The 72089-nt window shown below is 28.9% G+C and overlaps 1 protein-coding gene across 6 annotated transcripts; it reads right to left on the bottom strand.

Moving 5' to 3' along the window:
- Positions 1-13188: 13188 nt before the first annotated feature.
- On the bottom strand, positions 13189-66590 carry LOC129960316 (CUE domain-containing protein 2-A-like). Of its 6 annotated transcripts, none has more exons than XM_056073671.1 (9): positions 66465-66590; positions 59080-59181; positions 54764-54907; positions 46145-46209; positions 42362-42552; positions 30142-30395; positions 28092-28152; positions 24917-25007; positions 13189-21108 (listed from the first exon to the last, which is right to left on the bottom strand). In XM_056073671.1, exons 2-9 carry the CDS (start codon positions 59175-59177, stop codon positions 21095-21097), a joined length of 918 nt encoding a protein of 305 aa, XP_055929646.1. In that variant the 5' UTR covers positions 59178-59181; positions 66465-66590; the 3' UTR covers positions 13189-21094. The 6 variants fall into 6 exon arrangements, with proteins under 6 accessions (XP_055929646.1, XP_055929648.1, XP_055929644.1 ...); XM_056073673.1 differs by having other exon boundaries at positions 13190-19922; XM_056073669.1 differs by lacking the exon at positions 13189-21108 and adding an exon at positions 66215-66244 and having other exon boundaries at positions 24845-25007.
- Positions 66591-72089: the final 5499 nt, after the last annotated feature.

Genomic DNA, 72089 nt, shown 5'->3' with positions numbered 1-72089 from the left:
AGTAATGAACTATTGAACCCGACTGGAATTTTAATGCTCCTTGAAATTATATGATAAATTCTCAAAAATATTAATAGTTCTTGCCCAGATGACAAGAGAGACCATAAACCTAGTAGTAGGGAAATTAGAGCACTAATTTTTGTAATACATCGTATAGTTATTTCTTCAAAATTCAAGATTTTTTTTTTTTCATTTAAATACTTTCTGCCCTTAATGGTTAATGGTGTTGGTTTCAAAATTTGTTGGCCTTTTGAATTTTGAAAAGTAATGACAAGTTTTGAATTTAAAAAAAATTCTTTTCATTATATTTGAATAATTTTAAATAGAAATACAAAAGTTCCCTTAATAAAATTAATCAAATTCCGCTTTTTCAATTTTTATTTATTTGCTTGGATAAAATAAACCCTGGTAGTAATGAATTTATTGAGATAAATCAGAAAGTGGTCAAATTACCTTCATAAGCCATATTACCATAAAAGATGTTCAGCAAAATTTTAAAATAAATATTAAAAGTGAAAAAAAAAATTTGAAAATGTGGAGGGTATGTAACACTAATTAACACAAGTCCCCCCCCCCTCTCTTTTTTTTTTCAATCTTATTAATCACTTAAATTTTAGCATGAGTGGTCGTATTATATCAGGTGTCTTAGATTTTCTCACGCTTTTAATCCGACTTATTAATGTCCATAATTTTTGACCGTATCCTAATCATTTATATTTTTGCTGACAAACATTCAACACTGATAAAAATATTATGCTTTATATTAATTGCTTCAGTAGCGGGACATTATTTGCTCATTCTCAAGTGGGCTGGAAATTATTCGCCAATTTAGCAGTTACGTAATTGAAAATCTCATAAGTGTCTTCAAATACTTAATTTATTAACTTCTGTTCAAGAAAAGCATGAGCTAATAAGAGCAGGACCCGTTTCATGTTAAACACAATCCTACGCAGTCAACACAATTCTGCTAATTCTGCAATTCTCCTCTCCTGTTTAAGTTATGTCTGGAATATTAAAAGATTTGCATTGGACCTTTCAAAGTATTTGTTGCGTCTAGAATAAGAATATTATAACATTAGTTTCGATTAACACAAATTGATGGCTGAATTGATAAACAGAAAATAAAGAACCAATTTCAATAATCTCTGAAGCATAATTGTGTATCTCAATATTAAATATGTTCCGATTTCTTGCGACAAGCTAATAATACATGTCAGTTTTTGAGCATTACTGAGTATAGATTCTAGCAAAAACAATTTTGATTTAATATATTCAACTGAAATCCGATTCATTATTTTGAAACTGTGCGATTTGTTAATTTAAAAGTGTAATTAGTTTAAAATTCAATTTGACATTCGATTAATTTCTTTTTAGAAAGAGAGTTATAAATATATATATAGGAGAAAATGGCATACCAATACCAGTTTTCGCTGGCGATATTTTTTTGCCAAGTCCTTTAAGCCTGATTTTAAAATTTAAATATAATCAGTTTTGGAAAAAAAAAAAAAAAGAGAGACTCCTATCTTCTGTGGATTGCACTGTACAACCATACATGGATTTATTCAAAAATAAACTGAAATTACTTTATCATTATTCCGTAATTTTTCTTTTTCCTAACAGTTTCTTTGTGAATTTAACAAATAGCTATATAAATTTTATTTGTGATTGTTAATGTTTATGCTACAAATTTATACATTTTTATACTCAAAGTTTCAAAAATTGAGTCGTGAAAATTGTTTTCGTCCAAAGTGTCATGAAAAGAACGGTTTAAGAACTATTTTTAACTCCCCAAATATTTAACTCCCCCCTGATTTAACTATTAAGATATAGGAGTCAAAGTAATAATGATATTTCATTTTCAAAAAGTTCGAACATTTCTAATAAATTTGACTTTTTTAAAAAAAATAACGGTAAGAAATTTCCTGCTTTAAGAATTAGCGAAGAGTTTTTTTTAAATAACGCATAAAGTTGAATCGCTGGAATTGAAGGAAAAAAAACCCATTCAAATATTCGGTCAGAATTCAAATATTTTCTTCTGAAATTTTGCTTACTATTGATCTAAAAAAAAAAATATGAAAGAATAGCTTCTTCCCACAATTCTGGAATATGCACATTACACTGCTTTCTCTTATAGAAAACAGAAAAAATGCAGCTAATGAAAAAAAAATTATTATTGCCTAGATTTAAAAATGAAATATTCAAAACAATATAATTTCGGTGTTGCAGCAATGGTCAAATATAATCCCCTTCATATTAAAATTTAGAATTAAAAAGGAATTTTATGTCATTAACTACAGGATTAATAGAAATGTAAAAAAAAAAAAAAAGGAAGGATTTTTTTTTCCTTCTTATTATTGGATATGAGGATAAATCAGCATTTGAGTGTGAATCCATTTTGATATAGGTAGAGATTGTATTAAAGTAATTGATATTTGAAGACAAAAAGTTATTTATTACGATAAATAACAGTTTATTGACATATTTGAGTCTTAGAAAAAAAAAAACAATACAACACAATTCCGTATGTCATTGAGTATCTCACATTAATTACTTTCCGTTTAAGAAAACAACTGTTCTATCGCAATCAAAACATTGACGAGGAGGGAAAATTTTCTTCACTCACTTCATGCAATATATACATCTATCTATTATATAAAAAAAATTATGCAAACATTGCGTTTTATTCGCGTTGTGATTGGTAGATAGCCAGTCACCTGATGACATTTGAGGTTTGCTTTGCCAGTATTGTTTGAAATATTTAACGAAAATTATTACGTCGTAGTAAGTATTTATATTACATTAGAAGGTGAAATAGTGACAAAAAAAGGAAAAGGAAAGCTTCAATTAACGCCAAATTAACAGTAAATGAGTTTAAGAATATTTGTTAATTCTACTTATAGACACACCGTTTATGACAACACTAATAAATAGCCTTCCGGTTTATCTTTTTCAAGTAATGCTAATTTTTCGTCTCTCAACTACCAGTTGTCTGAATACCTAAGTAATACATGTGGCAAGACTGCACTGTTTTTCTAAAAAAAGTTATGGGGCGTCCAGCTATATGAAATAAAAAAAAAAATGTGAAGAAAGACCGAGGGAAAATATGGCAATTTGAAAAGAAAAACTGATAGTACAGCAGCAAAGCTGGCGGGAAAATGTGAAAAACTGATTCAACAAAATATTGGAGATATAAGCAAATAATGCTCTAATTGTGGGGGTTTGAGTTTTTAATCGGAAAATGTATATTCTCATCAGAGAAATATGAGTACGAACATCGTTTAAGTAACGGACAACTTTGGAGAGGGAAAGAGAGCAGGGGCCAAATCCCCTAGTGTATGTATACATTTCTAATTAAATGTACGTTCTAAAAATTCTAATTATTCAAATTTCAGCCTCATTTTATATTCTAACTCGCACAGGCTATTATTGTTCCACAAAATTAAAGCGCTGTGTTGGCAAATTCCTTTTTGAAATTATATAATTACAGAATACTTTCTCACCATCTCATTTTCCAGCTTTCTACCTTCCTAGTCGATTTTCTGCACTATGCTCATTTGACAAATAGATAAAAATTGAACTATATCTTAGTTATGAAGAATAATAGTTGTTAAAGAAATCTATGCCTGTTTCTTCATAGAATGTTTTACACACACACACACACACACACACACACACACACACACACACACACACACACACACATTATATATATCATAAATGGATATGAAAATATTTAACAAAATAGAAAATACAATACTTGTTTTTTCTTTTTTTCTTTCATCACATCTTTTAAATCGCAACTTTCAAAAGACAACTATATAGCTCAAATTTATATTTTTCCGTTTCATTTTAGAAGTTTGTTAATGATCCAAACAGTATGATGAAATACAATTAAATAAATACAAAATATCTTTGAAACTATAACTTAAGTCTAATCATGGTTAAATATATTTTTTGCAACATTTCAGCTGTACTACAAGCTGGGTATCAATAATTGCAAATTTGTGCATCACTTCTTAGATAATATTGAAATAAAAATCAAAAATCTATAACATCTGATAGCATTAAAAATATGTATTGTTAGAACTGCCTTGTTTGTGCGTTAGCTCAAAATAATAAAAGATGGAAACAATTTTCATTAATTTCCTTAATTTTATTACGAGTAATTCAGTGGATAAAAATCGTTTCATTTGGCACATTACAACTGGTTTTATGGCTTCAGCTACTCCAAATTTGACCGAGAAAATGATGGAATTTTCCAAAAAAAAAAAAAAAAAAAAAAAAAAAAAAAAACAGTAAAGCTTCGACCTTCGGAAGCTAATTTCCCTCAAGGGTGTCATTTGAACCCAAGCACTTGTCTCGATTTAAAAAAAAATTAAACTCGATTTAATTTCTGTTTATGACGCTATTGTAAAGAATTCTTAAATGATGAAAGGAAGAATTCTTCAAAGATACAACAATACATCTAATTACTGTATTACCCTTCGTACCACGAGAAATTGTTTTCAAAATGTTCGTTTGAATCTCTCATTACATTAACTCATTTACCAAACTATACACATGAGTATTATAACTAATTTCACGTAATGGGAATATTCTGGTGGTTTTACTTATTACATTAACATCTCGTTTTGAAGCGCAACAATACTAATTTCCATCTTACAACTGCATTAACAACAAAAACTCTGAGAAACAAATTAGATGAAATATTTTTTTTTAATTTGAAACTTTATCTATTAAAAACATATGAACATAAATAATACAAGAAATAAAAGTAACTTCTAATTACCGCTCTACTAGATGCACTGCGCCATTATTTTCTGTTACATTGCGATACGCGATATTAGTAGTTATGTTCCAGTCAGTGTCATTTATTAATTATTATTAATAGTTAGTAAAAATAAAAACAGATTAATCACATTGACTGTAATAGTTACATTATCAGATATTTCCTTGTACAAGTATACCTACAAATACAATAATAGGCAATACAAGTTTGAATAAAAAGGAATAAAAGCTTCGAACTTAAATCTAATTTTCAAAATTTTCTAATTATGCGTTATTATTGGTCAATCTTATATGAAACACCATCGCTCAGGTCTTCTTCGTATATCAAAAATTATCTATAAACCTTAATAAAAACTTTAAAAAATTGCAGCTTTTTTTTTTTTTTTTTGCTTTTTATAGTAAATACAGAATAGAAGGTTATATAAATCCAGAACTATTGCAATTGTAAACTCTGTAAAACTAATTTATTATTCTTCAAACACGTTTGGAAGCAATCGGAAATTCTTACGTGAATATATACCTGCGTTTAGAAGTATTTATCAGTTCCAGAAGGCATTTATATTTATGAAATTAAGTTAATTTCATGTAGGATGCAAAATTAAGCACTTTTATTTTGGGTCAAATTTGAAGGCAATCGCTGTTGGCAAGAATTTCTCCACAATAAGGTAGATTGTAGCAAAGAATAGATGACAAATATTTGGGGAAATTCCATTTTATTACTGCATTTCTTCTTCTTTACGTTTTATAAATTGGAGAAATTATAGATTCATCAATTCAAGTGAAAGACGTTTATGTGAAATTTAAAGTAGATTCATAAAGGTTAAATGGAAACTCTTGAGTCTGTACTAAAATTTAAGAACATTAGACTTTTCATGGGCTCTATACTAAATATTTGAATGAAGTAAAATGTTGTAAACATCTGGGAACCGATCAATAGTATATACATTGATAGCGAATTAGAAATTTATTTCGCCATTTTGTGAACTTTCTTCTCAACGATAAAATCACGATTTCTTTTCTAATCTTTTATTTGAAATGGCACATTTTAATAAGAATAAAAATATCCTAATTTCGTGAGAACGTGGAAGTAAAAATGCATCTACTAAATACACGAAGATAAAATTGTTTCTTAATATGAAAATATTTTAGATCAAAATATCAAATAAAATATTTAATAAGAGATATCAAAAGCAATATTATAACACACCGCTCTATATGCATGAGTATCAGCATTACGACAAAAGATAAAATAATATATTATTAAATAAATTGTACCTGTAGATATTCCTATTTTAAAAATCTTCAAACAAAAAGCAGCTTTGAGGTAATAAATCCTGTTCAGGTTACAGCTTTATCGCTTCATGCAACAAAAATAAACAAACATCTGGAAAGTAGTTGTTAACCCCTTCGCTTATAATGACGTGTCTGCCAAGTGCATCTAATCACCGAATTTTTAGCATTGAGATCACAGTTAAACCTTAGCACTCCTAAAACTAATGAGATGCATTTTTATATATATGTGAGTATAAGGACTGGTTTTGGTGCTTAGAAATCTCAGAAATAGTTGTACGTTTGTTATAATCCCCAAATATTAATGAGAAAGTTTTTGCTATTATACAGCTTTTATAATAATCACTATCCAAATAGAATGTAAAAACGTTGCAACCTGCATAGTGGTAATCAGTTTAGTTTTATTAAGGTCCCGTTTTAAAGCAACAATAGGGCTATTTTGGTTCGGACCTCATAATTCTGAACCGCTGTCAGATGACGAGGACGACACCTGAACTGGCACCGATTATTCGATGGAACCGAGTCTCGAATCTGATACACTCCTGTTTCTACCACCGCGGTCCATAATGGTAGTCAGACTGGCTATAGGAATGATAAGAGTTAAGTGAAGGTATTAAATTATTTAAAGCACAAAAAAATCACTCAGATATGTTTTAATATCTCAAATACGCTTTATGTTATTATAGTAAATTAAAATACAAATGTCTCAGATAGGATGTGTCATCGAATAAGGAGGTTAAGTAAATTCCTCAGTTAAAGGATTTTTATTCTCAATTAGCAATAAATATAAGTTCATGCTTTATCTTCAGTGCGGATTATAATGCTTTCATTATCACACATATTTCTAAAATCTTACTATTTATAATTTGTAACAGTTCATTAAGCATTTTCCTTTTATAAAAATATGCTTTAAATCTCTCTGTCTGTATAGATTAAACAAAATGTTGAAAACCACTCAAATTTTACATTTTCAGCTTTCCAGTTATTCAAGCATTCTTTTACAAGAACTATATAACTTTTCCTGACGTAAGAATATGAGAATGTTTTGAAAGTAGTAACGAAAAATATGTATCTTAAGGGCTAAGAATGTCATCTGTCTATCGAAATTTCGAGTCCTAAATAGCAATTTCTAAACTTTATCAAAATGCACTTCTACACAATGCGAATTTTACATTCCTTATGCGAATAATAAAATCTATTTGTTGTCCAATTTATGTTTTATTCCACAAGTTTATCAAACGTTTTGAAATTAGAAATATCATTGTTGCTTAATACGCATCTGGGCAGAATGCACATGCCTAAATATGAAATATTTAAAAAAAAACATAAAAAAAAAACAACCGAACAAGAGTTTATTTTCTTAAGCATTAAAATTGGACAAGTACTTCCAGTCGCAAAGTTTCATCAAATAAAGCACTCAAATACATGAAAATACTTTGGTTTCTGTAGAGAGGTATAAAAACGTTATGATATTTGAATTTTTATACGATCCCTATATCAATAAAGTGTCAGTGAATAAAACGCTTTTCTTAGACTCAGCTATAAGGACACAAAGTTTCCTACATCCGTCTGTAAAATTTTACGAGATATTAAAATGCAAATTTATTGACTTAACCATTTTTTCATATATAACCGGTGGTTGTGCAGAGACTTGCGCATTTATTTTCAGGAATAATATACATATCAAGAAAGATTATTTAACAGGCAGAATTGGGAAATTAAAAAAAAACTCATTTATTAACTTTCATTAATTTTTTAAAATTGGTTAGATAATACATTAATTTGTTCAAAACGAACGCCTTAGACAAATATACAAATTTGCCTTTGAACAATATTTGCGCATATGCGATCGAGTTGATGACAGATTTCGGCAAAGATCGAGGGCGCATATTGCCAAAGTCAATGTATTCCTTAGTTCAAACATAATGTCAATCAAAACTAACTGAATATATTGGTCACCATTCAACATACTGCTACACAAAATGGAAACAACCAAAAAGTTTCTAAAAATGGCATTCTGCACATTTATAAAAAAAAAGTTGCTACTAATTATGAACTTTTTATACTAAGAATGGGTATTTGCCGTTTGAAAAGTAATCGTTTTGAAGATAAATATTTCACTCGATTAAAGCAACATTTGTTTGTCCAAACTGCATATCTCAGAAAAGGATTTGATTTTACTTAAGATAGAGTCCTACCTCAAAATTCTAGACGTCGGTCGTGTAGTTGTCCATGTAACTATTGTGATAACCTGTGATATTGTGACTCCACTAATATTGTATGAATACAAGCTATTACGTTGAAATTTTCTCTACACTGTCAGAGCACATTGGTGGAATGGTGAGTTCTGAACTGACTATTCGCCCTCTTAACAGGAAGGAAGCTTAAAACAACAAGCCAAAATGTCAATTTCTGCATCACAGCGCCTTATTATTTCCTTAACTCTCCGAGAAAATAAGGATACTTTTATTTGTATCCGAATATTTCTTGTTACTGAAATAATCCATTCTTTTAGAAATCACACAAGTGCCAGCAAAAGATTTTATTTTCTTACTAGGAATTCCAGTACTTATCTGACATATCTTAAATGTTCAGTTTCTTTTTTCATAAAGCCGAGGTTGCAAATATTGACTAATCAAAAGCAGCAACATTATGCATGATTAGGAAATTTTTTTGAAGTCATGATGTTGAATGATGTACTACTAATAATGAAGTCGAAAAGATTTGCACTTCTAAAATAAATGTTTTCTTCTAGATTTGTGATCAGTCTTTCTACATTTAAAAATATGCCTATCTCTACAAATTTTGTGGGTAGAAATTCGAAACTTTGTGTGTGCGTATATGAATATAAGAGAAATATTTTATTGGCACTTTTGCACAATGGAAAACGCACACACACATTTTTTTTCCTTTCTTTTTAGAAAAACTTCTTATTGTCAACCTTCACAGAAGACAAAGTGTTTTTATACAATTACCCACCTTATTTAACGAAAATTTGTAATTGGTAGTGTAACAATTAGGGAAGTAAAAGCTTGTTGCACTTTTTTTGGTCATCCTATGTATATGCTGTCCATATTTATAGATATGGCACTTTATCAGCAACGTACTGCATTTTGTTTTTTTGTCATTTGATAGAATTTTTAAATTTTTTTTTCTTTCTTTGTTAGAGCATCATGTTTTTGATTTATCGTATGGATATAAACATTTTTTTTCATTGTCAGAAGACATATAATTTGCATCAACTTCTAAATTTGATGTTGTATTTTAAGTGTAAATAGTTAACCACTGAAATTATTCTTTTTCATAGGATAATCTTTGAGTTTACTTTTTGACTAACTTGATTTTTATTTTGTACATTTCTGTATTAAAATGCATATCTTTGAAATAACAAGAATGAAAATAAATATGATTATTTATTAAATAAATGCACTACTTTGTAATTTGTTGTACCACATTAATGGCTCAAAATAAATCTACTAAAGTAAATTTTCATTTTTTTTTATGCATTGAAAACGCATGTTCTCTCATATCTGTGTCATCTGACCCATATGAACTTGACATATGAAGAGAAAAAAGGGGGAAATAAAAAAAATAGGGAATAAAAGCACTTAATAATTATGACCTGCAGATCAGATTTATATAAATGATTCCAAAATAATTTGGTGAATAGTAAGAAATATTGTTTATCATTACTATGTTATATGTAATATATCGGTAAGAAGTGCTGTTGATGACTGGCAACCAATGTTGGAGGGTAAGTAAATAACTATCCTTTCATTTTTTTTTTTCGATATTGTATCCGACAACGCATTTTTAATTCAATTTCATTATTTTAATTTTTAGTAGAAATGCTACTAACTTCTCTTAAACCGTTAATTTGTCGAATTGTATTCATCAAATGTATACATTTTAAATACCATCTTGCATCTCTCAATAAATCTATTAAGTATGACAACAAATGGTCATTTCTTTTTCCATTATATTCCGTTATCAGTACGAAGCTCCACACGGAACAGATTCCCAATGGAGAAATTGACAAAATTACGATTCCAATTTGTAACCGACTGCCGGAACCAACTTTGAAATGTAAAATGACGGACGACCACTAGCTGCCGAGGTTGAACGACGGAAAATACCATTCCTGGGCGATGCGAGCGAGCACATGAGGATGTGTATTAAAATGTACTCCATACCAAGATGCATCAAACACCGTGAAGAGATCCTATAAGAAAGCCTAAGAATAAAAAATGGACAAAAAAGTAAGCTGAAGAAGCCGACAAAAGATCCACTAAATGCTACGGTGATTGGGGCTACATATTCAGAAATTGTAACGTAGCAGAAAGGTAGGTATATCGGATTTAATGCTGCAAGATCCCGATATAGCTCATCTATATTTGGCTCTTGCGCCAAACATATGGTAGGGCAATAACAGAAAGGAAGTGAAACTGGCAATGCAAGGAATTCTATTGATACGAATTGAGCTTCATCTACAAACACAGAGAAAGGAAACATGACAGTATTCTGGAATCTGACATAGTGCAATACAGCAATGACATTTGAGAAACTAAAGTAGAAAGCTTGAGGAGTTACATCTCTAGGGCAGGAATTACAAATTCTAAAAAAGCTGGGTCACAGAAGTAGGTAATATTGTAGTATCGTTGCATGGCGATGAACATAACAGTCACAAATGTTCTTTACGTACCCAATCTGGGAAGAAACCTACTTTCAATAAGAAGCATAGAATTTCTAAGTCGAGAAGCGAAAACGATTGGGAAAAAATGGTGAGATTGTACCGAGAGCTTGGAGGGAGGGGGATGTTTCACATATGCGACTTAAAGTATTGAATGACGTACTTTATGCAGAAGATCAGATCAAGTTTGTAATTTGGAAACTTATTTATTTATTACTAATGCCCAGAGGTTGGCTATGACGCCATTAGATCTCTAGCCTTCCAATAAATGTCAGAGACACAAGGAAGGAGGCAAAGCCTTAGCAGATTTAGTGTTAACCAAGGTGCACAGCGTGGAGGCCTGCTACATTATACTCCATTTGGAAATGAATTTGCAAATCCACTCCGATGGATTTCTATACATTTAAGGACAGTTAATTCAGTTTGTGCAAGTATTTAAATGTTATATGCATGTGTTAACTGTGACTCTGCCAGATTGGTAAGCAAGGGAGCGCGCTAAAAAATATCTATTATTTCAATTTATAAAATTCGGATATTATATCTGGTAAAGCATTTATCATTTAATTTCATCTTGTTGAATTAACAACAATAATGTTGTTGATATCGCTTAATTCGTTGGACATACGAGTTCATTTTATTAAACGTATATAATTCAATGTAGTTGCTTTATCACTCAATAAATTTAATTAAATTTGACATCAAATAGTCATCTCTTGTTTTACCATCTAACAGATTATTGGACAGTATTATTCCAATAAAAAGAAACTTGTATAAGTCAACTATTTCAAAAGTAATAAAATGCTATAATATGAAAATGTGTAGTTTTGTAATGTGAATGTTTTAATATAATGTAAAGTTTTTAGGTTTTTGAAACATACGAAATAAAGATAAATCGGAAGTGAAAATGTAGAAAGTTAAGGAAAAAAATAAGCATTAGTTGAAACTGAATTTCTTATGATATTCTCATTGAAGAACTTTATTTGGCGGTTTACACTAACTTTTAAAAGCGCTATTGAACGTTACTTGAGAGATAATGTACTTGTAAAAATCAAATCATAGTAATAGCCTTAATATTAGTAAGAAGACTATGCAGATGAAAATAATAGGATTGGGTTCAGTTCCAAAATTTATCTGAATATACAATATGTCTATATCAAACAGGAATTTTAAATTAAAAATATTAACAACCGAACTAGTTTTACCCCATCTGAATCTTTTTTATCAATAATTCAAAACACGGCTTTTGCATTAAAAATTAGTTAAAAATATTGAAAATTGAAATAAATAACATATCTGCGATTGGTTGGCTTTTAAAAAGCATTGCCAACTTGATAAGTCTATTTAAAACTATGCCAACCATTAAAACAACAATTTTGAACATTTTCATTATGCATATTAGCATAGTTAACCTAGATCTTGAAACGCCATAAAAATACTTAATATTAAAAGAAAATATTCTTCACTTTTATTATTGCTAGTAGAAACTTTTACTCGTATAAGAAAATTTAAATATACTGAATAAATTAAGCTTATAAACCATCATTTTATAATTTTAAACATAAACGCATTGCTAATCAGAATCAAACTAAAAAATTTCACTTCCAAAAATGGAAATATTTTTATATAACTTGTTTTAAATGTTTTTACTATTTATTTACTTCTTCTTAAAGGTAATTTTATGCATTTGTCGCAGAATATGTTATTAATTTGAAAAGTTTTGAAATCTAATAGTAGGTAACTATGCAAAGTTCATCGAATCATGATGTGGGCAGATAAACTTCGATATATACTATGGTTTATATACAAACAAAACCTAGCTCAAAAACTCGATTCAAAACGTGTTCAATATTAAAATCTCTCAAAACATCATGAGTGATGCTGGAAAGCAGTTGCTCTAGAAACACAGACTTTTCAGAAATGATTTCGACATATAATAAAATTAAAAATTCTATTTGTTTTCATGGAAGTCAAAATAAAATAGCAATTACAAAATTTTTAATAAATTAACAAGACACATTTTTACAGATTTTAAACTTAGTTTCAAATAACATAACCATAGAAGTTGCTCATCCATCATGTTGTTTCTGTAAGTGAAATACTTAAATAAAATGCTTAATGAAATTTTAAAATAAAAATAATAACAACACTCAGATTATTTAATAATAGAAATTTAAATCATTACAAACAAGATGCAGGAATTTTTTGTGATTGATTTCTTTTCAGATGTACAAAAACAAATAAAAAGAAAGGTTTCCTTATCTTTAATACTGTTAATCTTGACTTTTAGTAACTGTAATTTAGTTTGGACACCATGGGGGAAAAATTGGAACGTAACATTTTTACATGCTAAAAATCATAAAACTGACCATATTGTAATATATTGTCTACACACAAAGGAATGAATTATTGTCATTTAAAACTGAAATACTTTTATTATCATTTCATACCATTTTACAAAGGAAAAATTAAATATACAGAAAGAAAAAAGAAAACCGTCAAACTAATTAACAAAGTGACAAACATGGCAACGAAATCAAATGTTAATTGGAGCTTTGTAATCCATTATAAATATCACATGTGTTTACTAAACTCATAACTGGTAAATATACAATACAATACCAGCACAAATCCATTACGCTTCAGGAACTAATATTTCATACAGACAAATATTATTATAACATTTACAAGACTAGCATAGAAACCTAAAAACAATGTAAAATACTACATGCAAAAATTGTGCACTTTTTTAAAACAATAAATATTTTCAAATGGAAGAGCCATAAAAAAGATTGAAATGAATTTCTTTTACAAAAAATATATTTTTTTAAAATCTAAAAATGAATTTTTAGATAACAAATACAGTTAATCTGGATAATATTAGAAAATACAGAATAAAATATAAGAATAAAAGTATACAGTTCATTTTAATTTATACAGAAAGAAAAAAAATAATTCTACCTTTAATTAGCTGAACCATCATTAAGCAGCAGAAAATGGTCAAGTGTCTCAAAAAGTTCAACTTTCTTTTTTACAACACAAATATAAAAATTATACTTTCTTCGATTTTCAGTATGAATAAGATATAATTTACTACATAGGAAATTTATAAAGAATATATACTTTTAGATCACAAAAATTTATTTTCAACAAAAATTATACTTTTTAGTCTAGGATGCGGCATTCAATATTTCTTTAAATAATTTACCTCTAAAATTCTACATTCTTAAAAATGAAATATAATTGTTCATATCTAGAAAATTAAAAGTTGCAAAATAAGTTGAATAACATTTTTTTAAAAAAATCTTGAACAAATTAAGTCAGAAAAAATTTGAATGACAAATGTGTTAGCAAAAAAACATCTCTGAAAGAAGTGGTGCTATGAAGTGGAAAAAGGATAATAATAATAACTTACAGTGTGTCAGTCCAAAACTATTTTTAATAAGCCTTTTCTTTCTACAACATAAAAGTCTATTGGCTATATGTAGCGCAACAATCATGCAAAATTAACAAGTTTCCAACGTGTGAAATTTCTACAGAGATGATATACTTGAATAGGACAGGCCAACTCATAAAAAGAAAAAAGTTCAAAGAACTGGAGTTTTAAAAGTATAAATGGTTTCTTGATCAACCTAAAATTTTAAAGCAATCCAACTCAGATTCTACCAATCAACATATTCATATTTTCGCTCCGGCTTAAAAGAAAAAAAGAAAAGGCACTGGAATAGCTATCTAAAATTGCCAAATATGAAAAAGGTGAGGGATCTAAAAAGTACGAAAATTTAATATATATATTATGGTTTAAGAAAATTCTGCAGATTATTTCTGTACAGAAATATCATAAATCTTATTTTAAATAAGCCAATCTCTCACCTTATGAGTGAGTACCTTGATATTGATAAGTATTGCTCATATGAAATTTGTTTAATTGAACGAAAAATATGTGGAAATCAACAGCCGATAATCAACTCAAATAAAAAATAGTAAAAAAAAAATATACTCACTTTCACAAAAAATTATAAAGCAAAATAATTATACCGCACAAGATTCAGATATAAATAAATAGAGTGACAGTTTCAAGGTATTCATTAAAAATACTGTGGATAAAATTTGTCAATTGACAAATGCTATGAAGTGGAACAAAATCACTCAATCATAAAATATTTTTCATGTCATTTTAAGTAATAAAATGCAATAAAAAAAGAAATTTCTTTTTCATATAAGAGAAAATATGTAATAATAAAAAAAAATTGGACTTTGAAATTTTGACACATTCCACATTTCAAACATCCTGGATTTTGAAATAATCTGTCTATAGATGCGTAAATGAACATAATAACAGAAAACGATATGCAGGAATGATGAGTGGTCTTTAAACCAAAATCGTAGATTTTTATCGAATTTTGGGTCAAATTTGACGTGTATGTGACCATAATCGAATAGCAATGAGCTAGACGAAAGCAGAATTTACTCTTGTTGCTTATGCCTAAAAATAGTAGACTTGCATCAAGCTTTCAATTGGGTGATAATACCAAGATTATGGATTCGAGTATGGTAAAATACAGCGTCTTAACTTTTCAGTTCATTTCTACTAAACATTTAAAGAATTTTTGTACCTTATCTTCCAGAAATCAAACTTGAGCAATCATTATCATTAGTGAATATACAGCTTAATAACAGCAGTTTCTTTTTATTAGGTTATATAAATTAAAATTCTCACTTGTAAAACAATTGAAAGAATGACAATGTTTAAAAAAATCGGTGGGAAAAATCAAATATTACAAATGAAATGAAGAATTAATTTAATACTGAATTTCTTAGAAAATAAATGCTCATTAAAATACAACAAAATTAAGTGTCCTTAATTTATACAAACATTACAGAATATAACTACAAGTCATAATATATTATCAAGATCAATTTCTAATATTAAAAGTGATGATATATCGTCATCGTTCAGATAAAAATCAACAAAAACAAAAATTTTGATTTCGAGATAGATACCTCATCGATATCTCCTAATAATACTCTAAAATTTGGTAAAAGTCTCTAGGCACTGTCTAGGCACTGTTTGGTCTCATAGGCACTTATATCATCAGGTAAAAACCACTCAATGAGTTTTAGCATGATAGTAGATAGTTTTGTTGATGATGCGCATCAATCAACAAGAGAACTTAGTGATTACCTAACATTGCTGGGAATAGCATGCTAATTATTCTCTCCGGCCCTTGAACGCTGAAAGCAAAATGACCTAAGTGGTTGGTAACATAGTAGGAAGGGAAGACAGAAATTCAAGTTTGTTCAAGATTTTTTTGAACAGGTGACTGGATGCTGTATTCTTAAATTCAATTTGATCCTGAGCCTCTGATGAGACAGAGCTATACCAAAGAATGTTTTTCTAATGTGACCTAGGCGGCGGTGATCAGATTCGAAACTAAAGTATAGCAGTTTTATATTTGCATTTGGTTCCAAGAACTCATACTGAAAAGTAATCAGCAAAAATTTCTGGAAATCAGACGTACAGTGAAGGAATGTGATAGTATGCACAGTATTATGAATTATAATAAAAACACATGTCAATCCCCAATTTGCATAACTGGGCGAGCATCTTCAGGCAACATGCAATGCTAGGAAATGGAAGAATGCTTCTCCATGCCCATGAACTTAAGTTGAGTGATTTTCCTCGATCTTTGTATACTTATACAGAATAAAACAAAGGACGCTAAAGGTATTAATGTCAACTAGCTGAAGGTAAAATTTCCCGCTTTTAGAATAAATTCCCCGCACAGATATTTTTCTAACACTGTTATTCAGAGAATTATTCAAAAATCTATGTCTAGGATAGGGGACATTTAAGGATTTACATACTTTCAAACGCGTATACTTCTCCCCTTGCCCTGCATTGTAACCTAATTCAGAAAGGTAAAAAACGGAATTATATCACAAAAATTTCATTCCTGGTATAAATCCCAGCCAAATTCAACCAACTCTAACAGGATTGCCACACCACCGGGAAAACGAGAAATACAGAGAATTTAAAAATCGTCTAAAAAACCCGAAATGTAGGGAAATTTTAAAATTTTCTTTAAAACAGGGAAAATACAGAGTATTTTAAGTTTCTTAGTTATTTTTTTCCATCTAAAAAATGCCGAGTAAGTTTTGCAAAAATAAAAGATCGTAGTCATAGGTTCCAAAAACGAAACAATACCATTCGCGATTGTGCAATGCGAAACTCACACCTTTTCTTCTATATAGATCATTCCAGTTTCGAGTTGCGGGACAGTTTTTTTTTTTTTTTTTCTTTTTTCCATGAGATTTCCGAACTGTAATCTTAAAACTATATTCCATTATAACTAGCAAATGAGTGCCATTCGCACATTTTCTTGTATCTTGAATATACATACAAGGAAAAAAAACAGGGAATTTTTTTCCAAGATTTGAGTTTGCAATCCTGCTCTAAGTATCCAAATTCAGAGCAAAGCTAGGATATTAATGATTTACAAAATTAAATTGATTTTTTATAGAAATGTAATAAGCATATTCAATAAAATAAATATAAAGTTTTACAATAATTGTATGTTGCAATTATAATTATTATAAACAGATTATATAAATTAAATAACAAATACAGATTAAATAACAAAAACAACATTAATGTAAATATCTAATGTAATAATCTGCAGTATCAATATAAATTATAATTAATAATATACTGTTCTCATCTAAATATATTAGTGAATATTTTGTACTTATAAAAATAAATCAAGGATATAAACAAATGACTTAAGTGAAACAATTATTACTAATAAGTTGCAGAAACCATATATATTTTGGCAGGTAAAAGCCATTAAATCCATAAAAAAATTCTGCGGAGCTACTGCAGACAACTGGAATTTCTAATTCATTATTTCATGTTATAAGTCAGCTATCAAATCATAATAAACAGATTGTAGGAGTTAGAAATCTACAAAATAATTTTTATTATTTTACACAATTAAAACGTTTAAATTAATAATACCTAAAAATTAAAGGTTCGGACACTTACCGACTTTTACCAGAACGACGACGATATAAGGTTTTAGATAACCCAGTATCTCATCTCACAAATTAAACTACTGAAGTTCCTTTAAATTTATATAACAGAAATCTTTTTTCATACATTTAAACTTGAGATTTAAATGCAAAACATTTTAGATAGGTAAGGGAGGTATAATAATGCAGACATAACTATACATATGACACATCAGTTAATGATCTTCAATAGACTATCATTAACTTTAACATTTACACATAATAATATAAGATATAATGAATATCAGAACATTTGCAATTTAAAGACTGCACGAAAGACCAGTATATGTCATGTGTCTTAACAATGAAGAGACGCCGTTTCATTACAAAAATAATCAAACAAAAAGAAATTTACATAAACAGTCTAACATTACAAACCGTTTCAAAATTATGTAATGGTCCCACAGTCAGCAGTTGTTTTCATTTTATCAGACATTCTGCAAACTTTCGTGAATGTAGTTGTTCAAGATACATTTTATAGAGACACGTATGTGCAGCCTAAAACTCAAACCATATTCATTTGATTCCGTATCATTTATAGAAATAGCAAATTCAAAGATGGAATCATTAAACAAAAAAAAAATTTAATTAAACATTTAGGCTAAAAGAGAAATACGCAATACGTTTGATTAGATGCTTATAACTGAAGATAAGAATAAAACAAACTTAACAAATTGGAATAATACTATGAAGAGCATTTAGATTATAATAAAATGCATATAACCTTAATCTTTCAAAAATATAATACACATAAATATTCTAAGCCAGAAAAAAATTTACACAAGACGAACATTACCTTCAAAAGTAGCTGCACTGATTAACTTATTCAAAAAACTAATAACATGAGATTCTTCCCCCCAACTCATTACCAGTAATACAAAACAAACAATTTTTATTATACGGTAAATATGATGGAATCAACTCATGCGCACATAATACATACTAAATGTATTGTAAAAATTTATTTTTGGAATTCATCATACATCTTGAGTGAAAATGGATATGATGTCATAATATCACATCCTTTAAGAGATAAGACAATGTCCAATTAACCGTTAAATGACATGTGCTGTTAAGTTAGCCATATGATCATGACATCAAGGGAATTGATTCCGGTATTTTATGATATATTACAGATACATTATAAGATTGTAGTGAATGCTATCATAAATCATATATACCTATTATAAATCATATATATATATATCATAAATCATATCAGATATCTGTAAACTATTGGCTCCGTCGAGGCTGTGTGTGATGTAATTGCCGTGCCGCTCATCATCCGGGTATGCTTCTAAAAAAGCTATTCTCTCTCCTTCTCTTCGGAATTCACTCGCGCACTGCCTCAGTGAAGCTCGTAGTAAAAATCAAATGTTTAATTTCTTTAGTTAAATTGTAAATAAAATTATTTTTCTAAAACGTGGCAATAATTGGAGTCACAACAAAATACACGCAATCCTAATTACGACAAGATAAAATATTTACCATTGTGTTACTTTGAGTTATTTATTGCTATTCTCGTTGCTGTTTTTTTAGATAAGAAACAATTTTTTTTTTCATTTTGGTTATTAAAATAAATCTGAAATGTTAGTTTCATAGTTGAATTGACTTTAATAACTTGATAGTCAAATAAAAATCCTAAAGTTTGTATTCAATTCAATTGAATTACAAACAAAAACTGTAAATTAAGATTTTATTTGATAATTATAATAGATTTTATTTGATAATTATAATGGATTTGATTTGATAATTACAATTACAATTGACTTTATTTGATTGTTAAGAATTTGATAACTATACAAAATCTATTATAAAAGTAAATGGATCAATCAGTAAGAAAACCTCAAATGCCATATTTTTTTCAAAGGCCAATATAAAGAAGGTACACTAAAAATTATTAACATAAAAAAGATTTTAAAAAATCTTCCAGTTCTATCTGATTTTTTCTTTGTGGTGACGGCGGCATGGGAGAGGGAACTTCGAAAACATAATCAAAATTGTGGACACAGTGTTTACAATCTTGAAATGCACTCGCTGAGAAAAAGAAGTACTGTCATAGAGAATACAAAATCTTAAAATCAACCTATGGTTAAAAAGAATAAAAAATAATACTCATATTGAATGTTTCATCTCACAACATGTGAGAATATAAAATAAGTTGTAAATAATGAATAGTTAAAATACATTTTTTACAGCATAAGTGTACAAGTAACATACATACCTAATAATATGATAGACTGATGCATCTAAAAATACTCAAAAACATATAGTAAAAAAAGTGAGGGAGCACAAAAAATACTATTTACAAACATATAATTACAAAAATGTTTCAAATAGAATAAAAAATATATAAGAGAATGCATGCTTTATGCACACAAAAGAATTCTCATTCTTTACAGATAAAGTCTTAGGAATCGAAAATTCATCAATGTTTACATAGATGATCAATCAATATCAGATGGAGTTATATGGTAGGGGGGAGGGAAGGATCTAGACAACAAATCATATATTGTGAGAAATATCTATCACAGTATGAACTAAGAGAGCTTTTTAATGGAAGGCAAAAGAGCCCAAAATCACATGAATGAGAAAAATTTCAAACGTTTAAGTAAGATATAAAATATGCTAAAAATAAAAACAAAGGTGATAATACTGTCTCCTTAACAAAATGTGTAGATATATAGATCACAGGTTAAAATATACAGTAAGAGAAAGTCCATTGTTCATGATAATGTAATAGTTTATTTACAATATGTAAATATTATATCAGAAATTTAATTACAAAGGATATCCTTTTGACATCACTTATTTTTCTCAACGAATATGCATATATTAGGAATAACACTTCTTTAAACGTGTATCTTTGTTTCAAAATCATAAATATCCAAAATAAGAAAACAGGATGGAATGTGAAGAAAAGTTGGAAGATGGTTAATTAAACAATATTAAGCTCTCACCGCCTTTTGTAGTAGATATATTAAATATATAATAATAAAAGACAAACAAATGCAATAAAATATTTGGAACATTCAGTGCCAAATTAATTTATAAACCCTAAAAAAAAAATATCAAAACTTCCATCAAATTTGTTCTATAGCATAACTACAGCTTAGCTCCAGCGATATGCAAAATATTCCACATAAAATGCAGTCATTTTATAATAACTGAAAACACACTGCACAAACAATATGAAAATATAAAGATTTAGTTGTATTTTTAGAATACAACATTCAAATTTTTATGATTGTAAGATAATCATTTCGAATCACCTGAAAAGAAATTAATAAAAGTTACACAGATTGGAATTGGAAAAAAAAGAACAGTTTAAAATTTGGTAAATATATATATTATGAAATGTTCAAAATGACTTAAAATTCCTTTGAATCTTATCAGATATTTCCAAAAACCAGCACACAACTGGTAAAAAATAACAATAATTAAATAATAAATCTGAGTTATGTTTTGCAACATGCCACAAAAGTTCAAATCATAGTTTTTCATCCATATTTCTCATTTGTCACATATTTATATACAGGAAAAGTTAAGTCTGAGAAAGGATTACAAGTTTTTGAATTCCCTGTGATTTCATGCCGAATACTTAGAATGAATTTAAGAAAAGTTTACAATTCAATAGTCTAATTGCATTTAGCATGTCCAATAGCTTTCATTCAATTAAAATCATTTCTGGACACACACACATAAACAGTCACCTTAATTTTTAAAAAATAGCTCAGTTGTAAAATGTAGAGCTATAATATTTTTTAACATCTTATATTACATATAAGTTAAAAGATATGTTGCCTAAAGAGAATTTTTCGTTTTAAAACAAGCGTCAACAACGAATGTAACGATCTTCGGATTACCACAAACTGAAATCAAAAAGGTTAAATCTTCACAACATTCATAAGCCGAAGAAAACTCCAAGTTTTTATATCTCAAAATGTGGAACAATTTATGAATGAATTTATGAAATGAACAATTTTAAGAATCGAAAGTGTTTAAGAAAAAAATTCAAGAAAAAATATGCTGAAAAAAAAGTAACAACTCCGGAATAGCATTTACAATAATCAAAATTGTACTACAATCCTTCAATAACTGGATGGTACTTAAAAAAAAAAAAAAAAAAAAAAAAAAAAACTGGATTCAAAACTGTATAATATGTTTAATATTTTTCATTATTTTTAAGAATCGAACTGGATCCATAAAAAAAAAACTAAACAAATATTTTAACACGAAAAATGTCAATTCCTCTTACTACAAAAGATAAAGGTGAATGTATATGGGTTTGTGTGCTGGAGATCTACAGGACAGACCATTTCAGGTAGAGCTAGGACGGATATATTTTGAAGGGAGAAAATATACACCTCGGAACGATTTTTTAAAATTTGAAATAAAAAATTAAGTGAGATTGTCATGTTACTGCAAAAACTTCCGCAAATATTATACACAAATGTAATTTCCACTATATTTTTTATTTTAAAAAAACCGTTGTTATTAAGTTATTAATTTAATCATAGAGCAAATGTTCATTCAAATCTGGGAATTTTTTTAATGTTTTTTTTCCATAAATTCAAACAACAGATTTCATTGTTCAGCTGAAATTTAAACTGCTTTCATTGTTCTGACAAGTATTTAATTGCATGATTTCCTACCATTGCTGAAATTTGAGGTAGAAGGAATCTCTTTAATATCTATGTCGTCTACATGAATAATAAGAAATTGAAGTTGCAGGTTTGAAAATGTTAGAAGGCTGTTGATAACATGATAATGTTACTATTTTATCATCATATTACGATGATCCGAGCAGTCAACCTATTATCATGTGACTAGATTCCATTAGGCTGGTTCATATACACAACGAAAGGTATTAAAATAACACTGCTGCTTTACTGTCTAACGATTTTATGCTTAAAAATAATCTGTTGATGTATCATGAACATCAAGTTACGGAAAAAAGACTTAATTGAAATTAAACGCAATCAATATTACAATTGAATCAATTAGTCATCAAAGGCGCCTAGTGAAAATTAAGACAAAGTTTTAAAATATGGAGAAACGGAATGTTGAAGTTAAGACTAATTTTTAAAAAAGTAAAAACAGCTCCTCATCTCGTAACTGATGGTAATTCCAATTCATATGAATCAAAGATTAGTTTTGAAGCAAAAATTGTGAATTCACATTAATGCTAATTTAAATTAAAGAAAAAAATTAATTTTTTCCTTTTTACAATGGAAAATCTTTCTTTTATAAACAAAATTTCCAAAAAAAAGTAATTGAAAAGAGGGAAATTTTTATTAAATTACATGACAGTTTCAAACCCTCTCCTGAAGCTTATCTTTCAGGGTAAAGGTTTATGTTCTAAAAAAATCACAACTTTAATCAAGACAATTATGCCATGAACAGTAATCAACATAAATAAGTAATTTTAATCTCTTGAACTGCAATTTATTTTCAGTGAACACTGATCAAGCAGTCAATATGATTTTTTAAGACGAGGAATTAATAGAAGCTTGTGAAAAATTTTCATATAAAAAAAAATCTCTTTCATAAAAAATGTCAATTCAATAATTTCTGGCGAGTGCAGCTTGTCATTGTTAGTTTGCTAGAAAAAATTCATTTAGCCAATGCAATTAAGTATGTATTTTAATTGCAAAGTTTCATCAAACAGGATTCCCAAAACTATGAAAATATTTTGGCTTTAGTTAAGGTAGGGAATAAAAAGTTACAAAACCTAAACTTTTACACAGCCTCTATAACGAAAAATGTCAATGGTATAAGATTTTTTCTTACACTCATCTATCTATAATCACACATAATTTAATTTTTCTCCCTGTAAAATTTACCAAAATATTAAAAGTCAAATGTATTCACTCAAACCATTTTTTTTTCCATAACTCAGAGTGAGTCTTTTGTAGCCTTTTTCAAAGTTAATGTATGAATCGCAACAGTTTATAAAAAGGGTGGAATCACAATGCATTTGCATGATGCATTTATTAACTTTCATTCAAAATCAAAAAATGGTCTAAAAACATTGATTAAAAAAATCTTTTCAAAATGAACACTTTGTAACTAGGTCGGCATTACGATTTCCTACAATATAAAACATTAAAATTTCAAAATGTCCCTCATTACTGAAACATATCATTCGATTGGAAAGATTAATATCACAGACACTATTGCAAGCTTTTTTTTTTTTTTTTCGATATTCCCCATATTCTTTGAGATATCTTACATCTTCAGTTTCTGAAATTTCGATATGAGAGTTTCTATTGAATTTTGAATAAATTTAATGCCCCCATCTAAATTAGTGATTAAGCTCTTTAAATTTTATAAAATTTGCTATGGCATGCTTATTTTAAATAGAAACGTGAAATTTTATGTGTACCTAGATGAATTAATGTCATATATGACATTATATATATATCAATACTTTAACGCTATGAGGGACAAGTAAAAATTCAATTTTTTAAAAATTAATTTCAATCTCCTCAGAAGCCAAAGTGTTTTCATACAATTGTCTACCTTATTTAATGAAATTTTCTAATTGGAAGTATATATCTAGTTGCAGTACTTAGGAAAATAAACTCTTGTTCCATTTTTTGTGACAATGAATATTCCAGATCATTTTATCATATATTTACAAGCAACAAAATAATAAATTTCATAGCAAATTAACTGAAATTAATAGCACAGGAAACTTTCAAAGCAATGCTTTGAATTCTAATCGTATTATATAAGTTGTCTACGAGTCAAATGAAAACTAAAAAGAAAGTATTGTTACAATTGTGCTCTTATTATTTTAAAATGGAGAAAGCAGAAGTCCATGACCAATGAATCTATCCATTTAATGTTTACAAATTGCATTTTATAGTTCATATTCTTTAAACATAAATTCTAATTTGACAATTCCGATTCGAAATCTTTCGAAAAAAAATCATTAGGGAGAAAAAAAAAAGGCAAAATCTAAGATGAAAATGTATTTTACTTGTGTCTAATGTAATTCAAAGTTCCACAACAAACTGATTCATAAATAAAATTATATATGCGTATATGTCAAATTTTAAAAATTTATTATACCTTCGCCTTCAGGCCTTTTTATTTCAGAATATCTCTCTCCTTTAATGCTCACTATTTTGTTATCACGATAACGAATGAGCTTTTTAGGTTCCTACGGAGAAAAAAATATAACACTTAAGTAAAAAGAACAAATATTATTATGGCATTTGAATACACTCAATTATAAAAAATCCTTTTAAAAGTAATTAATACTTTAAATAATTAACTTAGGTGGGGAAAAATATAAAAATGAAGCTTTGGTGAAAGATAATCTTCAATAACTATAACTCAGACTAATTAGATGATTTAGTATTTTGTTTGCTAAGAATGTTAGAAAGCATTACCTAATTAAAAAAACAATGCACATTCCAGAGAAAAACTGACAAAAAAATTAACAGTTCTAAGATAATATATAAATTATACATCTATTTAAATGATATGATGGAATATTCAGTAAATTACTATTAAATTAATAAATAATTCAGTCAATTAAAATTAATATTCAGTTAAAAAAATTACCAAAAATTCTATTATTGTAAAAGTTTTTGAATAAACAAAACGAAAATGAAATTGAAAAGTATAACAATTAACCAATAATCTAGAAAAAATGCATAATATTAAAAGAATAAAAAATAACTGAATATCAAATAGAATACAGTTTTTTTTTTTTTTTTTTTTTGATATGAAACAACTTTTAAAAAATTATTGGTAACTTGCCATAAGCTATTTTTATTAACTGAAATTAACTTAAACAAGTCTTTCGAGGAAATTTTTACAGAAAGCACATTTACAGAAAAAAAGATTACAGATTAAAGAACATTATAAATGAATCACAAATATATACAAAATACTTTTAATGCACTTAAGTTTTCATCCAAAAAAAACGGGGGCGGTGGCACTTTGAAAATATCTTTCCAATTTATAATCTTTTTTGTTCTGATACTGCTTAAATTTGAGGTTAGAATTGTTCTTTCACTGAAGGCTTATGCCAAATGATGTTTCAAAGGTCAAGTAATTTGACGCCACTTAACATACAAGTCTGCTTAGTGATAGTAAATATTGTCGTTTAGTTTCATTTAATTTTATATGCAATATTCAAAGTTAGGGTATATTACTTAGATATTCCTTCAAATAACTAAATGTATTTTGAAATCAACTATGACATTAACACAAGGAATATTTGTATCTTTGTACAGCAAAACTGCGATACCAGAAGAATGTTACATTTCTTGATGTAAAATCTATTTGTAGATAAGTGACCATGCACTATCTTCTGAAACTGATCACAATATCAGATAGTAGGCATTATAAAGCTCAGATAATTTACTTCAAACTCTTTATCACATAGCAAAACAAAACTTGTGACCAAAATAGAGAGCTCCATCCATTTAGTATAAAATTGCCTCCCCTGTTTATGTAACAGTAAATTTATTAAAGCTCGAAAATTATAGTCAATTGTGTTCACTTACTATACACTGCATGCTAAACTAATTACATGAAATAACCAAAGAAATATTATGTTTCTCTTTCTCATAGCCTGCAGTAGAAAAATTTATAACAAGAATATTGGTTAATTATTTTGTAACCACCTTGAAATATTATATTTTTTTCATTCCCTTTGTAACATAACCAGATATCATATAATTGTAGAGAAGTATCAATTTCTATTACACAATAGTACACAATTAAAATTTTAAAACTAATTAAGGAAGATGAGATTTTAAGTCAGGTTCAGTTCAAAGTCAATATTCATGTTGAAACAGGTCTGCAGCTCAAAAAGTATCACAAAATCTGCATAGATTAATTTTATCTTAAAAAAAATAACTTTTATAGAAAAAATAAACAATTTTAAAGTAGTATTTTTTTATTACAGAACTATGAGTCGATGCAATAAATTAAGTTGGGTATTAACTAAATAAATGTCCAGTTTTATAAAAATATAAACAAAGAATACTATCAGGAATTACCAATATTTTTCATCAGCATTGGAAATGAATTATTAAATTATTTATTCATTGTCTGAATTGGTTCAAAATTTTGATATGGATATTTACGTATATAAAACTGTGTGCCAAATTTTACAGATGTAGCGTTTTGCATTTTGAAGTTATTGTGCTTACCTATACTAGGATAAACAAATAAAAACTTCCATGGAAATGGAATTCATTCAAAATTTGATAGAAATTGCAAATTTGGTGTTAAGAAATTCCAGCTAAAGCTTTTTGTGTTATGCTTACAGATCAAAAATGTTTTATTCGAAAATCTGAATCAGGAAAACTGGGCAAAATCTCGAGTTTGAATTTTTTGCTGTAACATTTCTTTCTCTGAATATTTCGTATACGAAAAAGTAAAATGAATTTCATTGGGCTTAATTTTTTATGATATCTTTTGGCAAGAGTAACAAATGACCTACAAAAACTTTGAAGCATCATAAACATTTTACTTTACTTGTATTTATGAAAGTCCTGAATCATTCAGTGTATCCACTTTTGAAAGTCCACAATGAATGAAAGACACATTTTTCGGCATACAGTTAAAAAGTTCTAAATTTTTGCACAAAAATTGAAGTAAAAATATTTAAATAATTCTCTAATGGTGAGTTACTGAATTAAATAACTAATAAATGCGCTACAAATAAGTAATCACGTATAGAAAAATACCGATTCACTGTTAAAAATCAACGCTGGCGGCTTAATATGAATAGATAAAATTATCACTAAAAAATGTCTAATAAATAAGTAAAAGAGGACGAAAGAAGAGTCAAGTAAATGAAAAAGATATATTTACCCCATTCTATAGTATTCCCCTAAACTGAGATAAAGCCTTTTTCATTTATCTCTGGATTCATTGAAATCCGTTAAACATAGAAAGATCCGACACCGCAAAGAAAATATAGTCTATAATAGGGTGGTTCTAGGAGGTGAAATAGGGTTTTCTTTCCACAGAAGGAAAATATAAGCATTTGGATAAAAAACAATGTGGCTTTAACGTTAAATCTTTAAGGTCCTTATATAAAGAACATAAAAGAAAGTAGTTTTTTTAAGAACTTTTAGTCAGGCTACGCACCCTGAAAATAAATTTGTCTAGAAATTAGAAAAGTATGAAATAAGAAAGTAATCTTCATTCATAAGACTTCTCTAACTATAAAGACTAAATAATGGTTAAAAAGATTTTTAAAACAGTGACGTTTTCTTACTGTCTTAGGAACAACAGGCTTATGTTCTCGAACATCGTCATCTTGATCAATATATGCATAGCTAAAAAAAACATACAATGAATAAGGTAAGTAAAAGAATATTAAAGTTAGGTTATAAAATTAAACTTCTAAACACCAATATTTAATTAATTTTTTGTGAGTATCGAAATTCCACTAATACATTCGATATTCTTTTTGGTGCCGAATTTCAGATATTATTGTTTTCGTAGTAAAAATCATGAAGACTCAGTGAAGAAAATTTAAATAAAAATATAATTCTTAACAAAATTAATATTTTATTAGCAAAATGAAGTAAATCAACTGGAAAATTCAAAACGTAGGTAAATAATTTCCACAATTACTTTATATATAAATAATGCTTAAAAACTTTTATTGTTTAGAGTTTGATATTTTATAAAGAAATATTTTTTAATTAAATAATATTTCAATTCAGAGAAGGAATCATTTGACCACAGTTATTCAGCAAAACTGAGGGGGAGGAGTTATTTGAGAACTTATTGAACTGAGTTATTTGAGCTGGGTCAATTACTGTAAATATAAAATATTAATTTTTGTAAAAGCATTTCCTCTACAAGAGAGTGGAAACAAAGTGCTAACATTTTAAATTTTTGAAAATAGACTTCTGAAATTTTACTTCTGAAAATTACAACTGAAATAGACTTCTGAAATTTTACTTCTGAAAATTACAACTGAAATAGACTTCTGAAAATTTTAAGTGAAAGACATAATGAACAATCATTAACACATTCTTTAGAAGTGAAAAAATTAAGAGTAGTATTTTTCATTTTCAGAATTAAAAATATATATGTTTGTATTCTTAAAGTTAACTTAAAAATGCAACTTAAAAAGCAAACAAACATGACATTGATCTAAAGAAAACAGCATTTCTGAGCTCTTCAAGAAATAAGGACAAATGCCAAAATTTTCTGTTAATTCAGAGATACACTTGCATGTAAATGTATTTGTAAGGAATACACAACTGCAATAGAAATTAAGGTAGCTTACTTTATTAATAGTAGTCATTACAGTTAACAGCATGGTTTCAACAGAATACAAATATATTAAGAGAACTTACATTATATATTGGAGAAGATTACAGGATTCTAATATTGAAACTCTTATATTATTTACCTGATTCACGATTTGTAATATGTGATATTTAAATTTAATCATTTAAAACTCATAGTAAATAAAGCTAGTAAAGAGAAATAACGTAATTTGTGTAATAGAAAGGAGGGAAAAGGGAATGATCGAAAAGTTTTGGGAAAATTTTAAAACGTTGAAAATTTGTGAAACTCTCCTAGACTACCATTCTTCAGACATTTGGCAAGTATAAATGAGCTTTTCTTGATTAAATGAATCGCGTATATGAAATAACTATTTTAATGTAAAAATCCTATATTCATTAGAAGCAACAGTCACCATTTTAAGAACATAAAAGATAGGACTAAAAAAATGTATTATTCTCTATCAAATCAAATAAATTATATATCAGAATAAGTTTTTTTAAAATATCAAATTTTGATTAACAATAACGCTATCTTGTAACAGCTTATTTTAATATTCGCCAAGATTCCCTCGTCACAGCAAAGTGGTAAAGTTCAAATGACAGCTTTTTAGAATTAAACTATCATTAACACTTTCACCATCAAGGAATCAGTGCAAAGATAAAAACTGCAAAACTTCGCTTCTTTATAATAATAATACCAAAATCAATTCAAAATATAAATGAATATTGCAATGTAGTCGAAGCTGAAAAATACCGGCATGTTGGCTCTAATAAAAACAATTTTACTAACCATAAGTGCTTATTTATAAGAAAAGATTTATCCTTCAATATCAACTTCTAGTTTATCTTCTAAATTTTGTCATATAATAAGTAAATTTTAATTAATTCACATGGATGCTTAAAAACTTAAATATGAAAACAAAAATAATACCGGACATTAAAATCAAACCACAAAAACTGCAAAATTTAGTATTTTCAACGTAGTATCATTAATTTTCTAAGAATTTTAAAAGTACTTACCGTTTTAAAATTTGTTCCCGTAGTTGCTTATCCTCTACCACTTTTTCTTTAGAATTTAAAACATGAGGTCCATTACTTTTGGATATTAAAGGTTTATTCAAAGCAAGACCACTTTCTTCTTTTTGTAATATAAGTTGAACTGCTTTTTCACAATTACCATCAGCTATACTAAGGAACTGTTTAACTTCCACAATATGGAGATGTGGAAACATTTCAGTCAATGTTTCTAATTCACTACTTTCAAAATTATCAACCTACGCAAGAGAAAAAAATTCTGAAAACTAATCATGCAATTATCAAACAACTAAAATAAGACTATCATAACAAAAATCAACTTTTAATACTCAGCGTAGCACAGTAATTCAGCAGTTTATTTTTATAATCCAGATGATTTCTCCAGGCACCTTAAATATATGTTTCACAGAATGTCACCGAATAAAATGAAAATTTTGTATAATAATGGTAACCAAAAACACATAAAACCTTCGAAAATATGAAATCCCTTCATTTTTTTCAACTTCTAGCAATATAATTTGCTTCCAAAAGTTCCATAATTTTGATAAGAAATAAAACTACAAATGATAAAGTTATTAAATATTGCAAAAAGGGGCAAAATGGCTGTTATGTTTTTGAAATTCAATTCTAAATGTTAAAATAATCCTAAAAATTGAAAAATTACTACTCATTTTTCTTGTTATTCCCATTAACTTTTTATTTAAAATATATTAAAATCTTATATATTTATCGCATATATATAAATTATATAATATATTAAAAATCTTGATCTTCAATGCTAACATAAAAATTAATAGAACTTACCGCCATTTTATCCCATGGACTCATAAAAGAGCAATGTTGACATTAATTAGTAAATAAATGCTAAACGAGAACCTTTAAAATAAATTTTTACAAGGGTTTCAATTTCACATTTTTTCTATATAGGAAATTACATCAAAAATTAATTTCTAGAACGTTTCCTTTTTTAAAAAAATGTAGGAGGAATTAAAATAAGATAAGATGTTTCCTGTATTGACTTATAAATAAATATTAGTGAAAAAGGTTCAATTGGAAACTAATTTTACAAAGATAAAAAATTTTGTAAATATTTCTCATTTTCGTAACTTATAAAATTAACTATCACTAATGGGCCCATGTAACTAAAAGGCTCACTAATAGGTTTTTAAGTTAGAGGATGGAGATGTTTTAACCATATTTAAAAAAATACATAAGCAATAAAATTTTGTAACTTTCTCAAACTATGAATGAGTTACTAAACGCTATTACTAGAATTAAGACTATTATTAGGAAAATATATTAGAACGTAAAAACTTATATCATACTTTTTTATTTAAAAACTATAGGAGGGGTACTGAGTGATAAAAATTTTATTCTCACCAACCCATCAGTATTCCAACAAAATGGTACGTTACCCTTTTTGTGGAATATTCTTATAAAACACAGCAAAGTGGAAACCATGATTCTGTCTTAATGGTTTGATTTTCACCATATCATTTATATCATAAATCTTGAAAAATAGGGAAGAGGGTTGATACATTCTTCCAAAATACTTTATTGGTCAAATACAAAGATTAAGATCTTTGTAGATATTCAATGCCGAGAAATGATAATATTTTTGTTTTTACTTGAATTCTATGAGTTTTTTTCAGAGGACGGCATTATGCACATATTTGTGTTTATAATGCACACAATGTAAATATTAGCCATAATGCAGTGTAATGTGCGAGCTAAAGGCAAATATACAATACTGTGCGAATTAATTGGGACAAACACAAAAATTTTCACAAATGTTGTTTAATTAGTATAGGTTACATGCACGGTATAGCAATCTAATACAAAATATGTCCTCCTCTAGCTTGAATGAGATAATGTACACGGTTTGGCATGGATTCCACTAAATAAAAACATAAATTTGTTATCTCGTCATCACGAAATCAAACTTTTATAGCATTCTCGATCATTGTTTTCTTTGTTGAGCAGTCCATTTTACTCACACGTCTCTTTACAATGCTCCACAAATTTTCGATGGGATTTACATAAGGAGAATTACCAGGCCAATCCAAAACAGTTATTTTCTGTTTTTGAACAAATTCATTGTTAGCTTAGAAGTATGGCATGGAGCAAGATCTTGTTGAAAGATACCAACACCACCTATTAGAGTTTTGATTCCCTCCGGTGGAGAAAAGGGAAAAATCTTTTCCCCTAAACAGATGTATTCGAGACGCCGACTCGGCGACATGTACACACTCTCTCTCTTGTCTTAGTGTTGTGATGTGCTTGTGTGGTAGTTTAGAAATGACCGTGTCCATATATGTGTGAAAATAAAACCTATGAAAGTTTCAACTCCAGCTTCGTCATTAATGGAATTACCATGCATTGACTGAACATCGTGGTGACCTGGACGTGATATGTTGAAATTTGGAAATTGGAATTTTTTTGTAAAGCACGACAATTTGAAGGAAGCGCAGTAAGGAGCTGAAACCAGAGGTGGACACATTTTTTATTTGTTCTAAGCTTTTATTGAATATTTTAGTTTAAAATAGATATTAATAGATTAAAGGAAAAAAGGAAAGGATTACGTACTATCTTCACGAAACATTTAACTAAAATAAAAAATACCTTAAGTAAAGAAATTTCTAATGAATATACGAAAGAAACCAAACTTAATGAGCTTGTGAGTTTAAAAGCTCAGCTCAAGGAAAAAATTAAAAGATTTAATTAGCTTGGATGACAGTATTCAATTAAATATAGACTAAAGCGAAAGTGCACGCGAAATTGAGTTATGCGAAGATATCAAAGACAAAGCAATCGATCTAACATCTAAGCTAGAAAGACAAATAGAAAATTTGAGTGATATTCCACAAGTAAGGACAAACAGTCCAGTTACAAATACCGCGGAAAATGTTATCCTTTTAAGAAATCAAAGTGTTAATTTACCTAAATTAAATATACAAACCTTTCAGGGCGACTGCAATCAATTTATATATTTTTGGAATTCCTTCGAAGTCGCAATTCATAAAAATGATTCATTAAAGAAAATTGAGAAATTTGTTTATCTAAAAACGTATCTTGGTGGAATTTCCTTAAATGCTGTATCGGGATTTTCATTAACTGAGCAAAATTATGATGCTTCGATATACACTCATGTCCAAAATTAAGGTCACAAAATTATTTTTCAAAGTAATTCTAAATGGCTACCAGTAAATTTAAAAAAAATTATATTTCATATATTGTGAAGGACCAGTAACACGATATTAACCTTTGTTGTGGGAAAAAATGTTGCTTAGCATTAGTTTTTGAGGAACTACTGAAATTAGACCATTTAGGCATTTGGAAATTTTGCCAGCAATTTTGTGAATATTGCATTAAAACAAAAAAAAAATTAACCTGTTTCCAATGAGAATGAGTTCTCATAATCGTTTAAACGACTCCTTGAGATGGAGAGCCGTTGGCAGGCTTGAAGCTGAGCAGTCTCAAGCGGAGGTGGCTCGATGGTTACAAGTAGCACCGAAAGTGGTATCCAGACTGTGGAATCAATTCCAAACAAATGGTACTGTAACCAGGAAGGCTGGCCAAGGCCGGAACAGAGCAACGACGCCTGCACATGATCGCTATTTGGCATTAAGCACACGACGGCATAGGCTGATAACGGCTTCTCAACTTGCTCGTGACCTTGCTGCTGCGTCTGGAGTAAGAATTTCCAGACAAACAGTATACAGACGTCTAGCAGAGGGGGCCCTTTATGCCCTGCGACCAGTTGAGTGCGTCCCTTTGACTGCATCCAACAGAAAAGCCCGGTTGTTGTGGTGCCGAACACACTGGTCTTAGGTACAGCAAGAATGGGGACGTGTTCTTTTCAGTGACGAGTCGAGATTTACCACACAGAGTGACACTCGTCGAATCTTCATCTGAAGAGAGCGAGGAGCTCACTATCATCCCTCCTACGTAAAAGAAATCGACAGATTTGGTGGCAGAGGAATTCTTGTCTGAGGTGGCATAATGTTGGGCAGTCACACATCACTGCACGTCTTCGATGGGGGTACTGTCAATGCATATCGCTATAGAGATGAGATCCTTGAAGTATATGTGAGGTTGTTCCGGGGTGCTTTTGGCCCAGACTTCATGTTTATGGACGATAACGCGCGTCCACACAGAGCCTAGATCGTTGATGATTTTCCTGAGGAAGAGGATATTCGACGTATGGACTTGCTCTCGAGGTCTCCGTATCTCATTCCTACTGAACATGTTTGGGATGGTCTCGGAAGAGCCATTGCACAGCGTAACCCCCCTCCTAATACCACCCAAGAGATAAAAGCCGCGTTTTTGGAAGAATGGGCTTTGTTGCCCCAAGCATTTATTAACACCCTCATAAACAGTATGAAAGCTTGCTATGAAGCCTGTATAGAAGTGCACGGTGGTCACACTCCATATTAGACAAGTTTTTCCCGAGATAAATGCTTTATCTTTGATTCATAATGTAACACTTTTTGATATACCCTGTTTCTTAATTCCTAATTAAAATCATTTCCATGTTGTTATGTGTCTATGTTCTTCCTTCCATTGTAGTGTACCTCTGTGCCAAATTTCGTGGCAAAACAATGAATAGTTTTTCATTTTTCACAGATTTTATGTTTGTGACCTTAATTTTGGACATGAGTGTAATTATTAAAAAAACGATTTGGCCGAACAGATATCATTATATCTTCTCACATGCATAAACTTTTATTGATTAATCCAATAAAAACTTGTTCAAATGTAACAGGCTTAAGAAAAATGTATGATGCAATAGAAACTCAAATTAGATTGTTGCAATTATTAAATGTAGCTACAGGTACTTATGGTAACCTATTGTGCCCTGTAATATTACAAAAGCTACCCGAAAAATTAAATTTTAATTTTAATCGTCAACGTAAGGCAGGTGAATTGCTTGATATCACTAATTTAGTAGAATTCATAAGAATTGAAGTAGAATGCAGGGAAGCTTCGTTATTATAAGCAAATCCAAAAATTTCTAATGCAAAAGAATATTTATTTAGAAGCAAAACTGATCAAGGTTACAAAAATAGATATTCTTCGCATACGAATACCTTAACGACACACGCTGACTCATTTCACCATAATTATGAATCAAATCGTAAATTTAACGCAAAAAGAATTCTTCCAATGGCAGACTGAGTAATCAAAAATGTATCTTTTGTACTGAAAAACACATGAGTCATGATTGCTCACTTAGTATTAAAGAAAAGAAAAAATCGTTAATGGCTAAAGGAAAATGCGTCATATGTTTTCAAAATCACATAAGAAAATTCTGCAATAGTAATTGTCAAAATTGTAAGCTCTGTGGGGTTTTTTTCCGCATAATTCTTTAATTTGCGAAAGACCGTAATCCAAAACCGAAACTAAGAATATTTCTCCTCCAGTTGAAGTAGGGACTTTTATTCCCAAAGAAAATAATACCGCTTCTACCATGATATCTCGCAGCATCGAATCAAATAAAAAAAAAATAGGGTCCCTGGATCGATTTTATTACAAACATTTTCAGCTGTAGTGAACGGGAGAAGGGGAAGAAGGACGAACTTGCGTTGTATGTTGGATTGCGGGGAAAATAAATCCTTCATCTTGAGAGAGGTGGTCGAGGAACTGGAATTGAAAACAGTGAGCAGGGAAGTTTTAGCTATTCACACTTTCGGAAGTGAAACCACTGGGCGTAGTGTTTACGATATAGTGGAGATCACGTTAAGGAATGTGCAACACCCGACTCGGTGTGTTGAAATACAAGCGGTTGTTTTTGACTCGATTACTTCGGCGAAAATTCATACTCCATCGCAGTTTGTTAGAAAGATAGCGTTGGAAAAGGGAATTGAATTAGCAGATGTTAATACTTCTAAGAGGATTGATATCTTGATTGGTTCGGATTATATTTCAGAGGTTTCAGGCGAAAGGAATATAAGGATTAGTAAATGATTGATTGCAGCTGATAGTATTTTCGGATATTTACTACTGAGAAAGGAGACGGGAATTGATTGTAAGAAGATATCTGCTAATCATTTGATCGTTGAGGGTGGGGAATCGAGCTTTGATAGGGTAAAAGATTTGTAGTTATTAGAAACGATTGGGATAAATGCGGATAAGGATGTGTCTCTATCAGATAAAGAAACTTTAAAATCGTTTGAACAAAATACGACGTACGAAGACACAAGATACGAAACTCGTTTGTTATGGAAGGAGGATAATAAGGCATTAAGCAGTAACTATGAAATTGCAAAACGTCGTTTATTCAGTTTAAACAAAACAATAGATAAAAACTAAGAATTATTTGTTAAATATGATGGCATCATTAAGGAACACTTAAGAGAAGGTATTATATAACGAGTAGATTTGAATTTAGACCTAAATATAAACACAGGTTATTTTCTTCCACATCATGCTGTAGTGCGAGAACGGAAGAATAGTAGAAAGGTTAAGATTGTCCTTGACGCATCATTAAAGGGAAAAGGCGCGTTATCGTTAAACGATTGTTTAGAGAGCGGACCGAACTTAAATCCTGCTTTACTTGAAATCTTGTTACGGTTTAGGTTACACAAAATTGCATTTAGTGCAGATATTCAACGCGCTTTTTTAGAAGTAGCGATCGCCGAGGAAGATAGGCAATTTCTAAAATTCTTATGGAAAAAAGGGTATTGTCCTAATCTCGGTTTCAGCCCTCACAATATTGAAACATTCCCATATAAAAGAGTCACCTTTGGAGTGAAATGCAGCCCATTCTTAGTTGCTGAAGTTATTAAACTGTATTTAGAAAAATTCGAAAGTGAATATGAAGAAGCGGGTAAAATGTTGAGCTATTTGTACTTAGATGACCTAGAAGCTGGAACATCAAGCGTTTCCGAAGTTATAAAATTGAGCAAAGAAATTATCTACATTCTAAGTCAGGCCAGTATGAATCTTCGAAGATGAGCTACGAACTCCCAAATTGTAAATGAAGCTTGGGAACAAGCTAATGTTGACCGCCGTGAAACATCCCAAGAATTATGTCTGACATTCATCAAATTTCTAAGATGAAGGACAGTAGTCTTTCAAAGCGATTGACTCTGAGCATCTGTGGGATGCTGTTTGATCCATTGGGGATGATAACCCCTTTTACTGTCAGAATGAAGTTGCTACTACAGAACACATGGGAACGGGAGCTGAAATGAGATGAACCACTACCACCGGACATTCAAGAGACATTTCTGTCATGGCTGGATGAGGTAAAATCTATCCCTCAGATTTCTTTGCCTCGCCCTTACTTCCTTGATGCAGAGACTCCAATGGCTGAAATTCACATTTTCTCTGATGCAAGCCCAAAGGCTTATGGTTGTGTGGCCTACTTCAGGAAACTGACCAACGGGAAGGTGAACTCCAGTTTCATAGTGGCGAAATGCCGTCTAGCTCCATTGAAAAAATTGAGTCTGCCCAGACTCGAACTCATGGGAGCCCTTGTTTCTGTCAGATTAGCAGAGTATTTAAAACGAGCATTTCCCTGGATTACATCTGACCACATCTTCTGGTCGGATTCGCAAATCAGCCTTCATTGGATAAAAGGAGTCCCCCTACGGTGGAAGGAGTTTGTGAGAAATCGCGTATGGGAGATCCAGGAGAAAACCAACCGAGACCAGTGGAATTACTGCAGAGGAAAGACGAACCCCGCAGATAAGTTAATCCGAAGACTGTCTATCCTAGTGTTAGTGCAAGATGATGTTTGGTGGCATGGTCCAGAGTGGTTGTCTAACCCAGATCTATGCCTTGACAACACAATGAACAGCGAACTCAACGAAGTTGAAGTAGCACACGAACTAAAGAAAGACTATGTTCCAGCGAACAACATAGTAATGACTGTAACCGGAACTAATTGTGATGATTTTCTCGATAAACTTCTCAAAATCACAAATGACTATGTCAATCTTATTCGTATTATTTCGTATATTTTTAGATTTTCAGGTAATTGCAGGTACCCTCAGTCAAGGACTGCAGGGCCCATTACGGCTGATGAAAGAATTCAGGCAGAAAACCAATTAATCCGAATAGTTCAAAGTGGTAAGTTTAAGGAGGAAATCACAGATTTGAAAAGAGGTAAGAATGTTTCAAAGAAAAGTAAACTGTTAATCTTAAATGTACTTTTGGACGATAATGATATTTTAAGAGTGGGAGGCAGGTTGAAAAATTTCAAATTAAATGTTTATTCAAAATATCCTATTGTGTTACCACCGAATCATATTTTAACGTACAATATTTTAGTGCATTATCATAAGAAATATTTATATTTGGGAGAACAAGCCTTGTTGTATCAAGTACGTCAGAAATTTTGGCCAATCAATGGTAAACATAATTGTAAAAAGGTGATATTGAATTGCATTACTTGTGTGAAAAACAAACCGGTTTTAACATCTCAATTAATGGGTGATTTACCAGCTGATCGTGTAACTCCTAATCATGTATTCAATATTACTGGTATTGACTTTACTGGCCATTCTTCTTAAAATTCAAAAATCAGAGAAAAGGTATATGGAACAAAGTTTATGTTGTAATTTATGTGTGCTTTTGTACTAAAGCCTTGCATCTTGATTTCGTAACTGATCAAACATCTGACTGTTTTATTGCAAATTTAAAGCGTTTCTTTGGAAGGAGAGGTAAATGTGCAAAAATTCTTACTGACAATTCCAAATCATTTGTCGGTGCAAACAAAGAACTTAAAAGGCTACTATAATCTTGTTAACTCTCCTGATCAATATTTAAGTGAATTTTTAATTTCAGAATCTATTGAATGGAAGTTCATTCCACCTAAATCACTGAATTTTGGAGGTATTTGGGAAGCCGGAGTAAAATCCTTTAAATTCCATTTAAAACGCGTACTAGGAAATCAAAAACTAACTCTGGAAGAATTTCTAACAATTTTGGCTGAAATTGAAGGCGTCCTAAATTCTAGACCCCTTACACCGCAATTTCCAGAATTCGACGATTTTGAAACTTTGTCACCTGGTCATTTTTTGATTGGCAGACAAATTAATGGAATTGCCGAACCATTATTAACTTAAATGAAAATCGATTATCAAAATGGCAAAAAATTACAAAATTTTCTCAAAATATATAGAAAATATGGAAACGCGATTATCTTTGCCGTTTACGACAACGTTACAAATGAAAATTCACAAAGAATGACGTAAAACTCGGAACACTTGTTCTGATAAAAAATGAAAATTTACCTGGAACAAAGTGGTTGATAGGAAAAATTACTGAAGTTTTCCACGGTAGTGGCAACCAAATTAGAGCAGTCAATATTAAATTACCAAATGGTAATATCTTAAAACGAAATGTTCGAGATATAGCTATTTTACCCAGTGAAAATTAAGTGTATTAATGTTAATGTTATCTGTTTTAGTTTATACCATATATAATGAAAATGAATAATCAGAATTGTATTTGTATTATTGTGAATTTATTGTTTTATTGTAACTACAGTATGCAATTTTATGAAGGTCTTCATCCGGGAGTGGATGTTAGAGTTTTTATTCCCTCCGGTAGAGAAAAGGGAAAAAAATTTTCCCCTAACCAGATGTATTCCAGACGGCGACGTGGCGACATGTACATTCTCACTCTCTTGCCTTAGTGTTGTGATGTGCTTGTGTGGTAGTTTAGAAATATCCGTGTCCATATATATGTGAAAACAAAACCTATGAATGTTTCAACTCCTGCTTCGTCATTAATGGAATTGTCATGCACTGATTTAACACCACCAGCGAACGTTTGCACCATAGGCACAATTTTACTTTCTATTATAAAAATGTATAGTTAGAGTTCATCATCCCTTCAACTGGTACTAAGCTGCTAGGTCCTCCAGAAGTAAAATAACCCCAAAACATCTGTTTCTGAGGGTGCTTAACTGTTTGAAGATGTTGTTCCCTGATGGGTTCTCTAACACTTCGCCTGACAAATCTTGGTCGAAACCCTTGCACAAGAAAAATCATTTCGTCGCTGAATACAACCTTCTTCCAATCTTGTGCTGTCAAGGATTGATATTTGATGGCCTAATCCAAACGTTTTTTATTCATTGCAGGTGTTAATAACTGTTTTTCGATTGGTTTTCTTGAAAATCTCCCAGCTTCAACAAGCCTTCGCCGAACTGTCGATGAATCCACGCTCACGCCAGTAGCTAATAATTAGCTCTGAAGATCTCTACTTATTTTGTAAGAATGCATTGTACTATTTCGTACAAGAAATTTGTCTGTTCGATGTGTGGTCTTGCGTTTGCGTCCACATTTACTCTCGTTTTGGAGACACTGTCCCAAAATTCTTTTGCTGATTAATAATCTAGAAACACTGGATTTTCCAACTCCAACTGCTGCAGCAATATCCCTCACAGTCATAGAAATAGGCTGACTAAGGGTAACAAATCTAGTCCTTTTAATGGGAGTGATATCCATTTTTTAAATACATGTCAGAAGGAGATAATTCACACAAGAGACCACTTCTTACAGCAACTGAAGAGAAAAAGTTTCGACAAGTCATGATCACGTAGTCATACCGGTTTAGACTAGTCAAGGGCAGTCGCGCGTTGTAAGAAAATACAGTTGAAACTGGTTTGAGGCAGAAAATCCCCAAGAAAGATACAATTTTCTTAAAAAATATGTTTGGGCCAATTAATTTGCACAGAACTGTATATATGTTGATAGAATTCTGGTGATTCATTTGTTAAAATATATGAATTAATACGACCAATTTTTTAAAAAAATATCATGTTATACACATTTATAACATAGAATTAAAAAATATGGATGATTGTCAAGCATTTTTTACACTTATAATTAAAAACGGCAGATGTTCATATTATCAGAAATTAAGTAATAACTCTCTACAAATCAGTAAAAAATTTAAATACTTTAATTAAATTGTTAAATTCTCTCTGGTAGCTTCTTGAATTATGTTAAGGAAGCCTTAAATAAAATAAAATTCATTCAAACATTTTGGCAGCAGTTATATTTTTTTTTTTTTTTTTACAAAATAAAGAGCAAGCAACAAAATACAATGGATTAGTTTAGTGTCATTTGAACTCAAGAAGTATTTGAATATATTCACACATATATGCTAGCATTTATCATATACATTTATTTGGAGCGAATGAAATGCCTATTTTCATATTACAATTTTAAATAGACAATGGAAGTTCATTTAAATCTGCTTTAAAAAGGATTAACAATAGTTTCCTTCAAAGCAGAATCAATTTTAATTTCACAAAAACTTGTTTCTAAATTTTTACTCGGTTATTTTTGTTGTTGCTTTTAAAATGAACAAGAAAGTTATTAGAAGTCGATGAGTCCAAGTTAGAAACTAAATTCTCCAATCTTGCCTTAAGCAACACACTGTGTTTCTCACTGATAAATTTTTTCCCCTTAATGTTTTTGCATTAAAAACACCTATCCCTTGATCCTTAACATTTTAGCATTAAAATACATGTATAGAATTATTATTGATCTTGTATATAGTACTGATACCTCTAAAAGGAAACTTAGAATTAAAGTTTGAGTCTCATTCTGATTACTAATATCTATAACTTCGTTTCTGACAAGTTTAAGCATTGTCTTTAATCAAAATGTTATGTGAACTGCATAACACATATGCAAATTAAATTATCTTCCTATTCCTTCGGTTTATTAATATAATGAGACAAAAATGCTGCAGTAGGAAAAGGTTGATAGACGGGCAATACTGTATGTCCAGTTATAATAAGTAAACTAAAAATATGCAAAGAAAATTTAAAAAATAAATAAATAAAACATTTTTATTTTGAAAATAAAAACAATGCAAGAAATTAAATTAAATAATTTATTTAAACTAATGTTTAATATTACAATGGAACATTATAACTGAAAAAAAAATCGGAGCTCATTATTTTGGGTCGCAATAATGGAAAAAAACGAATAATTAATTCTTACATTTCACAAATGAAAAATAACAATATATTTTTTTATAGATTAGAACAATTTTTTTTTCCTTCATCTATTTAAATATAGAATGCACACACAATTTTTTTCTTGTGTAGCCTCCAGAGAAATTTTAATAGAAATTTAATTATATAAATATCACAGTATGATAAATGAAATTTGTTTATTTTTTCATTAATTACGTATTATATCAGGATTTTTTTTTTTTTCAAATAAATTATGTTTACCGTTATACACTTCTCATCATCTTCAGATTGACTTGAACTATAACTGTTTGAACTCTGATAAGATTTCCTCCTAGAGCGAGTACGTTGCCTGCGTCCACTGACACTACTTTGATTACTATTTTCTGACGTCGTACGTTGCCTTTCACAAGCCATAAATAGACTTCCTTCAGCTAACCCAGGTGTACTTTTACCTAAATAACATATATTTCGTTATTAATAACGCATGCATGATTTCATTACTTCAATATTTCAATTTCAAATATTTAATTACACATTGAGAATGCACAGTGAACAAAATTAAAACATGACATCATGAAAGACATAAACCTACAAAAAGTCTATACTATTCACCAAAATTCTACTGGAGTAAAATTATGAATTAGAAATACCAGAATCACAATGCATTTTGATACATCCATAGCAACTGAGCATTATTTCATAAAGAAAAATAAGTACATATAGGTAATTTCATGCCCTTCTCTCTGTGGCCTAAGTATACAATATGGGGCCTAAAGAAAATTAAACTCATCACAATTACTAATTATACAACATGTTTATTATTTTTTCAGTCCTGCAAAGTAGGACAGCATCTGTGTCAAGGTATCTATGACAATGTGGTAGCATGTGACAAGTTCAAATACCATTGCTCAATGTCATTTAGCCAGCTCTGCTTCCTCAGTGATGTAATTACTTTCTTCATATTTATGTGATAAAAAATTACATTTTTTTTCCTGGTGACAATAAATGATTTACCAGTACAAAATTACAATCTTCATTTAATCAACATTATCAGTGATAATTGGGGGATTTACTTCAATGATTAGAGTGATAGATTTAGGCCTGCTAATTGTTTGGAATAAAAAGTCTAAAAAGTGTACTTGAATTAATTAAAGGACTTTTTACTTTCAACTAGCAGATTTAAAATAATATTAGACTTGCACTGCTTTGAAATAAATAAGATGCAGAAAAAACAAGAAAAAACCATTTTAAATTCAAAATCACTTGAGAGCTTAGTATGAAATACAAATAACAATCTTTATGCCACCTAATTTTTTTTGAAAAAATTACTGCTATAATATGATTACCAATCTCCAAATCAAATCTCAGAATGTAATTGATTTTCGAAAGTATTCCCATTACTATTCCTTACGAGTTTCACAAGATTTTCAGTCAAGAAGGAGAAAATTAATGATTGCACAATCAAGACTCATGATTTCCAGTTGCAATGCTTGGTTATACAAAAATCAATTAAAATTTCTATACTATTTTTTGAAGCAACTTTCAGACATTCAAAACGCCCATTTGAAAAAGTTTTCAGTAGATATGAAAAAGAATTGAGCATCATGTATATATGAAATGTAGGGAAGGGAGCTTTGGTGAAGAACGCAGGTGATGAAATCTTTAAAACGAGTTCTTTTATTCTTTCACGATTATAAGGGAAAATGCTCCACTTTTGGGTATGTTTTAAAAGATCTTTAAATCAATGACTACGTAGTGACGGGGTCCGAACAGAAAGGAAGAAAGTTGGGAAAAGAGAAATGAAAATGCATTCAAAGTTTATAAAATTTTACAAGGAAACTTTCCCTTAATTTTCAGCTCAGTTAGTATTAATTTTACACACTTGAACCTCTGAAGCATGAAAACGGAAAAAACTCAAGTAATTTTGAAGTTAAAGTGGTTTTTGAATTCGAGTAGGAAAGCATTATTTTGAGAACGCAAATAAACTGAAATTATAATTTATGTTTGTAATATATATGTGTAATAACTTCTAATTATTTACTTTCAAAAATTAATTTTCTACTTATTCGAATTCCGACTTCATTGAACTTCTAAGTTTCATTGGCGTTAATTTTTCCTACATAACTAAAACGTTGTACCGGAAAATTCTCTTCCAAAACTAGATTAAGTTCAATACTTTCTCACGGTCTCCCCATTTCCTGCTTTCTGCCTTCCTACACGGTTCTTTGTGCTGCACTCGTCGTGCTTTGGAAAGAGAAATCTTGATTAGAGATAAAACTGAACTATAATTTTAAAATTATGAAAAATAAAAATTGTTAAAGAACTCCACGCCCGCTTCTTCAAAGAATATTTCATATATATGTACATTAGAATGTACTGATAAGCAACTAAATGTACTCTATCCAAGCTCATATGAAACAAGGGGAATAGTTCTTGTCCAGGATTTAGGTAAGGTTCATGATCAAAGACTAGATTTTTTAAACTTATTTAAATGAAATATGAACCTTCGTAAAGTTAGAGAAATAGTATAAAGTCCTAAATAAACAAAAAATTTTGAAAACATTTATTTTCACGTATTATTTTAATTACATTCTAAGAATCAAAAGCCAAACAGGAGAAGTTCAATAATAAGATACAAATAAATGAAATTCACTGAACACATAAGTACATATTAAGTAATAATTTTTCAAATATTTTAATGAGTTCTGAAGCTAATAAATTATACTGCATATCAAAAGCAAATTGTACAAAGATTTACTGCGATTTGACGTTTTCTCTCATGAGATAGAATTAAATAAAATACTTCAGTTATAACTAATGGTCGATATCAGAGCAAGATATCATTTGCACTTTGTACATCAAAATAAATCAACATGTCAAAACATAAAACAACAAAAATTGGCATTCACAGATATTAAGTTTCAACGAAGCCTTATGTTATAGTACATTATTGCTGAAGAAATAAATTTATTTCACCAAAATAATACATAGGGATAGAAAAGTTTTTAAAGTCAACAAAAATCCAACCTTTTTATCATAATAGAATATGAAACTTCATATTATTTTGATCAACAAATAAATTTTTTCCAATTTATACATCAATATTTAATAGTATAGATACAAAACCAAAGAAATTTAAAATTCTTTCCAAAAATTGTAAAATAAGAAGCTTTTATTGCTGCCATATTATTTAGTATTAAGAAAATCAAATCATAAATAATAAATAACAATATATTTTAATAATCATTTTAATAAAATTATTAAATATATCAAGTATCGCATGAGCTGTTAATCAAATCAATGTGACACTCTGAAACAGAATGTGTTATTAAATAGTAAAGCAAACTACAGTTAAGGACATTTGATGTTGGTTTTCTGCTTTAAAATGAAAGAATCTTTTAAAAAACAGAATAAGAAAGCAAAAGTAGTGAATAAATTAGAAATATAAGCGAGTTTTAAAGACATAAAAAATAGAACAGTGATGTATAATTTATGAAGTGCTTTCCCTCATAATTAATATTCAAATATGAAATTAGTAAAATTATATAAGAAAATATAAAATAAATAAATCATTCTCAATAATAAATATCGGTAGTGAAAACAGATTTTAAGAATGACATGTCTGAGCTAATGGAACCATTAAAGAAATTGACTATAAAATAAGAGAATATGATAAATGCTTCATTTAAAATATTTGCTCATAAAAATAGAAAATTTATCAACTTACGTTGAAGTGCTGTAAAAAAATTCAAGCAAGAAAATTAGCTTACAAATATATAACAAGGTCTTTGGCTTTTTAAAAATATCTATTTCTACCCTTTCAATATTGTAATTCCAAAGTGTTTTGTAACAAAGAATATATTCAGGTTATAAATCGATTGTTTTTAATTATTTCTGAAAATAATTTTCACATGCGATATTTGATTAGAGAATACAATATTTCTCACTCAGGGATGATCAAATTTTAAAACTAATTGAAATGAGAAATTCCCTTAATTTCATTCAATACTTTTCTTAATATCTAAAGAATAGAAAACATATTACCTTTTTCTCTAGAGTTTTCTTTAAGTCTGTTGGCTAAATTAAGCATCCATGCATATGTATGAGAACTAAAATAATAAAAGAATGATAAAAATTTCAGAATCATAAATTTATATTATTACAAAGAAAGGAAATAATTCTATTCTCATATAAAAATTTGACATTCTAAGTGAGGTGATTAAGTATTTCTACACATATATTGCATGATTCAAATACAATAAAAACAGAATATCAATTTGTTTTTGGCATATAATACAATAAAAACCAAAACACACAATTTTCAAAAAAATTCCCGGTTTGAAAACACAAAATAATATGACAAGAAAACATGAAACACTGATTGTAGCTTTAGATAACCCCAAGTCACTAATAATGATAATGCTTTACAGTTAAATTAATTCAGCTATTAAATGCTACAGCTATGTTCAGTTGTTAAACCAAACAAACACACTATTGTAATTATAATGTTGTCTGTGGACACTTGTTGATCAACTTCAATCTATTCCTTCACCTGCTGCAAATGTTGATTCAGTCTCAATCGAAACGGAACACCCACTTTTATAATTGTCATGCATTTTGTAGTGGACTGAAAATCTTTTTTTATGCACAATTTTATGAGACAGTCATATACTATTCTGTATGATAATTTTCTCCATAAATAGGAAGCATTTCTCTGATTATTTTTTGCAACAAGTTCTTTTGGCTAAAAAAAAATCGGAACAGCTCACTTCTCCTCTATTGTACAGTCATTGAGCATCATTACTATTTTGTAACTAAATTACGCAGGCGCAATAAAACACTAGGCAATGACTATCATAAAATGGATGGCAATTTCATAAATCAGCAATATTGGTAAGGACTTACTTCTACTTTAAGATAAACCAATTTGTTCTTACTTAATGATTACCTTACTTTTAATCACCCTAATGATTCTTCATAATAATCAAATTACTTAGCAGGACTTTAAACAAGGCATGGATTCTATGTATAATTACTAAAATATAAAATTAAATATTAAGATTCATTATTTGAAGTTCTTGTATGTTCATTTTCAGTGGTCTTTTTTAAAAATAACAAATCCAATGCAAGTCAGACAAAAAGAAAAGAAAAGGGATGTACGGTTCCTTTTACAGATTTAACAATGTCAAATAATTTAATACTGAGTCAATATTTAACTATTTACTTTGATTGCAAAATCTGATGTAGGTAGTCAGTTTATTTTAACCACTTTTAAACTCAATTTCCTTTTAAATTTTAAGAATTGAATTAATGAACAGGAAAAGATACATTAATGTTTTCCATAAAATATTGTTTATACTGTCAATTTTAAAGTTCCGTTCGTTTAATTTTTTTTCAGAAGTCATTTTCAGATCATAAATAATGCAATAAAACTCGATTACAATTTGCAATTTTTAATGCAAAAAAATAATCTATTACACAAAAGATGAAATGAAATTTATTTTATATATGTGAAAAATTTAAAGTTGTAATTGATAAATAAAAGAAGTATTGCTATGTGTCAAAATGGGATTTCAACCAATTAAGATTTAAAATGCAATATATATATATATATATATATATATATATATATATATATATATATATATATATATATATATATATATATATATATATGTAATATTATTTGTTGTGAAGCATGATGCAGTTTGAAGACAATGAAGATACTTTTAATTTCGTGACGTCGTTTTATTTCATTTTGAAGAAGCAAGCATATGTACAAGCGACGAGCACACAGAAAGGAATGAGGGAAGAGCTCTCGGACATTTTATCCCTGGTCTTATATAACCTATGATTTTGATAGGGAAAACATTTCTTCACAGTGCTAATGTATTATTAGATTTCGATAGGGATTTTCATTGCAGGCGCGGAGAAGGTAGGGGAAACACAGGGAGATTTTAAAAAAGAATTTGCATGTTCAGCGGTATTTTATCTCTTCACGCGCGGTGTGGGAAAGTTACATTTTAGCTGATTCAACAATTTAACAAAGCTTCTCTTGAATTAATTAAGTAGAGACAGTGGAATTGGATCACGAAATAAGAGAATATTTTAGAATGAAGTTACTATGGGCTAAATTAAGATGAAGTTACTATGAAAATTAATTAAATTGAAATTAGAGTTAAAATATCATTACAATTTTCCGCCCACTGCAAGACGCAGAAGTATGTCGGGGCCCTCGACATACAGCCTTACCTTACAGTGGTGGTCAAGTAAGAAACTAAAATTTAAAAGTCAAAATCAAAAATTAGTCAAGTAAGAAACTAAAATTTAAAAGCATATTAAAAGTGATACCCGAGTTTCCCTTACCTTTACAATAATATAAAAATGATTTTTAACAAGATTATATAAAGCACAAAAAAGATAATATGATATCTGTGAATATATTGGATAAATATTCAACAACACCAAAAATAATAATATTAAAATATGCAATGTACAAATGATTTTCTGCAGAAACTCAGTCTATTGTCTCTCAATCTGTAAGACTGTCTCTATTTGGTGAGGAATGTCTCTAAAGAAGGTTTGCACACAGTGTCCTTTAAATAGTAGAAGGCTCACCAAAATTATCAAATTGAATGTAAAATATTGGAATAACAAATTGAATTTATATAATAGTAATATATCAACACAGTTCTAATTTTTGTATATAACACTTGAATCTAAAAATAATATGAGATTCAAAATACTCTTATAATATAAATATTTAAAACAAATGACATAAAAATGTGTATTTGTGAAAGAAAAACTTTAACCCACTAGTTAGCCAATTAGTGGTGAATAGTAAAACTTTGTCCACCAATTTCTAGTAGTGGGTGAAACTTAATGACCCAAAAGTAGGACATCAAGAAAAGGGGACGTAATTCTTATTCTCTCTCTACTCTCATCCAGGAATATTTATTTCCAAAGTGGAGAACAACATATCCAGGATAAAAATAGAAAGAGATAGAAATTAGTTGTAAGGTTGACCCTATACTCACATCTCAATAAGACTGAGGTATTTGAATTTATGTTGTGATGGCGCCTATCACATCATCATCATGAAGAAAAGAAAAACTAACTCTTACGAGTGGAGACAACGGGCCAACCTAAGTGGTGTTATGTGGGAAAAAACATGAGAAATAAAAGATTTTTTTTTTAAATTTAAATTATTATTCATGACTTAATTTTAATTTTTCTGGTGGGTAATATGTTCTTAATTTTGATACATGGACAATATCAGTAGCTTTGTTTGTTAATGCATTTGGTTTAGTTATTTCATAATTTACATCTGAAATTTTAGTTACTATTTCATATGGACCTGAAAATACTGGAGATAATTTTCTACGATTAGGGTAATTAAATTCCTCATACATTACAATGTCACCAGGTTTGAATGGAGAATCTATAAATCTAGCATCATATCTTATTTTATTTTTATCATGATATTTTATTGTATTATCTTTAGCTAATTTTCTTGCTTCTTCTACTGGAGGATAGAATTGATTTTGAGTTAAGGGAGGAGGATAAGGTAAAGTGCCAAATAACAAATATGCAGGAGGAAATTTTGTAACTGAATGGGGTGTTAAATTATATTCATTGATTATTTCTTCTAAAAGTTTAGTCCAAGGAATTTTAGTAGGAGAAGAATTGACCTTACATTTTAATTTAGTTACTATTGATTGGTTAACTCTTTCACATTTCCCATTAGTTTGTGGATGATGTGAAGATGTTAACAGATGCTTGACACTGTAATTTCTGAGGAAATGTTTGAATTTAGATGAGGTAAAAGCACCATTTCTATCAGTTAATAATTTGGAAGGAACCTGAATTTGGAAAACTTGTTTTAATATATTAATATAAGTTTCAGAATTTTCATTTTTGGAAGGAAAGGCCCAAACATATCTAGTTGCATGATCAATTACTAAATGAAGAAATTTTTTAGTTGAATTGTAATAGTTAAATCCACCAACAGTATCGACAGAAAGACATTCAAAAGGACGATCTGTGGGGGGCACAGCCTGTAAAAGGCCAAATCTTTTTTGCTTTTTCTTTTTATTTAATTGACAAATGTCACAATGTTTAACAAAAAGTGCAATATCTTGAGTAATATTTGGCCAATAATACTGAGGAGTAATTAAATTTATCATTTTTTGAGTGCCTGGATGCCCAAATTGTTCATGAGCTGTTTGCAAAACTTTTCTCCTAAGAGAAAAAGGTACAACTATTTTAAATTAATTTTTCTTTTTAACTACAAGTACATCATTAATATTCTTATATTTAGTATTATCTAAATTGTCTAAATTTTGATAGTGTTTTATCTCATCTAATTCCAATAAATGCACAGAATGTTGGAGATATTGAGCAGTAGGATGCCTTGATAACATATCAGCTTCAACATTAGCTGTTCCCTTTAAATATTTAACTTCATAATCAAACATGCTTAGTTTTAAAGACCAACGAAATAATCTTCCCCTTAAATTTTTTACAATTTTAAGCCAAACAAAAGCAGCATGATCAGTATGAATTATGAATTTTTTCCCATGTAAATAGTAATAAAATTTATCAAGAGCATCTACTATTGCTAAACATTCCAACTCAGTTATACAATAATTTTTTTCATAAGATCGTAAAGTTCTTGAATGATAAGATACAGGATGTAATTTACCAGAACAGTCAGGCTGTTTTAGAACAGCTCCAATGGCTACCTGAGATGCATCACAAAAAACATGAAGAGGTAAATTAAGTTTATATAGTTGCAACACTGGTTTAGTTATCAATTTATTTTTTAACATTTCAAAAGCTTTTTGACAGTCTTCTGTCCATTGCCATGATGTATCTTTTTTAAGAAGATTATTTAAGGGTTCTCTTATTTTAGCATAAGAATCAATAAACTTATTATAAACATTTACAGAGCCAAGAAAACCTTGAAGTTGCTTGACATTTTTTGGAGGTTGTAATTTTTTAATACTTTCAATATTATGATTATCAGGAGAAATACATCCTTCTTTGACTTCATACCCCAAGAAATTAATTTTATCTTGAGCAAACACACACATTTAGAAAATTTTAATTTAATGTTTTCTTTTTCACACATTTGAAAAATCTGTTTTAAATGATCATAGTGTTCCTCTAATGAGTTAGAGAAAACTACTATGTCATCAAAATAGTGACATGCAAAATTTGAAAATTTATGTTTATTTAAAATTCTACGAATAGTTCTATTGAATATTGCAGGTGCATTTTTAAAGCCAAAAGGTAGGACTTGAAATTCATATAAACCTTCAGTAGTTACAAATGCCAATTTATGTTTATCTTGTTCATACAAGGGTATGTGCCAATATCCAGATGCAAGATCCAAAGTTGAAAAAACTTTAGCAGTACTTAATTTATCTAACAAGGTATCTATTCTAAGGAGAGGCTCTGCCTCAGATTTACAAAGGGAATTAATTTTACGATAATCAATACAAAGTCTACTTTTTCTATTTTCATCTCTTTTATATGCTAATGTTACAGGGGAGGAATAATTACTAGTAGATTCTTTTATTAAACCTGCATCTAACAAATTTTTAATTTGCTTGTTTATTTCAATTTCATCAGTAGCAGAGGTTCTATAAGCCCTTTGTGAAACTGGTAAATCAGATGTTAAATTTATTCTAGGAGGTTCCATTCTTATTTTACCAACATCATATTTATTTTTTGCAAACACATGAGAATATTCTGACACCAGAGATAATACAGGTTCAGATAGTTTATTTACAGTCAGAGGTGGGAAAATTTCCTCTGAGGTATTCACTACCCTGACCTTATTATCACTAGTGTTATCATTTTCAACAATATGTAAAGACATATAATTATTATTGGTATGCAAATTGGTAATAATTTTTCCATTTTGAAATATTTTATTTTTGTCACAATCTATAATTAATTTATATAAGCTACAATCTGGCAGTCCTAAAATGATATATGGTAAAGGATTATCCATAATATATAATTTGATTTTCTTATTTATTTGGCCAATTTTTAAATATATGTCACAAATTTGGGTTAATTGGAACGTTCCATGAGCTTGTTTGACTCTAATAGGGTATACATTTTTTCTTGTCAAGTTAAGTTTTTTTACAATATCTGCAGATATAATTGAAAGAGTGGATCCTGTGTCAATAACAATATTTATATTACTATACGGGTTATAAACATTGTCCAAGTTAGCTAGACTTGGTAAAGTTGAGATGTGTCCGGACACTAATAATTGTAACTGTGCTGGGCAAGGGGCCTCATTAGAAGAATTTGGTCTCCTTTGAGAATTTTGAAAACAGCCAAGAGGGACTTCTGTACACGGGGAAGTCACATTAGCTGTTATTGGGGTATTGGCCATAAAGTGAGGTTGATAAAAAGGACATGCTTGTATCCAATGATAAACATTTGGAATACCTATTTCAGTGCAAATTCTACATGGAGAAGATGGTAATCTTTGTTGAAAATGCAAATTATGATTATAGTTATTGTAATTATTGGGATGTGGCCTTATTGAATTATGAAAATTTTGTCTAAAATTATTGGGAGCTCGAGGAGTAAAAGAATTTTGAAATTTATAATTAAAGTTATGCCTAGGTGTAAAAGGTTCTGGTTGTCTTATTCTGATTTTAGTTTCATTACACCTGCCTGGGTTTGGTTCTGAAGATTCTTCCATTTTTAATAATTTAGCTGTTATTGCAAGCCATTCTATTGGGGTATTAGGAGCTTTTATGCTAACTAATTGTTTTAGTTGAGTTGGCAGCCCATCAGTAAGACCTTCTAAAATCAATTGTGGATTAAGGCCTAACTGTCTGCCATAATTTAATTTTTGATGAAAATAATCAACTAATTTACCATTTTTTGAATTAAATTTCAATTGTGAAAAATCAGAAAAATTAACAATATTGGGTTGGATAAATTGTTCAGTAAATATACAATATAAATCATCAAAATTATCAATATTTAAACAACTATTTATATAATGTGTTAAAGCTGACCCTTTTAGAAATTTAGCTATATTTTTAATTTTCCACGAATCATTTTTGTTATTCTCTTGACAAATTCTGTTAAAATATCCCAACCATAAATCCATCTTCATCCCATTTTCGGGATCAAAAGGGATTATGGAGGGTTCTTGGGCCATTTGTTCATTTTCTTTTTTATCAATTTCTGTTTCTGAACCTTGAGAATTAGACACATTTGTTTTATCTTGGTCAGTCATTTTTCCGGATCTTAATAACATTTAAGTATACTTCAAATAAAAAACATTATAAATTTATGCATAAAATTTTAAAAATAAACATGATAAATGACTAAAAACACAATATTTTAAATAATACTATAAAAATATAACTTGCAATAATTCTAAAATTCAAAAATGAAAATCAAAAGAAAAGAAAAACACACAATATAAATCTTGATTTTTCACTGTTGAGTCGGGAAACACTAAACACTTTTTGAAGAATAATCATTTTTTTTTTTTTTATTAATCACAAAATGCAATTTTGAGCACTGGAACTGGAGACTGAAGACTACGGCAGGTGACTATTATTTTGGTGATGACGTAAAACACAAGTGATATTTTGAAAATCTGGTTGATTCAATTTAGCACTGGAGACCACTGGCGAGTATTATATTGTGGTGATGATATAAAATGGAAATGACGTCGAGACCGGGATTATTCAGCACAGGTAAGGAGCAAGAAAATTTTTATGATGACAAGGAGCCCCAACTCTTTGAAGATATAAGGAGCACACACATGACAACAGTGTTCGGATGAAGTCACAGGTTGTGGAAGGCATAGGATTCAACGGCAACTGGACCGGATCCCGGACTACGGTTTGCGTGAAACGATGTGGCCGGAGGCAACCGAAGCAGACGGCGGTGAAAACATCGCAGCTGGGCGAACCTGGACCGAAGTCATCTTTGGAGCACGGCGAGCGCATTGCAACGTTGAAATCTGGCCAGCGGATTTAATTTTAATTCTTTTAGTTCATTTCATAATTTTTCACAGGAAACTATCCTTGTCGACTTTTTAATATGTAACAATTTTCGAATACTGTCGACTATTTAATATGTAATATTATTTGTTGTGAAGCATGATGCAGTTTGAAGACAATGAAGATACTTTTAATTTCGTGACGTCGTTTTATTTCATTTTGAAGAAGCAAGCATATGTACAAGCGACGAGCACACAGAAAGGAATGAGGGAAGAGCTCTCGGACATTTTATCCCTGGTCTTATATAACCTATGATTTTGATAGGGAAAACATTTCTTCACAGTGCTAATGTATTATTAGATTTCGATAGGGATTTTCATTGCAGGCGCGGAGAAGGTAGGGGAAACACAGGGAGATTTTAAAAAAGAATTTGCATGTTCAGCGGTATTTTATCTCTTCACGCGCGGTGTGGGAAAGTTACATTTTAGCTGATTCAACAATTTAACAAAGCTTCTCTTGAATTAATTAAGTAGAGACAGTGGAATTGGATCACGAAATAAGAGAATATTTTAGAATGAAGTTACTATGGGCTAAATTAAGATGAAGTTACTATGAAAATTAATTAAATTGAAATTAGAGTTAAAATATCATTACATATATATATATATACCTGTGAATATTTGAAAATGAAGGAAGATACGCAGTCATCATTTCAGCAAACTCATCAACATCAAATACATCATCAGGAGAATTAGCACTTCCCAGGGACTCCAATACACCAATGATGTAACTTAAGACGATTTCATCAATCGAACTGAAAAAAAAAAAAAAGGGCTTTAGAACTTCAGTCTTTATAACAAAAAAAAGGGAGAGGGGAGGGTAATATTTAGAAAAGGGAAAATTATCTTCAAGAATGCAGATTTCGTATTAATTACTATTCAATTTTTCAAATGAATCAGAAAGGTTGAATGTCCAATGTTACTTTTTATAATGACACATGTAAGAATAATTTTTGGTTATATAATTCATTAATTAAACTATTATTATTTTATGATAAGAAAATAAACGTTTTTATCATAAATTTTCTAAAAGACAAGAATTTTACAGCTGGATACAAATAGACAAAAGACCCTTCTTGTACATTTACTGACATTAAAATAACTTAAATATTATGTTTGTGAAACTATCTCCATCAAATAGTGCAAGTAATAATTTAAAAATTTTAATAACTATAACATATAGCAACGAGCAGCCTCTTATTTAAAAGAAGAAAAATCAAGTCAGTTCATTTAAGACTTATGATAACATTGACAATCTCTTGTCTTTTAATTTTTAATAATTAATCGATCAGAATAATTAATTAAATAAAAGAATTAACAAAATCACAATCCTACATATGAAATTCCATTCTGGTTAAGCAAAGTGAAACATCTAGTTATTTTTAAGTAACTTAAAAGGATGAAATTTAGGTGCTGTTCTGCCCTTGTCATCTGACCAGTTTAAAAATTACATGGTCCTTCCTTAACAGAAGTCATGTAACTTATAGAACAGATGCTGTTCTGACTTGAATAACATGCCTCAGGCTAAAAAATATCAAAACTTTGTTCATCATAATTATCATAACCATTGCTTGTATGAACAGATGCTAGAATACCAAGAGAAATCAGATGGTCATTTTATCCTTTATATTATGGAATCTGAAACCTACAAAAACAACAGGAAAGAGAAGAACAGTTTAATACATCAAAAATGTTATTCTGATTAGAATGCTTGCTCAGTTTTCAAACAAAAATAAAAGACATTTATTTTTTCCAGTTAGTAAATTAAAGTAATATTCAACATATTTACTCTTTAAAGTAACAATATTTCAATCAGATGAAGGGTTTTTTTCATTCCACATCACTATACCATATTTACTTTGCTCTCTCACATCACAATGAGGCAGCAGTATACTGGGAGTAATTTGAGTTTTGGGGTAAACGAACTATAGGTTCAAGACCCCATTCTAATAAAAATCTGCAGTCTGTATGAGCCTGGTGTGCACATTGCTGTGCATCAAGCATCAACATGTTGGTATAGGGTTGAAGTATGGAGAGTGAAGTTTAAACACAAATATTACCCTTCTCATCTGAACAAAGTTAGAAATTATGAAGTACATCTGAAAATAGCCATTATGCGTAGCCAGTTAAATTGACATTAGTTAAAGAGCATTAAAATGGTGCGTCTTTAATATTACTTTTGTTGATCCTTTGTTTAGTTCAGTTGAAACATTGCTTTTGTGGAAGCAACATGCATCATTTCTCTTCAGTGGATTATTCCACATATATTGACTGTGCTATATGGTTAGCACAAATTAATAATGGCTTTAAAAGTCTATAGTAAGTCTTGTATGCATGTACATAAAGTTTATTGAATAACTGATTCGTCTAGTTTTGAATTGCTATCATATATAGTCCACATATAATTATCATTATGTCATACCAAAAAGGGGCTGTTAATCAACCTAAAACTGAAACAAAACTCATATTACAAAAATTGTCAACAAATATGATTTTTCAAAATAAAATCAATTTCAGAGTAGCATCAATTGGTACAGATGATTTTGAAATTTTTTGAGTATAAGATTTTTTCTCAGGCTTCAATGAAGATAAAATAAAATGAATTATTTATTGCAGGGAAAATATAAGGATAGTTCCTTGTTTCCAATACAATCATTATTTTATTGAAAGGAATCATCATGCAGGGCAAGAGATTTTTTTTGGATTCTCATTCCTCTGAAATTTTCTCTTCACTATGTAAACCAAAGTGAATTTTCAATGTTGAAAAGGAAAAATGAAATCCCACTTACAATGGTAATACTTTACTACAGAAAAGAGCAATTCACAAATGACATATTTTAGCATTTTATTTAACTCTTTACATCTTCATAGTATATGAAAATACCATTTCAATCAAATGTTTACACCTTCATAATGCGATTACTTGTCCTGACAATACTCACAAAAATACAAAGAATGCAATCCGGAGAGCAAGAACTAGATGGCAACTGAAGGCAGAAAAAATATTTTAATTAAAGAAGTGCTTTCCTCTTTCAGGAGTTATACTACATCAAAACTTATCTAATGATGCAAAAAAGATGATTAAAAAGTTGCTAGCAAATTAATTTAGGACATAAAGGGCTGCATATATCGTAAATTTATAAATTTGCAATGATATTTTGAATAAGACTGATTCAGCAGCATTTTATAAAACAGTACATAGGTAATACACCAACATTATGGTATTTTGAGTGAGTCTTACATATTAGCTCAGAGGAATTCAGTAAAGCAATTTCATCTCTAGTTTAGATAAATTTGAAAAAAAAAAAAAATCTTTTTAGAAAATTCAACAAATAATATATTAAGAATTTTTAAGTGGAATAGTGGATCTCATGCTTCTAACCATTTAGCCTGAGAATATGCATTTTGATTTTCCATTCCATTTAGAATTCCTTTCATAAACTATACATTAACTCTAATGACAGCAATATTACGAAAATGATGTAGAAATTTAAGTCTAAAAGTTTTGGAAAACTAAAATATAACTGCCATCATACAATATCTACTGACAGAATGAATTCAAACGTAGACCAAAAAGTTTTAAGGCTGGGCATGATAATAGATTCACATAACAATCAAGCAAAAATGTACAGATTATATTTAAAAAACTGACCATGTCTAAATAAACTTATTAGCGACACAAAAGCATAATTAAGTACAGCAATATTATATTTTAACTTAATTTTTTATGGCTTATGAACAAAAAAGAAACTACTTCACTTTTTATATGGAAACTATGTTCTATTTCTTAATAGCATATGTAGTGTATATATATGTAATGATATTTTAATTCTTAATTTCAATTTAATTGATTTCCAAGATTTTATCTTAATTTAGCACATAGTAACTTCATTCTAAAATATTCTCTTATTTCATGATCAAATTCCACTTCCTCTACTTAATTAATTCAAGAGAAGCTTTATAAAATTGCTGAATCGGCTGAACGCCAACACTTTCACATGCTCAGAGTGAAAACTGCCCAGTAGGCACATTCTTTTTAAAAGATCCCTGTGTTTCCTTTACATGTGATTGACATGCGTCAAAAATCCCTATAAGAATCTTAATAATATACTGGCACTATGAAGAAATATTTTCCCTATCAAAATCTGAGGTTATATAAGACAAGAGATAATTTATTTCGCTCTTCTTCCCCACTTCTGCTTTTTCTGAAATTAAGAATTAAAATATAATTACATATATATATAATATTAATGACCCAAAAATTTACTAGCACAATACAGTAACATATTAATGACAGCTTTCAATTTTACTGAATCTAAAACAACATTAAATAGTGTTTATTAAACAGAATTTCATTCACTTTATTACAGCCCTAGATGGATTGCTCTAATAATAGCATACTGCATACTACATATATAATTCTGCAAATGCATGGCCAAAAAGAAGAAATTCTGAAATTTTAACTTTGATTATCCACCAGGAAGAAGCGATGAAAAATTGACGTCTATTTACATCGCGAAACAAGAACAAAAATGACACATTTTTCCCTTCAGTGATTTTACTATTACATTCTGATAGGGATTTCTTTACCATGTGTCAATTTAGGTATCTTTGAAAAGTGTGTGCGAATGCTAGGGATTTTTATCCCTTCATTCCCAGCGTGGGAACCACAGGATCAGCAGTTTTATTAAGCCCGTATTAGAATCAAATAAAAAAAGTGAGAAATGGATCAGGGGATAAGGGATTATTTTAGAATGAACTTAACATGGGATAATTTAAGTTTAAAATAAGGAAATTAATTAGGACTTAAATTAGATTTAAAAATATCATTACACACACACACAATCTTAAATATAAAAATTGGAATCTAATTCTCAGAAATACAAATTTTGAATATCTTCCTATTAGCACAACAAGAAATATTCACCTTAATGCATCCAATCCAGTATGCTCCATTATGAATTTGCTAAGCTCCGATTTTACAAATGCATCTTGATCAACCTCAGTTGAGCTTGAATTAGACATAATTCTGCAAAAGAGAAGGAATATATATACAATTAACAAGATATTCAGTAATGAACAGAAAATATCAAATAATAAGCAAAAAATGAATTAATATTTGATTAATTAACTTTTTAAATCTATGATTTTGATTTACTGTCACTAAAATTATTTAAGTGATAAAAGCTTGAAAATCGGCAAAACAGTTTTTATCTTAAGGACAGTTTTGACTCTTTAATAAAAAGACAAAAGACCTCCTGGTCTTTTGTTTCAAGATGCATATTTTATAAATAAGTCTAAAACATATCCTAACACTATAATATAAAAGAAAGCTATTCCTGTTTCCAGTACTGAACTCTATAGACAGGAAACAATCTACTCAGCATTGTTTTTAAGAAAAAATGAAAAGTTTCAAAATTAAAACTCTTCAAAATTTAAAACTCATACAATTTATTCATTTTTTAACTTATCTTTTTTTTTTCCCCCTGCCAAATACAAATCCACAATGTAACAATACTGACATCAATATAGTCTTCTAATCTTATAACCTATTACTTTAAAATGCTGTACAACCATTGCAAAGTCGAATATTCTAACGCTTCTTCTGATTCTGTCTTCTTCTTATGATTATTATCTGTCATCCTGCTTCAATGCATTTGTGTGTGTGTGTGTGTGTGTGTGTGTATGATAAAATATTTCATGATAAAGCTGCTGTCAATAATTAGGTCTAATAACAGAAAAAATTTCAAAACAAAGCAGAACTAAAACAGAAATGGACAAACTCTTTTAAAGACCAAGCAAATCTAATCTTTCTCAAATTTAAACATCTGAATAAGAAAGAAATGGCAATAAATAAAATTATACTTTTGGTTTTTGTCATTTCCTGATTACAATGTGTTTATATTGATATCATTAAAGTTTTGGAAGTAGCAGCATTTTGAGCGTACCAAACACAATGGATCTTTAGTTAATTATAGGCTTTATTTCTCAGGTTCTTTTAACTTTCCATCTCTTTATTAAAGAATCTTTTAGAATTAAAATTTGTTCATTTACTCTTTTTATAGCTATAAAAAGAAGTATTTACGTACGTCAACAATATCCAAACAAATCAATCACATTCACAGCTTCGAAATTAAACACCCAGGTAATTGTAATGATAAATAAATGCAATAGCTTGTACTTCAAAATCTGAATTTTAAAATTCAATGTAAAATTTTTTAACTTGATATTTTGTATTCCACATGTTTTTGTGCATAAAATCATTTCTGATGGTTGTAGGGGTGGGAGAATTCCCCTACAACCACCTCCATTGAAAACAATAAACATTGTTCTTCAATCAAAATTTGTTTCACACTTCTTAAGTAATTTATGAATTTTTTAAAAAATTAGTCAGTTTTCCCAAACAATTATGCAAATTCAAAATCATGCATCCAACATCCTGATTCTGTTTCAAATTTTCGAAGTCGCAATTCAAATATTTCTTTCTAATTTGAAACAAGAACATTGGGAAATACCTTTTTTATTGATCTATAATTACCTTCTTGTTGAATTCAAAGATTTTTGTCAGAGATCTACAAAAGCAGAAGAGGGGTGGGGGATTTCTTTCTTTGCTAGCAAATCATAAAAACACAGTGTTCATTCACCTGACAAAGAAGCATGGGGGAAGAGAAAAGAAACTGCTAAAGTAAAGTATGAGAACATAGTCAACCACGGATTTATGCTACAGAGGGAAATATAAGAAATTTTGTGTACCACTAGCGTTTTCTTTGAGAAGAGCTTTTGACCTAATGATCTAAAGTATCGATACTTTTGATGATACATGCAGGAAAACAGCAAATATTTCTCCCAAGAGAAACTAAACACTTAAAAATGCAATTAATTGCCATTTGCCAAAAATTCAAATCATTTGTACACTTGTGCAACTAATCCGATAGGCAGAATTGAAAAGCAATCTAAATGTGTCCCTTTTACTTAAAACGGTTCGAACCCCCGGGGGGGGGGGTACCTCGAAATGAGGATGAGATGCTTCCGGCATGGTGGTTGGATCTCGCCACCCTGGAGGGTAGGTGGGGGATCTGACTCCTCCCATCGATGACGGGACGTACTTCCTTCGGGGAGGGTTGTACCGTGGCCGGTGATGGCCCTTAGGACTCAACCACAGTTCCCGCCAATGTTGCTGTTGCGGCTGTCCGGTCATTCACTTTTTGGTTTAAATCCGTGTGCCTTCGTGGCGGGTCGGAGAGATAGATGGTTGACTTACTTAAAACGGTTCAAAGTTTAAACTAATTAGTGTTAAAATTTCACTGTCTTTTTTCTCTTTATCTTGGATTTATAAGAATTTCATTAAAATATTTGATTCTTTTTGGAGATCTGTATGAAATCATGAGAAATTTCATTTGACTTGTTTTCATTAACATTACTTAATTCACAAAAGTTATTCTTACAGATCTTATTTTCTTTTCCTTTAAAATAACAATTCACTCATTCTGTTTGATGGTCGAATTCAAAACAATTAAAATCATACATTTTTAACTTGTTTTTAAAGCAGCATGCAAAGAATTTGTTTCGTCAATTAAAATTGAACCATGGCCCCAATTTAGGGTTATGCCTATTGGCCATTCTAAGAAATATGAGAATTACTTTTACATAAATGCATCATTGCAACAAATATTTTAATTTCATTGCATTTTTTAAAATACATTATCATTTCTAGTTGCTTGTCACAATTTTTATCTAGGAACGATTTATTAAAGAAATATGAACATAAAAATCATTAATATTCTTTTGATTGCTTGTTTCGGCTTCATTTTCATAGTTTTATTTCATATCATAGTTTGAAGACACTAAGATGTTAACTCTATGATAAACTTTGCCAACTTAAAAAAATATGATGGAATCAAGTCTACAAACATGATCAGATTGCAAAGTATAACATTTTCAATTAACTTTATATTTTATACAAAACTGGAAACTAGACAGAATGTAAAATTTTTTGGATACCCAGCGTAAAATTTCACAAAAGTAATAACATAATGAAATTATGAAAAATAACTTTTTATGATTTTTATTTCCCTAACAATCATCATGACATAAGTATAATCATCATAGCTATACTAGTTTATTGTAAAACTAAAAAAAAAAAAAAAAGGATTTAAAGGCACAACTTTAAAAAAATTTCTTTTATATTAATGTGACTAATGAAGTCATGACTGCAATACATAAACTATATTTTGACAAAAATATTGCATTCCTATTAGCTATAAAATTTCTATACTATTATTATGATATTTCTGGTAGGAGGATAGAACTTTTAAATGGTCCATACTTTTAAAAAACTGCTCTAGGAGGATTTACAAGACAATGAAAAGACACAAAGATGGATAAGGGGATGCAACCCTCATATTTCTTCCCAGCATATTTTGGTCATCAGTCAGCAATATTTCAAGGGATAATTGAACATGATATTTCATTCTACACATTGATGAAAATATGAATAAATATATGTACAGAGTAAAAAAGCGAGAGAAAGAGAGAAACAAAAGAGGGAGAGAAAGAGAGATAGAGAAATTTTAAAATCTTGAAATGGTAATTTTGTTAACTATGTACTGAAACTTTATTTCATTGAAATAATTTAGTTGTCTTAAAAAAAATCATTTTCTGTGACAAGAAAATACAGATTCTGATACATGTGAATGCAATACTTATATATACTTATATATATATATATATATATATATATATATATATATATATATATATATATATATATATATATATATATATATATATATATATATATATATATATATATATATATATATATATAATTTTTTAAATATAGATTCAAAAAACATTATTTTTAAATAGATACATTTATCAATTATAAAGAATCAACACATATCAAATCATAAACAATGCAATTAATCAACAAAGGAGAAAAATGCTAATTACAAATAATAAATGGGAAAAAAATGCATTTAAATTCATCATCTAAATAAGAAAACAAATGACATTAAAAAAATCAGCTGAGGATCTTTTTAAATACATTATACATAATTTTTAGAACACAAATGTCATTTTTGCTAATGAAATGAAAAATGCTAATGACAAATAATAAATAGAAAAAAAATGCATTTAAATTCATCATCTAAATAAGAAAACAAATGCCATTAAAAAAAATCAGTTGAGGATCTTTTTAAATACATTATACATAATTTTTAGAACACAAATGCCATTTTTTTAATCTTTAAATAATAAAAATATTTTAAACTGCATATGCACCAGACAACTGATTATGGGAAAGACAACTATATTTGCATTGCATATGCAAAAGACAGATGATTTTTTTAGCTACAAAATTTTACTTTGAAAATAGGAGAAATAAACAAATTATACAGCATTTCTGAATTCTTTTTGCAATTTAAAATTTCAATGATGGTAAAAGAACAATTTTTAAATTCCTTACTTCACTCACAAGAATGAAAGAAGGAATGAAAAATGAAATTTTTCCTAAAACTTTGACATGATAGCATGAAATATTTTGTCAAATTTATTGGCCTATTCATTTTATCAAAGTTCTAGAAAAACTGATACATTTCGAATCAGAAATTAATACAAAACCACTAAAATACCTATCATTTCTATATGTTATTGTTAGAAATAATTCTAATTGATTATATTACTGAAAAAAAATTCAAAAATCAAGAAGAAATTTCATTAAGATACCTTTTTTAATGTAAAAGTCCACCCCTTTACTGTAAAGGTTTCATTTTTAATATAAATGTCCAAAGCAAGAAATTTGAAAATTTAATTGCTTACATTTCCAGGATAAATTATATATTCAAATTCCTATTAATAGTGAAAATAATTAAACAAATATCGATATTAAGTAAGTATTAATATAGTTTATTTTGCTATGAAAAAATATTATACAAAAACTATGAAAAAATGGAATTCTAGAAGCAATGCAGTATACATGTTATAAATGCAATCATAATATGGTAATGAACTTGTTTTAACAATCATAGAGCATGTTTCTAGCTTAGAAATAATTACCAGCCTCTTCAAATATGTTAAATCAGGTAATTAGATACAATAATATTATTCATCTTTGTTTTTCTCCTGAAAATGTGAGTAGGGATTGACTTGAATAAAAAAAAATATTAGATGAAGCAATATAGGCTGTATTTCCCTTTAATCCTGGACGTTACAGTTAATAGATTTCAAAATACTTGAGAGGTAAGCAAAAATACTCCTTCCTTTGGATATGTGACAAACACATATTTTGTTCATGTCTACAACAATCATGGATCTAAGATATAGAAGAAATATTTAAGTCCTAATTAGACAGATTAAAAAATAGAAATAAAATCAAATAATAACTAGTTTTAAAGATTTATATAAAGATTATACAAATCAGAATTTTTAATTGAAACATTTGTGAAGAAAGAAGTAAAATTTTCAGAATCAAAAACATAAATGAAGGAGATTTAATTATTTAAAGTTCTAATAGCACATAATTTTGTAATTCCTCTTTTTTTTTTTTTTTTAATCCTAATTATAAGTTATTTTAAAAATATATCCAGAATTTACATGAAATATTTTAAATATGCAGGGAACTAGAGTTAGTTAAATTTGGTAGAATATTTCTATAATTCCATAAAGTACATGTACATGCAAAAGACATCGAGTTGTTTACAACACACGGACCAAAACTTTCACATAATATATTATACTATTTAATAAATGTTTCAATATTGATAAAACTTTGATATAAAATTCTTATACATAAATTGAAATAAATATGAACAAGCAGGTTTTAATTTTTATAACCTATTTTATAGAATTTTCTTAAATACTGAAAAACTTAGGACTTTTTCATAAAAATCAATTAATATAAATAAGTGAACTAAGATTTTTTAAAAATGATTAACACAGAATTAAGTTTTTTAACCCTTATATTTATATATAACATTCTAAATTAATTTGAAATACTTATCAGTATATATAATTGCTCAGACATCTGTAATGCTGGTCAGTTTAAAAATATTTCCAACAATGTGAAAAACCAATTTCTATTTTGGTGTCTAGCAACTCAGACAGGTTTGTTTTTCATATGTGTTAAAATAAAGATAAGCAAAAATAAAAAATAGTTATGTGATCATAAATTTCACATTTTTTTATGCTTGATTGCAGCAAAGATTAACAAACTGAGGTTTAAAATTTTTGTTACACTGAGTCACTTTTTGGGGCAGATGGAATTTTTTTCTAGTACTTTCTTTCAGAAATTTCTTTTTTAATTTCATAATTAGAAATACATTTTTTCCCCTGATATTCAATCACTATTTGTTTTGTTCTGTTTTCAATTATCAGTTTTGATTTAAGTACTTGTATAATTTTTTAATACATTGAATTCTGAACCTTTAATGTTCATTATAAATTTCCATGCTATCTGTACTTCAAATTATAAGGGGTTTTTTTTGTTGTTGTTGTTGTTGTTTCTTAAACATTTTGCCAATGTTCATAAGATTTTCTACAATAATTTACATTAGTTTATCTATGGCAATCAGATCTAAGATATTGTTAACAAGATAACAGACCATCTAGATGGATAAATCTTCTATTAACATAAGAAACATCAATAACTATGATTTGGCAGTTAAACTGTAAAAAGTCTATTTTTTTAAACTTCCCTTAGACAGGAATTTTAAATTAGCTTATATTCATAGCAATGCCATAAAAAGAAATAAAATATTGATAATGTTGCATTTTGATGATGATAAACATTTTCTTTACAGATCTACAATTTCTTGACAGTTATAAACTTATCATCCTTATTGAAAGCATCGATTGAAATTTCAGCATGAAAGGAATTACAGCTCTGACTCAAAACTTCAAAAACTTTTTTTTAATTCCCAAAAATAAAATTTTTGGCAGTTGCCCATTATTTGAAAAGCTAAGTCACATACTTAATTATAGCTTCGAATTAGAATGAAAAGAGAATTTGTGATACTAAGAATAGATGAGAGCAAAAAATATCAGAAAAGAAATACATAAATTACCTACAACAAACTGGCCAGGTTGTTGAGAGTCTACAATGATTTATGTTATAAAATATTCAGCGTACAAAAAAATCTTAAAAACACACCTTTAGAAAAAAATTTTCTTTAAACAGATGATAAAAAACAATAATTTCTACTAAATTTTCATATAATGATGCAATCTTTAAATACCGTTTAAAAATAATTAAACCGAAAAGAATATTTATATAATATTAAAGAGGATTGAATATTAAATTATCATGGCATTTACTTCTCTGATTCCAAATGTGTGACTAAACTGAAGTTTTAGTTAAAATATTAGATATTTTCTCAGAATTCCAGCATTAAACGACCGCCTACAGAAAAGCATAAAAACATTTCCAACTCTGTATACAAAACAAATACTTGAATCTTCTTTCATTGTAGACGTAACAATAAACAGATATAAACGCGAATTATTTAGTACGGCATTTTCCCACCAGGCTCAGATAAGTGTAAGCGTCGAAATTGAAGCACCGAAACGAGTTATCCCTTGATTGGTGAGTTCTCCCGACTCTATATATCATAACAGAGTGCTGTTTACTATTACTTTTACACGATAAAATCGTTAGATAGTATTTCCTTATGCTCAGTAGAATAAAAAATCGTTCTTCCGAAATATTTTATCATATTTTCAGTAATTTTTTTTTTGACAACAATTTTTCTCAATAAGTACACATACAGAAAAATATGTTTCAGATTATATGAAGAGAAACTCAAGGTTTCGAGAGGGAATTAGTACTTGTTGGTATAAAAAATACAAGCTAATCTTAACGTATGCATTTACTATAAACAATTTAAATAATGTGGGTACATTATTTCATGAATGTTAAACTGATATGCTAAAAAAATGTATAGTTAACTTAATTTATTCGTTACATGGTTTTTACTTCAAAAAACTGTTGCATTTAAATTTAATTAATGATAATTTTCATACGTATTATGATTCAAATTTAACTGTGTTTCATATGAATGTGCTTAATTGTTATGTATTTATTTAAAAAAGATGTTGATTTCTTTGTGGTGATACATTCAGAAAATAACATTTATATTTAATAAAGCTTTATCCTGTAATATTTTTCGAAGCTCATATAACTTCATACACGTTTATTAAATTTATTGCAGCCTATGAACTTGCTTTATGATTTTTACTTAAATGAATATAAATTTAAATTACACATATTTGTTACATCTTAAAAGTTGCATTTACAATAAATTAAGAATTCCTTTTGTTTGAAAGTAACAAAAAAAAAAACGGATTCTATATTTTACAGAAGAATAGATCTTATGCACAGTTCGCATGGCAGAGAATAGAGAATGAGCGGTTGGATGGTCAATAAAGTCAATAAATTTATTGACCATAAAGTGAACCTGTATTCTTTGTTATGTAAAATCAGAGTATAAAGATGCTATTTTCTTGAAAATTCAAATTTTCCGTACGACAGTTTTTGTTAGACAGTTTTTTTTTATTTTATAATTACCACCTGTGAAAGTAAACTTTCAGGATAAACAGCAAAGAAAATTAATTTTCACACATAAGAATTATAGGCTCATCATTTTTATTTAGAGGCTGCAACATCATTTTAAATTTTCCCCCCATTATTTTAGCGAAATATTTCGGGAGTGTGAGAGCTTATTTCAGTGTAAGAAACTTATTTATCCACTATTTACAATTTAAAAGTGTTTATTTGAATCTTTATCCTTGTGGAAATACAATATTGTTTTCTCTGATTGTGAATTGTAGTTCGGTACGATACATGTTTCGTGTACTAAAATATACTTAATTCTTTACGTCGCTTAAGTGAATTATTTTTCATTTTCATATTTCAACTTAAAAAAAGAAATTATTTTCTTTTTTCATAAACGATTATTAAAAGAAAAGTAAATATATCGTGACAGAAGTGCAATCTAGTTTAAAATAGAGATGCATAATCCAAGATTTTTCGAATAACAAATATTTTTGCTATTGTTATTTTTAAATATTTGTTCCAAATAGCTGTTATTTTAATCACACTTTTAATTAAAAATTATTAATTAATATTAATAATAAAAAGTTTTAATTATAATTAATATTTCATTTATTAATTTAAGTAACGTGGGATTGACTTAATTTATCTATTTGAGCTAAAGTTTTATTTTTGATTTCTTTTTCAAAAATATTTATTTATTTCATTTATTGAAGTAAATAATTTTCTGAAAAAAATTAAATAAAAAAGTGTCATTTCTTTAAAATTTTCATTTTAGTTGTGTATTCTGCCAATAGATGGCGCCTGCAAAATGAATGCCAATAGAAGGTCACTTCACAGGCAATTAAAAATGATCTCTATGGGATACTGATACTGTCAGATGAGATGTCACTGAAGTCAAGGAATCACTGGTACCATTCAGCAAACAATGCCTTCACTCTTAGAAACACTTCCTGTGAATAGCACCAATTACAGTGATATGCGGTTTCGAATGATTTCAATGATTCTGAAATTCTAAGAATAACTGATTCATCCACTTTTCAATTCATTCACAGATTTCTTCGTTTCCCTTTAAGAGCTCAATTAAGGGGATGGAAGAATAGTTTCCCTCAGGCTAAAAGTTCTATTTCTGACGTTTCCTCTCCTCCTCCGGGGGACACCCTTTCTTTTTCTTCTTTACACCCCTTCTTTCGGAGGTGTTGGTCTGAAGCGATTTCTGACGGCAGATGTTCTCTGTGAGGATCTTAGTTTCCTGACTTAGATTGATACGTAGTTTCTTCAATTAATTCTATGGGAACTCAGAAAGATTGAACTCGGTGAAAACGTTTAAGCGACCAGATAAAACATTTACCAGAAAAAATAAAGCGATATTTAATGCGTGTCATTACGATTGGCATCAGGAACGTTTTGACTAATTTTATGCAAAAGATATTAAAAAAACTTCTATCATTTTTTAGTAAATGATTGAAAACAACTTTTTCTATTTATCATTTATTGATATTTTTAAAATATGATATTTCGGGAATAGAAATCTCTTAGATGGTATACCTTTTCCGTCATTAAATTCAACTGAATCAAATTATTAACTGATTTAAATTTTGGTCTGAATAGCTTTCAATTTTTAGAAATATGTGTGGGAACAATAAATAAGATAATATTATCGTATTTAACTCATCAAATTTATTAAAGCTTTCTTAATACTTTGCAAAAACCAAACTTGGGAATAATTTAACTTACATATTAAATTTGTGTAAACAAATTTTATGTGCTACGTGAGTTACATAAGAGTATTTTATAAACTCAGTTGGATTTTTACATTCTTAATGAATAAAAAAGCCATAGATAGTATAAATTTTACTAATATCGCTATAATATGTTTTTATTTATAGATGAATATTTGAACCGTAAGCAACAAAAGACAGGTTTTTTTAAGAAAATTATGCAAATAGAACGAGATTCAAACGGAACTCTATTGAATTACCTTGTTAAAAGGTAAAATACACAAAGGGAGGATGAGACCTTTACAAATTTCGATCATTAAAATCTTGTATGATTTTCTTGAACAGTATTTTGAAATTCTAAGTTTTTGTTTAAATATGAAATCATTAATTATATATAATTATTATTTATATTATCGAAATACAATATTAACTTTAGTGTTAAGTTCTTTTAACTCCTAAAACTATATAGTTTTGAGTGCCACGGACACGGCATTTTACTGTCCTTGTTTATACACGATACCAATTTGTAAAAAAAAAAAAAAAAAAAAAAAAAAATTCTATGAAACATAGCTAAGAACCTTACAAAAGAATTTTTTTAATGTAGCATTTATTTTAACTAATGCTAATTTGAAGATACTTTGATTTTGCTGATAAATATTTTGTAATTAATGAAATTTTATGATTTTTTAAAATACTCTATATTTGTTTCTCTTACTAAAACCTTCTTTGAAAAAATAAAATAAAGTTCCAATAAAAATAACGTGTAGACATTATACACACTTTAATATAGTTGAATGACAGTGAAAAGGCGGGTTACAACCCGTTTCAATTGATTCTATAATTTCTTAAAATTTCGTTTTTATTCGTTTTTTTCAGATACTAAGACTTAGCAAGTATTATCGGCATTTTTTTAAACAACTTAATAGCAAATTTTTGAGTTATTATATTTTCTATTATATTTTTGAGTTATATATAGTCTACGAAACCACTGATTTCATTTCTCTTTTATGTAATTCTCAAATAGTTTTTAACAACAAACAACAAAAAAACATAAGAAACTTTATGTTAAAGTAGACATTTATTTATTTGCATTACAATTAAAAATATTTCTTTAAAACTTAGTTTATTGTAAAAAAAAAAGAACAAGAATTAGTTAAAATGAGTAATTTTAGTGCGAACATTGTAATTTTTTCCGCTGAAGAAGAATCCACGTTAAGCTCAAAATAAATATTACAATAGAAATTTTAAAAGACGAAACTATTTTCTTTACCACACTGACAACCATATTACTGGTGATGGATAAAAATGATTGGTATATACCTTATGCCAACATTTAAAAAGTATTCACAATTGGACGAATTTCTATGTATCATCCAAAATGTATTTAAATATCTATGATGGAAAATTTATCAGTGGCAATTTATTTAAAATATGACTTTTATTTTTAAAAGGACTAAAAAATAAATCAAATATTTGTTTTAAAAAACTCGGCATTCTTTGACAGCAGTGGAATTCTCATATGTCCGTTAAAGGGATATCACATATGGAATTTATTTGCAGCATTGAGTGACTGTAGAAACCTCTTTAAGAAATAAAATATTTTACTGAGGAAGTCTGAGTGCGAAAGAAATCTGATTTAGACACAATAAGCAGCTCATTTCTTCCAGCAGTAGTCATTATCAGGCATGGTTCAGGAGAGTTTCCGTTCCTTTACTTAAATAGTCGTAAATCTATCATCTGACCCATTATGTAGAAAGAAGAAAAAGTGCTCCGGACTGAAGGCGCGGACGGGGCTTTTTGTGAAAGCAATTGGAGGGAGGGGGAGGGTCTTTTCCTGAAACTTGAGTCAGTGTGTAAAAGAATTTCCCTATGCATATCTGAATTCTTGTTCCTTAGCTTTAATTGGACAGATTGTACCGATTCTTACTTTCTATCGCGATCAAGGACTTGTAATCGAAATATCCCCAGTAAAATCATATCAAGGATTTGAATCACACCTCTCTTTCAAAAGTATTGATCACTGTTATTTATGACTTTTTAATATTGCTTACATAATACAGTCACTCGAAAAAATATATGAGCGCCGTAACCGTATGAAAAGTTTTTCAAAAATGGAAAATGACTTTTAACGATGTGAATATAAAATATTTACAAATTTGAAATAATGTGAAAATTAAAAAAAAAATGTTGAATTAAATGTGAAATGTGTTAAATTTAAAAGAACAATGTTGAATTAAATGTGAAATGTGTTAAATCAAAATGTGAAAATTTAAAGGAACAAGTTTGAATTAAATATGAAAATTTCATGAGAAATGTGAAATTTTAAAGAGAAATATGAACGAGTTTGAGTTAAATATTTTACAGAAATGTGTAAAAAGAAATCTTTTATACACATGTTGTAAATAGTATTTTTCCAAGACTGGTCATACAGAGAATCCAAATAATTATAATAATAATAATAAATAACCCTGGGAACTCTTCTTCGGAAGAAGAGTTCCTAGTGTTATTTTGGGGAGGGGGTTGAAATAAAACAATGCCATTTAAATAAATATAAAAATACATTTTATTGAGAATTATATTACAATTTTAAAATTTAATCTATATTTATTATAAAACATATGTGTTTTTTTGGGAACACAAGAATTGGCATTTTCCACTGTCAAATCTAAT

Source organism: Argiope bruennichi, chromosome X2, assembly GCF_947563725.1.
Source record: "Argiope bruennichi chromosome X2, qqArgBrue1.1, whole genome shotgun sequence".
Lineage (NCBI taxonomy): Eukaryota > Metazoa > Arthropoda > Arachnida > Araneae > Araneidae > Argiope > Argiope bruennichi.
Note: the sequence above shows the minus strand (reverse complement) of the source record. Positions and strands in the feature narration are given on the sequence as shown.

Bases quoted from the DNA above. Each gene is read 5' to 3' on its own strand.
- LOC129960316 (XM_056073669.1), bottom strand. From the start codon at position 59,177: ATGTCTAATTCAAGCTCAACTGAGGTTGATCAAGATGCATTTGTAAAA. The intron at 28,153-30,141 runs GTAAGTACTTTT...TGTTTTTTTTAG, and splicing joins CGGGAACAAATTTTAAAACG to CTATGCATATATTGATCAAG. The intron at 25,008-28,091 runs GTAAGAAAACGT...TTTTCTCCGTAG, and splicing joins AGCCTGTTGTTCCTAAGACA to GAACCTAAAAAGCTCATTCG.